At 46.4% G+C, this 71,306-nt stretch overlaps 4 protein-coding genes, 1 non-coding gene and 1 pseudogene across 6 annotated transcripts; 3 read left to right on the top strand and 3 right to left on the bottom strand.

Annotated features, from left to right (window-relative positions):
* Positions 1 to 23,823: 23,823 nt before the first annotated feature.
* Positions 23,824 to 24,312, bottom strand: LOC136478027 (RING-H2 finger protein ATL56-like). The gene has a single exon (XM_066476348.1). It carries the CDS (start codon positions 24,270 to 24,272, stop codon positions 23,847 to 23,849), a length of 426 nt encoding a protein of 141 aa, XP_066332445.1. The 5' UTR covers positions 24,273 to 24,312; the 3' UTR covers positions 23,824 to 23,846.
* Positions 24,313 to 27,198: 2,886 nt separating this feature from the next.
* Positions 27,199 to 30,941, top strand: LOC136470540 (uncharacterized). Its single transcript, XM_066468353.1, has 3 exons — positions 27,199 to 28,288; positions 29,816 to 30,648; positions 30,879 to 30,941. The coding sequence occupies exons 1-3, from the start codon at positions 27,199 to 27,201 to the stop codon at positions 30,939 to 30,941; spliced, it is 1,986 nt and encodes a 661-aa protein (XP_066324450.1).
* LOC136478834 (small nucleolar RNA Z247) lies at positions 27,700 to 27,838 on the top strand. The gene has a single exon (XR_010764508.1). It is a non-coding gene; the product is annotated as a small nucleolar RNA Z247 (small nucleolar RNA).
* Positions 30,942 to 33,220: 2,279 nt separating the features above from the next.
* On the bottom strand, positions 33,221 to 34,153 carry LOC136478026 (RING-H2 finger protein ATL8-like). Its single transcript, XM_066476347.1, has 2 exons — positions 34,005 to 34,153; positions 33,221 to 33,900 (listed from the first exon to the last, which is right to left on the bottom strand). Exon 2 carries the CDS (start codon positions 33,849 to 33,851, stop codon positions 33,399 to 33,401), a length of 453 nt encoding a protein of 150 aa, XP_066332444.1. The 5' UTR covers positions 33,852 to 33,900; positions 34,005 to 34,153; the 3' UTR covers positions 33,221 to 33,398.
* LOC136470539 (probable methionine--tRNA ligase) lies at positions 34,128 to 42,172 on the top strand (annotated as a pseudogene).
* A 24,945-nt stretch (positions 42,173 to 67,117) lies between these two features.
* On the bottom strand, positions 67,118 to 69,402 carry LOC136478023 (homeobox-leucine zipper protein HOX16-like). Of its 2 annotated transcripts, none has more exons than XM_066476344.1 (4): positions 68,715 to 69,402; positions 68,449 to 68,593; positions 68,103 to 68,342; positions 67,118 to 68,004 (listed from the first exon to the last, which is right to left on the bottom strand). In XM_066476344.1, exons 2-4 carry the CDS (start codon positions 68,572 to 68,574, stop codon positions 67,474 to 67,476), a joined length of 897 nt encoding a protein of 298 aa, XP_066332441.1. In that variant the 5' UTR covers positions 68,575 to 68,593; positions 68,715 to 69,402; the 3' UTR covers positions 67,118 to 67,473. The 2 variants fall into 2 exon arrangements, with proteins under 2 accessions (XP_066332441.1, XP_066332440.1); XM_066476343.1 differs by having other exon boundaries at positions 68,449 to 68,585.
* Between the last annotated feature and the right edge of the window lie 1,904 nt (positions 69,403 to 71,306).

Genomic DNA, 71,306 nt, shown 5'->3' with positions numbered 1-71,306 from the left:
CGCCATAGGTCAAAGTGGGGACTAATCCTGAGGAACCCCTCTCACAGGGCGACGAACATCACAATGTGTTGGACTCCATTGGGAGTAAGGTGCTGCAACTCCACTGTGTAGTAATCCAGCAACCCCTAAAGAAACTTGTGGGTGGGGATGGTGAATCCCCGCTCATGAAAGCAAGCAAAGGACACCACGTAGCCTTTGGGCGGCGATGGCTCATCCTCATCACTAGGTAGCTGCCACTCCTCAGCGGTGGTCAGTAGGCAAAGGAGGCCACGGTGAATGAGGCCCTCCAAGCACAGAGGGGTGATGTTAGATCTGCACCACGGCTCCATTGAACGATTGGAAGGGGGGTGGATGCGAGTTTGATGATGGCTGCAGTATGAACACAAGCTTGACGACAGCTATGATGTGGGTACAGGAGGCTCAGGCGATTGGCGGCGGAGGTTGCAAATGCAAAGGCGAGGAGACAAAGTACGGAACCCTGGGGGCAAACCCCTTGGTTTTATAGGGGCGACAGATGCAAGAAGAGCAACCACCCGCCTAGGTCTCCGAGCCTGCCTCGATACACCACCACGTCACATCGTGGGATATGCGCCCGCGTCCTTATCCTTTCCCACCAAAAATCATGCTGGACGTTTTGCCTTCATGAGCAAACCAGGACTCTTTTCCCACAGAGGGGATACGGGTCAAAAAGCTTTTCTCTAGCCCGCCTAGGCCCATGAGTTCAAGGGCTGGCCCAATAGTCTCGACGGCCGTCCCAATGAGGGATGGGTCCACGAGCGGCCAGAACTTAGGCGCACAAGCCTCAAGGGAGCCTCGATCCATAATCAAGTCCCAACCAGGTTAACCCTGGACGAATCCCTGCGAACAGGATACCAAGGTTTCCTTTAAACTATACAGTTCACAAAAACCAAGTCTCATAGCCATACCCATGAAGGGTCCAAAATTACCCCCGGGCGATTCTATCCAAATCACCTGGGGGCTCGGGGGCTACACCCGATGGGTGCGCTCGCGCGCACCCTCTGGTGAATCAAAATACCCCTGGGCGATTCTACCCGAATCACCCGGGGGCTCGGGGGCTACACCCGTCTGGTGCGCTCATGCGCACCCTCTAGCAAGTCAAATCACCCCTCGGGCGATTCTATCCGAATCACCTAGGGGCTCGGGGGCTACTGTTGGGGACCTAATACTGGGGTACCCAATGAGGTAGAACTAATAGCCATCGAACGTTGATGCTTCTGGTCAGACAAGAACGATGGCTGAGGGCTGGCTCTACCTCACCCAATGGCTGAGGGTTGGCTCCACCTCACCCGATGTCTAAGGGCTGGCTCCACCCCGCCCGACATTTGAGGGCGGGCTCCGCCTCGCCCGACGGCTGAGGGCTGGCTCCACCTCGCCCGACGTCTGAGGGCAGGCTTCGCCTTACCCGACGTCCAAGGGCTGGCTCTGCCTCGCCCGATGACTACACCCTGCTCCTTCATAATGATGAGCACAGGGTACGACAGGACATTTGAGTCAACCGTAGTACCAAGGACCATGCCCTACATGCCTGCAGGAAGGTACCATCAGGATACGACGGGATACAACGGGACGAGCGCTTTAAGCCCTTTCTAACCTGATAGAGCCCAAATAGTGTTGTAGGTGCCGACTTTTGTCCTACAGTGTTGTAGGCGCCGCCATCAGCCCTCAGGCGTGGATACTAACATAGGCATACAACAACCACTACAATCTAAGGAAGAACTCACATCATCTACAGTAACAGGCGTATAGTCATTTCTCCGTCTACTCCTCGTAGAGTCATGGCTCGGCGCCCTAACACACCGCACCGTCCGTCGAGGGAGGATGGGACATGACCACTCACTGAAATGAAGCCAGAGCCTAGCCCTATCAGGATCAGCAAAACAAGCTATCCCTAGCGTGGTCTGCCATGATAGTAGGGTAGGCTCAAGGGAAAAGGAAGACCCGGCACCTTTGAAGGACCTTCTCTACCTTTGGTTTTTTCCTCTTTCTCCCATCTGTAACCCCTGCTCCCCCCTTGGTATATAAAAGGGAGGGCAGGGCACCCCACTAAGATGATGGATTAACTCCACACACAACAAACAACCAAGCAGCAATCGAGCTCTTGGCGTCCTTTCGACCTTTCCATCAGAGACTTGGGACATGTCCCTCTCCCGACCGTTTGCACCCCCTACTATGAACCTTTTTTGGTACTAATAACATGAGTAGAAGCAAACTGGACATAGGGACATTCCGCCCAAACCAGTATAAACCTTGTGTCCTTTAGTGCATCATCCGAGCCTAATGCGCAACAATATAAATTTACTAGTTGGTGTTTGTTCGAAACACCGACACCTGGCGAGCAGCGACTTAGAGAAGGTGGGACATGGATCGGTCCCGATCTGGGCCAAATCAGGCATTGGGCCCAAAATGAAGTTTGGTCTACACTGACTGCTCTACAATCTTTATTTAGGGATCATGGTCATTTAGGCAGTGGATTAGCGGTTAATTACACTCCAAGACGTCATTGTTAATGCATTGACAGCGATTAACAAACTCCAAAATTGATTGTCAAAATGAAGTCAAACTGGTGCCATCTCATTGCATGCTCTTCTCCACAATGTATACTCCATCTTTAATCTTTGGACCAAATCGAGTTGTTTAACAAATTTTGGAGAACGCGGAATGCCAATGTCGATGTTAGTTAAGTGACAAAATAAACCTTTGCTGTTTTGGAAACTATTTTTGAAGATCCAAATGAACTCCAAATTTGATGAGACTCGATCTATTGTTTTCACCATGAAAAGTACTTCAACTCATCTTAAGGAATCCAATTGAGCTACCACATGAATTTGGAAGATAAAAATTCATGCAAGCAGCGAGAGCCTAAGACAGCAGTTGATTCAATCTTCAAGCCTCTATTTGACTTAGTTCTAGGATGATCTGGCTCTTTGTCCAAAATCAAAGTTTGTTCTACTCCACTCAAACTTCAACTTTTATTTAAGGTGCAACTCCATGCAAGAACTGTAAGCGATTGGTCTACATAGGTCAAAATAGCATCACGGTAAAGCTTAAATTAGAGTTTTTGACCGATTGAGGCATTTTCTTGACCTTTGCTCAACACGAACCCCTCATGACTTTTGTTATAGAGTTCAATTAAAGTCATTTGGGAAAGGTAGCAAGGTTTGGTTGATGACCTATAATTCCATTCACTTAATAGTGCAATTCAAGCAAGAATGTAACTCATCATTTCATGTAATTTCTTGATTCCAAACTTCATGAAACTTTTCCACTGGTCAAGATGGATGCATGTTGAGGTCATGTACCTAAAATAAGCATGCTTAACATTACTCTTGCATAATCTTAACAAGGGTCCACATGTAAGTAAGGGTGTGTTGTCCAAGTTTAAGTTGGAGCTCACTCTTGTAGATTTGATCTTGACACCTTCATCACCACTTAACATGTCATGTTTGAGCTCAAACCCATTGCTTAATTGGTGACAAACACCTAGGGTGTTACACTCGCAACCCTAGAGAAAAGGGCAAGCCTGGATGCTATGGCGGTTGCTCGACTGCACAAGGAGCGGGATGAGCTGATCCAAACCACGGAGAGGCTCTGCTCAGAACATGGCATGGCTCACGAGGAGCGCGACCAGGCTTTCTGAGAGCGTGAGTGCGATGACACGTAGCAGAAGGTTGGCTCCCTCTAGGCCGAGCTCGAAAGGGAGATGACCCGAAAGCTAGAGGCTGAGAGCATTTCTGTCGGGCTAGTTTCGGATCTCACCGAGGTGAGGAGAAATCTTTAGGCAGAGAGTGACGAGCTCGGTATCTTGAGCGCTACCCTCGGAGTGGTCTATGATGACCTTGAGGTGGTGCGGTCAGAGGGGACCAGCTCGCTCATGGCTTGTGCCATCGAGATCATGGCTTGGATGCACCAGCTCAAGAGGAATACCCTTCGCACCAGGGTCAATCAGTCCTTCGCTATTGCTCGTTCTCATTATGGGGACAACATTGATTTGGAGGCGATGAGGCACGACTACATGCCTGGTTATGAAGTCCACAAGCTAGAGGAGATGGAAATGGCAGTGGCTCCCCTTTCGCAGGACCTAGCAGACAGGATAGAACGCATAGTTGTCCCCTAGAGGGGCTAGTTAGTTAAATAGGTCGGGTGGTCATTTTTGTAATAAGCGAACAAGTTCCAGTCCTTTTGTTTCGTTTGAACAAGTCTTTTCTTTCTCCCCTTTTATGTGTAAAAAAGGGGAAAGTGCTCTGACCCTTCCTGTTGTTAAAATTGTAGAGCTGGAGGTGCGGGTGAGAAACTCTAATCACACTGGTAAGCAAGAGTGTCGTAGCTACTGGGGAGTAAGTTTCTTGAAGTCCGACCAGCCTTAGTCGTTCATTTCCGCAAACCTTGCCTCTAAGGTTTTAACATGAGAAAGGGGTTGGGCATGACAACTTTTTCAGAAAGGGTATATATATACCCTTATCAGCCCCCGAGTGAGACCTGACCCTTTGCCGTTGCTAGGGTCGGGTTTCACTAATGATCAAGAAGATGATAGCGAAACTGGTAGGAGAAAGTGTTTTTTGTTTTAGAAACATTATTCTTAATTTTCGTTCATACCCCCTCTCTAAGATCTGAGCCATCGTTCTACGACCGCGCATTCAGTCTCCTTATGAGTCCAACTTTCCTTGAGCCCCCGCGTGTAGCGGGGGTTCGGTCGAGGATCGGCTCGTCTTTGTGATCATCACCCCATCCACGGTTTCCACAACCGGAGGGGTTGAGCTAATGTCACTTGCCTCGATGGTTCGAGTGTCGCTTTCAGTGAGCTCACTAATGGGCATGTTCGAGTGGAATCTGGGTCCGTCATTCATAATAGGGTCGACATAGCCCTCATGTGGCATTCCACTGCTCCTTAACCCGCCTCCTGGTAGATGCTCAGGTCATTCCAGAGACTGACTTAGGTGGCCCGCTGGCCTCCCATCGATGGAGATTCTGTGGGTATGACTCAAGGTTAGGATCGAACGAGAAGGTTGAGATGACCCTGTCTGCTTCTAAGCGGGTTGCGCAAGGGCCTCTAGGGCTCATCTATGTTTTCTCTCCTAGCTCTGTTCGATGCGAGGCGGCCTCAAGCCCTTCATGGGACAACCTTCGAACCTCGGTCGGTCATCGCTCATATCGAATGAGACGACTACCGCTTCGTGACGTGATGCGAAGCGTTGTGATGCAATAATTGCATATGTGATCCTTGGATGTATGAGAATGGATGAATGAATGATCATACACTAGAAAAGTAAAGTGGGGGTTGGTAAAGTTACCTCGATGGCTTCAGTGACGGGTTTGGGGAGCTCTTATCGGATATGTTTGAGTGGAATCTGGATCTATCGTTCGTGATGAGGTCGTCATCACCCGCATGGGGCATCCTACTGCCCCTTACTCGTCTCTTGGTAGTGGCCCGAGCCATCCGATCGACTTGGGTGACCTACTGGCATAGGACTTACCTTGATGGCTTGAGTGACAGGTTCAGGGGAGCTCTTATCGGATATGTCCAAGTGGAATCCGGGTCCGTCGATCGTGATGGAGTCGGCATAATCCGCATGGGACATCCTACTGCTCCTTACCCATCTCTCGGTAGTGGTTCAAGTCGTCCAATCGACTTGGGTGACCTGCTGGCATAGGACTTACCTACGGAGATAGAGGATGAGATCACCCCCCTAAGAAATTAGTTAGGCAGATAAGTCAGGCGGTGAACTCGTAACAAGTGAACAAGCTCTTAGATTTTGTTACGACCAAACAGATTTTTAGCCCTTCTCCTCCTTTTGTATAAAAAGGTTAATGCGTTCCGACCCTTTCTGTCATTAAGGCTGTAAAGCTTAGGGTACGGGTGAACAAATTCTGATCACGCTGGTGAGAAAAAACACCGTAGCCGCTGGGGCGTAGGTTTCTTACGGTCCGACCAGTTTTACTCAGCGTTGATTTCCGCAACCCTTGCTTCTAGATCTTAATGCAAGAGAGGGTCAGGCACAGAGAATGTTTGCTAGGTGGATATACTCTTAAATGCGTTCCAACTCTTTCCGTAGTTAGGGATTAAGAAGCTCAGGTGCAGAAAAAACTCTAATCACGCTGGTGAGCAAAAACGTCGTAGCCGCTGGGGCATAGGTTTCTTGCAGTCCGACTAGTTTTACTCAGTTTCCACGACCTTTGCTTCTAGGTCTTAATGTGAGAAAGAGTCAAGCATAGAGAATGTCTACCGGATAGATATGCTCTTATCAGCCCCTGAGTGAGGCCTGACCCCTTGCCGTTGCTGGGTCAGGTGTCACTAAAGATCGAGGAGTTGATAGCAAAACTGATAAGAGAAAGCATGCGTAAATTAAGGGTAAAAGCGACATAGTTGTTTGATGTTCCAGGCGTTGACGAAGATTTCGTCATCGATGGTCCTAAGCTTGTAGGTGCTTGGTTGGAGCACCTCCATGATGACGTACAATCCCTCCCATAGCGGAGAGAGCTTGTGGTAGTTCTTGTTGCTCTAGACGAGGTGGAGCACCAGGTCCCCGACGTTAAATGCCCGACCCGCACTCGATGGCTGTGGTACCAACACAACGCTTGCTGGTACTTGGCCGAGCGGAGGAGGGCAACATTGCGTGCTTCATCTAGCTGGTCCATGACATCCTCGAGGGACACCCTAGCTCCTTGTTCATCATACTTCCTGACCCTTAGCGCTCCATAGTCGAGGTCAGTCAGGAGGATGGCCTCGGAACCATAGAACATGAAGAATGGCGTGTAGCTGATGGCCTGGCTGGGGGTTGTCCTCAGACTCTAGAGCTCTACGGGAAGCTCCATGGCCCATCATCCACCAAACTTGTTTAACGGGTTGAAGATCCTAGGCTTGAGGCCTTTTAGGACCATGTCGTTCGCGCGCTCGACCTGCCTATTCGTGCGGGGGTGCGCCGCAGTGACCCAATCGACACGGATGTGGTATTCATCGCAGAGTCGGAGGAACTTCTTTCTAGTGAACTACGTGCCATTGTCCGTGATAATGGAGTTTAGGACTCCAAAGCGATGGACGATGTCAAGGAAGAACATCACTGCTTGCTTAGACTTAATCGCGGAGATCGGTCGTGCCTCTATCCACTTTGTAAACTTGTCTACGGTGACAAGCAAGTGCGTATAGCCCCCGAGTGCCCTCTTGAGAGGTCCAATCAGATTGAGCCCCCAGACCATGAATGGCCACATGACGGGGATCGTTTGGAGTGCTTGGGCCAGTAGGTGGGTCTGTTGAGCGTAGTATTAACACCCTTCGTAGGTGCGCATAGTATGTTCAGCGTTGGCTACCATAGTCGGCTAGTAGAGCCTTGTCAAAACATGTTTCCGACTAGGGTCCTAGGTGTGGAATGGTGCCCGTAGACCCCATCGTGGATATCACTCAGCAACTACTTCCCTTGTTCGATGGGGATGCAGTGCTACAGGATCCCAATGTCGCTTCTCCTGTAGAGCACACCATCAATAATGGCAAAAGACTTGGCGCGACGCAAGAGCCGTCGAGCCTCTATTTTGTCCATCGGTAGCACCTCATGGAGGAGGTAGTCAAGGTAAGGTGTCCTTGAGTCATCCAGAGGGTCAGGCTCTATCGCTGGGTCCTCGTCAAGCTCCATGACTTCGAGGTCAGATGGAGCCGATGACTGGTTAGCCCCTGAGCCCAGGGTAGGTGGCCCGTTACCAGCCTGTTCTAGCTCCTCGTAGTGGACCAAGGGCTTGTACTGATCGCTGGTGAAGACATCCATCGGCACCGGCTCTCGGCCAGACGCCGTTTTCACCAGCACATCAGCCGCCTCGTGGAGATGCCTCGGGATGTGATTGAGCTCGAGACCATCGAACTTGTCCTCTAGCTGGTAGACTTCTTAACAATACATAGCCATCTTGGTGTTGTGGCAGCTTAATTCCTTCAGGACTTGGTCGATGACCAGCTGGGAGTTGCCCCGGACGTCAAGCCATCGGATATCCAACTCGATGGCGATGCGTAGGCCATTGATGAGTGCCTCATACTCGGCCATATTGTTGGAGGAGGGGAAATGGATGTGAACCATGTATCTCATGAGTACCCCAAGGGGTGAAATGAAGACTAGCCCCACGCTGGTGCCTTTCTTCATTAGCAATCCATCGAAGTACATCATCCAGTACTCTTGGTCAACGACTGCTAGCGGCATTTGGACCTTAGTCCACTTTGTAATGAAATCAGCCAGCACTTGGGACTTGATGGTTGTCCGAGGGGCATATGAAATGCCTTGGCCCATCAGCTCGAGTGCCCACTTCATGATTCTTCCTGTGGCATCCTGGTTTTAGATGACCTCACCGAGAGGGAAGGACATCACGACCATCACTATATGCGACTCGAAGTAGTGACACAACTTCCTCTTGGTGATAAGGATGGCGTATAGGAGTTTCTAGATTTAGGGGTAGCGAGTCTTAGAATCGAACAAGACCACACTAATGAAGTACACGGGACGCTGCACTTTGAGGGCGTGTCCCTCTTCTTCTCGCTCTACCACCAGGGCGGCACTGACCACTGGTGTGGTGGCCGCAATATAGAGCAGAAGTGGTTCCCCATTGGTTGGAGGGACCAGGATTGGGGCCTTCATTAGGAGCTACATGACCTTGTCAAGTGCCTCCTGGGCCTTGGGCGTCCATTCAAAACGGTCGGCCTTTTTTAGAAGCCGATAGAGGGGGAGACCTCGTTCGTCAAGGTGCAAGATAAAGTGGCTAAGCTCGGCAAGGCACCCCGTAACTTGTTGTACCCCCTTTATGTTTTGAATTGAGCCTATTCTCGTGATGGCTGAGATCTTCATGTTGGCTTCGATGCCACGCTTGGAGACGATAAAACCTAGTAGCATACCCCTTGGGACCTCGAAAATGCACTTCTCGAGGTTGAGCTTAATGTCATTTGCTCAGAGTTTAATGAAGGTTTGCTCTAGGTCGGCTATGACCTAGTCAGCCCATTTGGATTTGACCACAATGTCATCCACGTAGGCATCAACGGTCCGCCCGATGAGATCCCGAAACACTTGAGCATGCAGCGTTGGTACATAGCCTCATGTTTTTTAGACCGAACAACATTGTGACATAGCAGAATGATCCAAATGGGGTGATGAAAGATGTCATGAGTTGGTCGAACTCTTTCATCGTGGTTTGATGGTACCCGAAGTACGCATCAAGGAAGCAAAGTGTTTCGCACCCTGAGGTCGAGTTGACTACTTGGTCTATGCATGGCAAAGGAAATGGATCATTTAGACATGCCTTGTTGAGACTCATGTAGTCAACACACATTCTCCATTTCTCACTCTTTTTTCATACAAGAATGGGATTGGCTAACCCCTCGGGGTGGTATACTTCCTTGATGAACCTGGTCGCTAAAAGCTTCACAATCTCCTTGCCGATGGCCCTATGTCTCTCCTCATTGAAGCGACACAGGCGCTGCTTTATCGGCTTGGAGCCTGGCCTAATCTTCAAGGCGTGCTCAGCGACTTCTCTCAAAATGCCTGGCATGTCCGAAGGTATCCATGCAAAGATGTCTTTGTTGGCGCAGAGGAAGTTGACAGGTGCACTTTCCTATTTAGAGGAAAGTGTGGTGCCAATGCGCACTACTTTGCCCTTAGAGCCGCTGGGGTCTTGGGGACCTCCTTGGTGCCCTCTATAGGCTCAAAAGACCCAACCATCCGCTTGGGGTCGGGCGCTTCCTTGATGACCTCCTTCCTAATGGTTGTAAGCTCTTTGGAGGCGACAATTGCCACGATGTGCTCACAGCACTTGACCTCGCACTCATAGGCACACTGGAAGGAGGTGCCAATGGTGATGACCCTGCGTGGACCTAGCATCTTCAACTTTATATAGGTGTAGTTGGGGATGACCATGAACTTCACGTAGCATGGACGTCCTAGGATGGCGTGGTAGGTTCCGTGGAACCCAACCACCTCAAAGGTAAGGGTCTCCGTCCTGTAATTGGTCGGATCCCTGAAGGTGATGGGTAGATCGATCTACCCAAGCGGCATGACCTACTTTCCTGGCACGATGCCATGGAAAGGCACCCTAGTTGGCTGGATGCGCGCTCAGATGATGCCCATGGCGTCGAGCATTTTGGCGTACATGATGTTGTGGCCACGGCCTCCATCCATTAGCACCTTGGTGAGCTGCTTTATGTCGATGATTGGGTCAACCATGAGCGGATATCTTCCTGGCTATGGGACGCTTTCTGGATGGTCTGTCCGATCAAAGGTTATGGCGGACTCCGACCATCGGAGGAAGGTAGGCGTGGCCGGCTCGGCCATATAGAACTCATGGCGCGCAAGCTTCTAGCGGCGCTTGGAGTCGTAGGCGGCCATCCAGTGTCGGAATGCCACCATCCTTCCCCTCGGCATTGTCTATGGTTGGCTTGGGCTCCTTCCTATGCTCCCCCTTGTTGGAGCCTTTGGACAAGAACCGCTTCATGAGGACACAGTCCTTGTATAGGTGCTTGATGGGGAAAGCATGGTTTGGACATGGTCCTTCGAGCAGCTTCTCGAAGTGGTTTGGGGTACCCTTCGTAGCCTTTCGACCCCCTTGCGATTGGTGGTGGCCATGAGCGAGCCCTTGTGCCGCTGCTTCTTCTTCTTGTTGGGACGGTTGGAGGCCCTTTCGCCGGTGTCCTTGTCCTACTTTGCCTTGCCTTTGAGGCAGTCAAAAATTGCCCTGACCACCTCCTCGCCTGAGGCATGGCAGGTGGTGATGTCGAGGAGCTCCTTGGTGGTTCATAGGTCCTTATGTCCTAGCTTGTGAACCAGGGACTCGCAGATGGTCCCAAACAGGAAAGCTCCTATGACATCGGCGTCGATGACGTTGGGTAGCTCGTTGCACTACCAGGAGAAGCGCCGGATGTACCCATGAAGAGTTTCCCTAGACTTTTGTTGGCAGTTTTTGAGATCCCATGGGTTCCTCAGACACACGTATGTGCCCTAGAAGTTTCCCACGAAGATCTCTTTTAGGTCCACCCAACTTTGGATTTGGTTGGGCGGAAGGTGTTGCAACTACGTTCGCACCAAATCAGCCAGGAACAATGGAAGGTTGTGGATAACGAAATCAACATTATCTGCTCCATCGGCTTGGAAACATGTCGATAATCCTCGAGCCATAGTCCGAGGTTTGTTTCCCCAGAGTATTTTGGGATGTTGGTCGGTGGTTGGTACCACGGTGGGAAGTTGGCATTGAGGATGTGTCGGCCAAAGGCCTGAGGTCCTGGCAGGTCGGGGCTCAGGCTTTGGTCCTTGCTGCTACTGTAGCATCCGCCACGATGAGGGTGGTAGCCATAGCTAGCCTCCTCCCTCGTATTACCGCGGGCACACCTATGGGCATCTTGGGTGTCACGTGTGTCATGGTGGAGACTGAGATGCTCATGCACCGGGACCGTGGTGTGCTACCTGCCACCTTGCTATGCTTGGTGGACTGACACATCCGTATTAGGCTGCTTTGAGGGCATGCGTTGGCTAGCGTTGAGGTCATGTCGTCTAGACAGCGAGCTCTCGGCTTGCTGCACCATTGCACGCTCGAGTAGCGTGAGAATCTCATGATAGGTCTGATGATCCTTAGGTGTCGTGAGCCTTGAAAGCCCTTGGAGCAAGGCCGCCGTGGTAGCGATGTTCTAGCTTGCCCGAGTGAAGTGTGGGAAGGCTTCATTGTCCTCGATGATCCTTCGGTTTATGTCGCAGGCCACAACGCATGCACGCCCACCATCTCTGTGGCGCTCGATCTCTCGTTTGAGCTCAGCACACTCCTACTCAAGCTGGAGTCATGCTTCCTTGATCTCTTGGTGTCGGGCCTTCAGCTGCTCTACCCACAGGCGAGGTGAGGCCCCTACATCCCCCTCGATCTCATCATCGAGGTCGTTTACTAGGGTAGCCTCTCCCTCGTGGATGCTTTCGACGTACCTCTTGGGGGTACCTACCATGAAACATTCACACGAGGGGTGATGGCTCCCCCTGCTGGAGTCAGAGTCGGAGGGCAACTCTGATTCTCCTACGAGGAGGTCATGGAAAGATTCTAAGATATATTCGGTCATCCCTGCGAACTCATCGTTCATAGGGGATGAGGGCATGCGTTGCGCCATAGGGTGGCCAACGGTCTCTACGGCATTGCGCAGACTAAACGGGAGCGCTGTTGGGGCACTCCGGATGAGGTATTCTAGGGAGAGCCACTCTCCTCTGTCAAGCTATGTCATGACATTGGCGAACAAGAAGGTGAGGCAGCCTAGGTCCTCCTAGGACAGTGGGTGTCCTAGGAAGGCACTAAGCTGGCGCTCTAGCCTCTCATAATCAAAGCCCAGGAGGTGGTCGCTCCCAAGGGCATAGGCCTCTAGTGCATGCAGCCACAGCTCCTCTAGTGCCTCGGTGATCACGTTGAGGTCGGTGGAGTGGAGAGGTTGGATGGCAATGGGAGCCTGCACCAACTCTCCCTCCATCGTGACAATGAAGTCTAGGTTCTTGAAGCGCACATGCACGCCTAGGACTCAGCTGACACCATGACTAGCCATTCGAGGCCTAATGTGGATGTCGAGACGTGCAAAAGCCCCTACCTGGCGTGCCAACTATTGGTGTTTTCAGACCACCGATGAGTAAATTTGTATTTTCGTGTCTGGCTCGGATGGTGTGCTTAGAGGACATGATGTTTATACTGGTTTGGAAAGAAAGTCCCTACATCTAGTTCGTCGCTGCTGCTCGTGTTACTATCACTGAAAGTTTATAGTAGGGGTTATAAACGAGTGAAAGCGGGACAGGTCCTAAGTCTCTGATGTGCATGTGCTCCTAAGGCATGTTAGGGCATGTGTTTTGATGTCTACAGCCATGTAGAGTGGTGAATTGCCCCTTTCCCTCCCCTAGGGTGGCCCTGCTCTTCCCCTTTTATAGACGAAGGGGAAGAGCAGGTTTACAAACAGAGAAAAAGGGAGAAGAGCCAAGGAGAGAAAGGCTTCCAGGACCGTCGGGCCTTTCTTCTCCTTTATGCGGTCCTACTAACACTGTAGATGGTGATAGGGATGGCTCCACGCCATATGCCTGTTCGCCACTAATGCCATGCCCCGGCGTTGTCAGCGGGTCATGACGTCCCATTCCGCCCTGGCGTGTGACGCGGTGAACCAGCGTGCTGGTTAGCGGCTGTACAGGGAGTAGGCAGCATAGTGACCATGCATCCATCACTGTTGGTGATGTGAGTTCCCTGGAGTGACATGTCATGGGCATGGGTCATGTCAAGATGTGTTCGCTCTCTACATGATGCCAAAAGTTTGACCTTGGGTTGTACTTTCTAGCCCGTAGTGGTTGGCGGCGGTACGGGCTTCTGTCAGGAGCTACGCCTGAGGGGTCAGGTGAGACAAGGCCCCCGACCTAGAGGCTAGGAGGCAGGGCCCCTGACCCAGAGGTGGGGTGAGCTAGAGCCCCCAACCCAGAGGTCGGCCGAGGTGGAGCCCACCCCTAGAGGTTGGCTGAGGCAGAGCATGCGCACCTGGGGGTCGGTTGGAGCTATAATTGCGCTCTTGACTGCTCAGATGAATCAACGTTGATGATCATTAGCTCCTCCTCTTTGGGTACCCTAGTATTGGTCCCCTACAGCAGGTTTGTATCACTTTAGCCATAATTACCTTGACCAATTTTCCATCACACTTATGTTGGTGCAACTCATGGTCAAGATACTGAACTTTCTCCATTTCGTATAATTATACATCCACATCTATCCATGTGCACTAATATATGTGCCTAGGTGTGCTTCATCGACACCTCATTGGGAATTTCATCACCCAACCCTCTCCTCACTTGCCATAGGGATTATACAACAACTCCATATGAACTCGTTTGGGATGGGACTGATTCTAGTACCCATGGAGTTGTTGTATAATCCCTATGGTAAGTGAGGAGAGGGTTGGGTGATGAAATTCCCAATTAGGTATCGATGAAGCACACCCAGGCACATATATTAGCGCACGTGGATAGATGTGGATGTATAATTATAAGAAATGGGAAAGTTCGGTATCTTGACCATGAGTCGCACCAACGGAAGTGTGATAGAAAATTGATGAAGGTAATTATGGCTAAAGTGATACAAACCTGCACAGGGTTAAATCATGAATTCATGTCAAGTCTCTTGGATCAGAGGCTACGGGAACCTATGGGTGCCTCTTTCTCAAGATACAAGTGATAGTAGTGTTTTTAAATTAAACTTGACTTTTTCTACAAATGCTATTTTGAACAGCGAGATGATATATATTATTGATCATTTGAGATGACCAAATTGCATTGCTTTGATATTTATATGCTTGCTGAGTACGTTGTACTCACCCTTGTAAACTCTCCCTCTTCAGAGGATCCCTAAGAATGTGCACAAGGGTCTCTAGATTATGGCTATGCCTATGCAGATTGGGATGACTATGAGGAAGCTAGTTGAGCTACTGCCACCTCCTATGGTGGATGAGATGAATAAATGATCCCCCATAGTTCAGTTATGTATGTCAGGGGTGATATGTCTTTGTCGCTCACCTAGTAATCTAGTTTGGACTTCTATATGTCAGGCTTGTAATAATGCGCAAACATGTGACGCTTCTTTAAAGACTTAATTAAGTGCGTAGGATGGTATTGTAATATTTATTGGTACCCTCTAGCTATTTTCTATTGCCAACTTTGATTATGGTATATTGTTCGACAAATCTTGTATTTGTGGAGTAATAAATCATAGGCCAGGGTTATTATGTAAAGTGGTAATGACTCAGGTCATCACAGCTGGTATCAAAGCCATAGTTGCGAGGGCCATGCGAATAACTAGAGACTATAGGTGACCTAAGGTGGAAAAAAAGTCTGGTCCTTCTACTTGAGTGGATCCTATCTCTGTACAGTATGTCTATTGCTTTCTATATTTATACCATACTCTTCTCTATATTTTGTTTTCCTCTAGGCGATCACCTTGCTAATAACATAGCTGAAAGGTCCTTGTTTGGTTTTGATAATTGAGTGACAACCTTAGGTGGACTAATATGTGGTTGAGTGAGATACACAGGTGATTAGTCCACAAGTACATGTGTGTGAGCAACATATGCCATGATGGTGATGATGGCTCGGAGTTGTTGTAAAGCTTACACATGTGATGATGAAGGAGCTCATTGCACATGAGACATGACATTGAGTCATGAGATCAAGGTGGAGAAGACCAAGACATGACTTGGCTTGATAGACCGGTTGCAAGTGTGAAGGGCAAGTTGAGTGATGACTTGGCACCGATGGACCGAAGCAACAGTGAAGAGCAAGTGAAGTCAAGATCGATGAACCAATACGATCACATGATGATATAGAGTGGATCATATCATTGTCGATCATATTGGTGCATGTGTTGCATCAACATTGAAGGAGTTGGAATGGAATGCGCAAGGCTATGGTATAACCTAGGGCATTTTATTTCACCGGTCATAGGTGTGTAGAGAAGTTTATGACTAGGTTTAGGATAGATGTCCATACTATCAAGAGAGGCAAACTTGTTTGCATATCAGTCATCTAGTGCCACTTGAGCGATCTAACTTTGCATACATGTTAGGATCAAGTGGCGTGGCAAGTTGAGTGGCTAACTCCTTAAAAATGATTGTGAAAATGCTAACACACATACACATGGTGGTGTACACTTGGTGGTGTTAGCACATTTGCAAAGGAGAAAGAAGTTGGAGTTGAAATGGATCAACTCGGTGAAGAAAAGGAGGCAAAAGGAGGTCACTATGAGTGACCGGACGCTGGCCTCGGCAGGACCTATGCGTCCGGTCAAGTGGCAGCATAGAGCGCGCGGTCTCAATCTTGTGATCGGATGCTGGCGCAAAGAGTGACCTGATGCGTAGGAGCCACCTCCGATCATCTCTAACATACACTGACGCAATGGTGAGGGTGTAGCTCTGACATGTGGCAGGCGGTGAAGGACTAGACTCAGGTGTTGCGTCCGATCATGACTCACCTGACACTTTTGGTCACAAAACAGAGGCTCGGGGAGCTCTCTGGAAATGACCAAACTCAAGCGGTGGTGCGTCAGGTCATGGAGCAGAGGCACGTTCGGTCAGGTGTTGGCTGCATACGTGCGGCTATGATCTGACGCAGCTTGGGCACATCAGGTCGTGGGCTTGGCATGTCCGGTCATCGTGACCGTTGGTACGTGAAGTTACCATTGAGATCGGGTGGCTCTGGTTGAACGTAGAGCAACACGTGGATGGTGTAGCACGACTGGACGCTGGCCAGGTGCGTCCGGTCATCTTGACCGGTGCATCCGGTCACCCCGAGTTGTGCCCAGTGAAGGGGTACAACAGCTCTTTTCATGTGGGGGCTTATAAATAGCCCCTTAGTCAGCCTTTGGTCATTAGCTTGGCACCCTTGAGCCTTGGTGGCTTGTGTAGGTGTGCTTGGAAGCCCTCTAACTCACTTGAGCTTGATAGTGTTTATCCGATCGAGTGAGTGAGTGATTCTAGTGTTATTGCATCATGAGGTTGCATCGAGTGGCACTAGGTGTTCGAGTTGCAAGCTGGTGGTGCTTGTTACTCTTGAAGGTTGCCATCTCCTATATGGCTTGGTGGCTTGTGACTCTGTTGAAGCACGCAAGAAGATTGTGCGGTCCTCTGAAGGAGGATTTGTGAGGGGGGTTATGCTCACCCTATGGGAGCCGCGAAGAGCAACTCTAGTTGAGCATGTCATTGAGCTACCCTCACTTTTAGGGTAGGTTTTTGCGGTGCCCGACGTGCGGGCTTGGCAGGTGATGCCAATTAGCCGCTAAACCACCAAGTGAGCGATCGACACAACAGAGACGTAGCTTGGTGGCAACCAAGTGAACCTCAGGAGAAAATCACCATGTCAACATTGTCTTCATCATCTTCTCGGTGGTTTGCATTCCATGCAACACAAGCTTGTATTTACACTTCATACATTGTGCTTGTGTAGTTGCTCTTGTGACTAGTTTAGCTTTAGTAGCTTGCTAGTTGCCTTCTTGCTTGTGTAGCGTAGAAGTAGCTCCCTTGCGTGGCAAATTTAGTTTTAGTAACCTTGTTAGTCACATTGCTTAGTTTGTGTAGCTAAGTATTTTGTGCTCTATAATTTGGATTATGTAGCCTTGTTATTGAGCATTGCTAGTGAGCTTAGGTGGCTTTGTGCTTTTGCATCACTAGTTGGATAGGAGCTCCCCTGGTTGTATGAAGTACTAGTGCATAGGTTTGTGTGACCTTGCTCTAGAATTGATTAGGTGAGTTCTAGCTAGCCCGGACCTTAGTTACTTGATTAGGATCCTTTTTAAGGTGCTTGCGAACTTAGATAGAGGGTGTAGTCTTGGCTACACCGATAGTTTTAATTCCGCATTTGTTTCGATTAGCCGGCATGATTAAGGTTTAGAAAGGACTATTCACCCCCTCTAGTCCACCATCTTGACCCTACATGTGGTATCAGAGCTTGGTCTCTCATTTGTGGTCTTCACCAACCCGAGAGGATGGCGTCTAGTGGGCTAGATGATTGTGACACACACATTTTTGATGGCACATACTTTGCATGGTGGAAACACCATATGATTGATCATATTCGTGCAAAGGGACCTAAGTTTTGGTGGGTTGTCACAAGTGGTCTCACCCATGTCTTGGACTATAAAAATCTAACCAAAGCTCAAAAGGTTCTCTTTGAACTTGATTCCGATGCTTATTTATTTCTAATGGATGCTTTGAGTTTTGAGTTGTTTTACAAGGTGAACACAAAGGAACTGCCCATGAGTTGTGGGAATCAATCAAGCACACCTTCGGTGACTCCTCCACATGGGATGATAGCAAGTTTAAGAAGGAGGATAAGCCTAAGGAAGATGCACATGACGTTGTTGAGCATGACCATGATTTGGTGATTGTGGAAGATTGCTCCACCTCATGATCATACCACTAGATCACTTGACAAGATCGATGATGATGCCACAAGTGATGCAAATGATGATGCTACCCCATGCACACTTGATGGTGATGATGATAGTTCATGCTCGGGTTATGAAAGTGATGCTACTACAAGCTCTCCACCATCACCACATTGCTTCATGTCACAAGGTGACACAAAGGTACAAGATGATAATGTGGTTGATCATGTTAATTCATATGATGAGCTTGTTAGTAGACTTGCTAGCATGACCATATCTTTAGAAAATGAGAAAGCTAAAACATTAAAATTGAAAAATGAAAACTCATTTCTAAACAACTCATGTGAATTGCATAAACTTGGTATAGAATGGCACGTTCTAGTGTTCCACCAGAGAGGGTATGTGGACATTCAGTGATGCTTCTCATGCACATGGTTCAGACTCTTGGAGGATCATGCCTAGAGTTTTTGGAGGAAACACTGGACCATGGCGAGAGGCGCATAGTGCTGATCCTAACTGGATTTCCTCTGGACCCAACATTCCACAGAGAACTCATCAGACCTCGGTCTTATACTGAGGATGCTATACAAGATGTGGCCACTGATGCTATGCAGGTGTTCCGGGCATACTTTGTAGGCTACCTGAGCACTACCTGCTATCATGACTTTCCATGATTTGATCCTGGAAGTTCTAGCGCACCAGTTCAGCTAGGGGCTCAAGGTTTATTAGGATTCTTGATCTCACGGGTGCTAGAATGTTCATCAGATGCTATCAACCTAGCCTCTAGTATGAAAATAATATCTGATGGGATGTTATTTCGATCATTCGTCGCAGATTTCACTAAGATGCGGTCCAAAGCCCGCTACTGGTACTATATGTTCCTAGCAAGTGACTAACATTGTGTTGTATTACAGGAACATGTAGATCATCTTTAGCAACCTAGAGGTGCCCTTCACCCTCTAGTGGTAGAAGAGGAAGAAGAGGAAGAACAAAAAATGGAGCAAGAAGAACCTAAGGCAGCAGAAGAAGTAGAGAACCTAGACGTACCAGCACCACCTGCTTCACCACATCAAATTGTCCCAAATGCTCCAGCAGTGCCACCAAATTTTGAACCACCTGAACCACATGTTGGAACACCAGAGTAAGCGCCCTTGCCCCCTGAGCTTGTTGATGGACCACCTATATAGCCAACACCACACATTCTTCCACCTCCTGAACCTATACAACAGTAGCATATTAGATCATATCAGGCATGCATGAGTGTTCGCAGGGAGATCTACATTGAAGCAGCAGCTACCAGGACCTTTCTGAATCAAGTGCTGGGGTTGCAGGGAGGGAACAATGTAGGTAGCAGCAACGACATAGCAGGATCAAGCTCCGGTCCTTCTGACTTCTAGGTGTATGACGTCATCATTCCAGCAACAAATGGAGTTATTTTGAAGTTACTTCTAGTAGGACTGCAGTAGAAATCTAATGTAGTGTAGTGATCTGTAATATAAGTGGTGCTCAGTAGCTCTTATGTAGAAATCAAGATCTCTCATGGATCTTGCTTAGTGGCTTGTAATAGTTAACCAAACCAAGACCATATGTAAGGAATGGCAAGACCTAGGTCGAATGTAATGCACCCTTATGACTATCTAAGACTGTGTGGTTAAATAATTAGTGTGCTATGCATTTTCATGTGTATGTTTTGGATGCCAGTGATTAACATTTTATATACGTGAGAGTGTCCTACGCGTACAGCTAGCATACTACTTTTTGTCAGTATGCAACAGTACTATATATACTCAGTACATGTGCAAAAAATGGAGATCACTCAAGAACACTCGTCCTTGCAGGATGGACAGACGCGGATTAGGTGAAGATGACCTTGTCTTTCGCCTCGGGTCCAATGGGAATGGAGGCATTTCTTCTGGAAATCACAGCTTCCTACCAGGGGGGGCTATCCCCACAATATTGAAGCCGGAACTTCCAATGCCAATGGAGAGGCTAGGAATATTGGGGATATTCTATTGTTCATGGAAAATTCCCGAAGAGAGTCACAAGAGAATCAAAATCGCTTCATGGAGGCCATAATAAACAGGCTTGCTCCAGGTGGATTAGCATCGTTAGTAGCCGAAGTTAGCTTGAGGCAATTCCTTCAGACCCAACCACCATCATTTTCCAAGGTCGTACACCCACTTGAGGCCCATGACTGGCTACTAGAGGTTGAAAAGAAGCTTGAGACAGTGGGTTGCTTAGATGAGGAGAAGGTGAGATACGTAACCCACCAATTGACGGGTCTTGCTGGGGCTTGGTGGTCAAACTTTAAGCACAATCGTGCTAAAAATGAACCTATCACATGGGTAGTGTTCAAATAGGCTTTCACCTTGGCATGTGTTCCAGATGGAAAAGTGTCTATTAAGAAGAGAGAGTTTCAAAATTTGAGCCAAGGGAATAAAAGGCTGGGAGAGTATGTGCATCAATTCATTGAATTATCAAGGTATGCCCCTGATGATGTGAACACTGAGGAGAAAAAGGTTGAGAAGTTCATGGAAGGGTTACATCCATTCCTTCGGATGCACTTGAAACCTCACATGATCACTTGATTTCAGGATCTGGTCAACAGGGCCATAGTACTTGAAGATGAGCATTCTCAGTTGGGTGAAGAAAGAAGGAAGAAAGCAAGATTTGATCAAAGACCCATGATGCAACAGACACGAGCACGTCCCCAAGTGCCACCATCTAAACCTGCCCCAACAAACTACCAGGTTTCAGCTCCCATATGTGGGAAGTGCGGTTGGAAACATCTTACCAAGGACTGTTTAAAGGGATCAGATTTATGCTTCAACTGTGGCAAAGAAAGCCATCACAGAGTTAACTGTCCCTATCTAGCAAAGACAACAGTGCAGCCTGCACAGCGCACTCAAGTGACTAACCAACTAGTTGGAAGAGGAGGTGGTGGATAGGCAAACACAACAGGGAGAGGATAAGGACGTGGTGGACCAGGTAGGGGTACAACCAAGCTGAATTATGTGAACGCAGAGCAACTTGGTGCAGCTACAGATATCATCACTAGTAAATTACTCATCCCACCTGCTGTTGGTACATTCCTTTTTTATTCAGGTGCTACAAACTCCTTTATCTCTCAAGATTTTGTGCTTAAACATGGATTAGTGCACGCACCCTTGGAAAAAGCCATGTGGGTCAATTCCCCATGTGGACTATTAAAAGTAGAAAAGATATGCAAAGACCAGCCTATAATAATTCAGAATATTAAATTTTTGGCAAACTTGCTTGTGATAGATATGACCGGGTTAGAAGTGATATTAGGCATGGATTGGTTGCATGAGCATGGGGTATTGCTAGACTGTGAACAGAAGTGTGCATCCATAAGAAGGTCTGATGGCTCTAGAATATTTTATTTTGGAGTTCGGACTAGACCGATAAACCCAAATACAACTCTAGCAAGCCTTAAAAAGAAGAAAATAGAAGATATACCTGTAGTTCAAGAATTCCCTGATGTCTTTCCTGAGGACTTGCCGGGCATGCCACCAGATAGAGAATTAGAGTTTGCAATTGATTTAGTACCCGGTATAGCACCCATCTCCAAACACCCCTACAGAATGGCACCACAAGAGTGAGTTGAGCTGAAGAAACAGTTGGATGACTTAAAGCAAAAAAGATTTATTAGAGAGAGCGTGTCACCTTGGGGTTCCCCTATACTATTCTCAAAGAAAAAGGATGGAGAACTTAGGTTATGTACATATTACCGCGATTTGAACAACGTCACAATAAAGAATAAATACATACTACCACGGATAGACAACCTATTTGACCAACTAAGAAATGCTCATGTATTCTCAAAATTAGATTTAAGATCCGGTTATCATCAACTGAAAGTGAGGGCAGAAGACATAGCTAAAATAGCCTTTGTTTCCAGATATGGACATTATGAGTATACAATAGTTCCTTATGGATTAACCAATGCACCTGGTGTGTTCATGAACTTAATGAACAAGCTCTTTATAAAGTACTTGGACAAATTTGTAGTAGTTTTTATCGACGACATCCTAATATTTTCAAAGAGCAAAGAAGAGCATGCTGAGTACTTGAGAATTGTCCTACAGTTCCTCAGGGAGAACCAGCTATATGCAAAATTTAATAAATGTGAATTTTAGTTAGACCAAGTAGCCTTTTTGGGACATGTAGTGTCTGGGAGGGGAGAGGAGGTAGACCCAAGCAAGATTGAGTCTGTGATGTCATGGAATCGACCTATAAATCCCACTGAGATAAGAAGCTTTCTAGGACAGGCAGGATACTACCGTAGATTTATAAAAGGATTCTCCTAGATTTCTGCACCACTTACTAAGTTGCTAAGAAAAGGTGTTGAGTTTGTTTGGACAGCAGCTTGTGAGAAAAGTTTTCAAGAATTAAAGAATAGGTTGACCACTGCACCAGTATTGGCCTTACCAGAGAGTGGAGAAAAATATATAATATATTGTGATGCCTCTAAGTCAGGATTGGGGTGTGTTCTAATGCGAAAAGGTAGAGTGATAGCATATGCATCTAGACAGCTAAGGAAATATGAAGAAAATTATCCTACACATGACCTTGAACTAGGAGCTGTTGTCTTTGCACTAAAAATTTGGAGACATTATCTCTATGGGTCTAAGTGTGTCCTATATAGTGACCACAAAAGCCTCATATATATATTCACTCAGAAGGAATTAAACATGAGGCAAAGAAGGTGGCTTGAGGTCATAAAGGACTATGATCTCACCATTAACTACCACCTAGGAAAAGCTAATGTGGTTGCGGATGCTCTCAGTAGAAAAGCACATTGTAATCAGCTATCCATTGAAGAGTATTCCCAAGAACTAACTGTAGCATTGGCTAAGATGAAAATAGAGTTTAGATTGTCAAGTACAGAAGCAAATATTGCAACCATGACATTCCATCCCACCCTGCTGGACCAAATCAAAGAAAAGCATAAATCATATGCATTTATTGTGGAAGAAGCAAGAAGAATTAGGGCAAAACAGCCATCAGAATTCAGATTGGATGAAGGAGTTCTTTGAAATCATAACAGAATCTGTGTACCAGATGTTCCTGAAATTAAAGAAATAATCTTGAGAGAAGCACATGATACATTATACACCATACACCCAGGGAGTACATAAATGTATAGGGATCTAAAAGGCAATTTTTGGTGGATGGGATGAATAAATGATCCCCCTAGATCAGTTATGTATGTCAGGGGTGATATGTCTTTGTCGCTCACCTAGTAATCTAGTTTGGACTTCTATATGTCGGGCTTGTAATAATGCGCAAACATGTGATGCTTCTTTAAAAACTTAAGTGCGTAGGATGGTATTGTAATATTTATTGGTACCATCTAGCTATTCTCTGTTGCCAACTTTGATTATGGTTTATTATTCGACAAATCTTGTATCTGTAGAGTAATAAACCATAGGCTAGGGTTATTATGTAAAGTGGTAATGACTCGGGCCGTCACATAATTTTAGTGCTAATGGATGAAACAGATCCTAACACGAGAAAGTGCTAGAGATGAAACAGGCAGAAATAGTTATGCCAAAGCTCACCGAAGTAAGAGAATCACATAGATCAGTCATGGAACCTAAACTCGTGAAAAATAGGGTTAATTGTGACAGTAAACATGTCAAACGTCGAGAAATCTTTTTTTTTAGCAAAGCTTGTCATGGATAAGCAACTCACTGGTCAGGAGGTATTTGCATGTTTTTTTTCCCAACGTGGAGCAAGGAATGAGTATCTGTCTGGTGTCTGCAGAGGAAACGGGTGAGTAGTACATCCAAACGAGCTTCGTCGGACAATAGATTGGCAGAAAAGACAGGTAATTTACATACAAGTAAAAAAACAGGTAATTTTACAAGGAAGCGATGGCAATCCGGGCACCAAACATGCAGACGTAGACGACCTACACGCCGCTACCCTTGAGTAACTATCTCCACGGTGGCAGCAACCGCGCCGGTGGCGTCCTTCCGCTGCTCGACCGCCTCGGTGCGGCAGACGGGACATCGGCGGCTCTTGCGCAGCCACGAGTCCAAGCAGTCCGCGTGGAACCTGTGGCCGCACCTCGGCAGCACACGGCACCGGTCGCCCGAGCGGAACACATCCAGGCACACCGCGCACTCGCCACCGCCGGCGCCCTCCTTGAACTCATGGCACGGCAGCCCGCCAACCTCCTCGGCCGAAAGGCCAGCACCGCCGCTTTCTTCCTCCGCGTGCTCCGCGACGCGGCGGGAGGGGCTCGTGCGGGAGAGCACGCAGATGGCCACGACGAGATGGAGAACGACCATCAGCACGAGGCCGACAGTGATGAAGACGATGCGGTGTAGTGTTGATCCCTCCATGCCGTTGCCGTCGGAGTCGGACAAAATCGCCGTGCGCGCATGCAGGCAACGCAGGCAAGCAACTCTGAAGGAGGCCGCAAGCGACAAGCCAGCCGTGGAGTAGAGAAGACTTGTCACTTCTGACTTTTTGGCTGCTGTTTTTGGTCCATGGAAGTTGGAGAGGTGACGCTCGCTACTCCCAGAATTTATAATTTATTATTACTCCATGAATCCTTAAAAAAAACTATTCCACTGATAGATCAAGTTTTCTTAAATTTAACTAAATTTTATAGAAAATGACATCAACATTTATATCTCTAAATAATTATTATCAAAAAACATATTCTATAATTAATCTAACCATACTTACATGTTTGTACTTTTCATATAGATTTGGTTAACCTTATAATTGATTAATTTCTCGAAAAATGAAAATTATATTCTTTCTAGCTAGGATGGAGAGAGTAGTATATTTCTCAGCGTGATCTATTGCGGCCGAGGGTCAAGGAAATGAATAGGAAACTTGATTTGCGTTGCATTATTTTCAAGAGCCGAGCATCACCTGTGATCAAAGTCAATCAAATGAGAGATTTGGAGCTTCATTTGCTAGGTAGCGTCTGAATATGCATATTTGACCTATCAGTAATTCAGTATCATGCGAGATGCGTATCCTTTGAACATTCAAATTGTAAGGCAGCGGAAGTACTGTACTAGATATTATGTACTCCGATCCCTCAGTCTAAAACATGCATATATCATATTTTAAGGAGCCAGTTTTCTTAAACCTTAGTTAAATTTATAGAAAATAATAGCAATATTTATATCTTTGAATATAGTTATTATGAAAATATATTCCACTATTAATTAATCTAATGATACCTGTTACATGTTTTTGTTATATATTCCGTATTATTTGATCAAACTAAAAAAGATTTGACTAATTGAAAACGCGATGCATATATTTATGGGACTGAGGAAGTATACTCACAAGTAACAACATATACCGTCGCTAGATTCTTTACGCCCAAGAATTCAGCAGGGATTAGTCGGGAAGTGAAACCCTGGTCAATTGATACAAGAAACAGTCCAGATGCATCCCCTTGATGACTCAGACAACGTACTCCCTCTGTCCTAAATAAGTGATGTTTTTTTACTTTCGGACATCTTATTTGACCATTCTTCTTATTCAAAAATTTTATATAAATATCATCTATTTTGTTATGACTTATTTTTATCATTAGAGATACTTTAATAATAATTTACTGATTTTATAATTTGCAAAAAATATTAAATAAGACGAACGGTCAAACAAAATATCCGAAAGTAAAAAAAACAGCATTTATATTTTGGAAGGAGGGAGTAGGTCTTTTTTTTTATAGAAGGCAAATATATTAGCAGCATGATGCTGCAATGAGGCTGATGCCGTCACCGATTAGGCCTTGTTCGTTTAGGCCCTTCCCCGCCGAGATTGCGGCCCGATCCACGTGGATCAACCCGTCTTGGATTTAAACCCAGCCCACGAAAGAAGCTGCATTCGGTTAGCCCATATGAGGTTTCTAGCCCGGTCCATCCCGGCAAAAACCTATCACCCCGGCCGGGAACTAAGCCCGGCCTCCAGTGGCGTGGGAGAATTCCCGGTCTGCGAGCGCATGCCAAGCGGCATCAGAGGCAGTGCCGGAGCGTACGCAAGCGGTGGCGGCTGAACGCATGCCCTGCATCTTTTAACCGAACACAACAAATCAGAAGGGGGATTAGAGGGAGAAAGAGATTTAATCCCCAAGAGGATTGAGTGATCCACTCAATCCCTCCCTGGATTGGATCCCTCATGGATTCAAACCCAGTCAACCGAAGAGTTCAGAGTCACCTGGGAGGGGCAGCTGAATACATGAGCATGATTCGTGCAGGTAAACTGCCTTTCATTGGATCTCCTAGACGTAGAATTGTAGGCCTGAGTAGCTAGCACGTGTGTCTTGGTGTTGAGATTCCTTGGTACCTTGAAGGTATGATTAATGAATCGCTGAGTGAATTGCTTGATTTCCCGGCGCGAAGGAGTGGTGCGGTCATTGCCGTTGAAGAAAGTCGCAAGCTGTTGATTGTCCGTTAGAAAAAACAGGTTCTAGATGCCAAGTGCAGAGATGACCTGGGCAGCAAGTGCCAGGGCCGCAGCTTCCGCCATTAGTACGGAGGTTGAGACGCTCAGCGTCACTTTGACGTAGATGGCTGTTGTCGGATGTAGTTGAGTGTTGATGTCTTGATGATGAACACTCCAGGCCTGCTTGCCTTGGTGCCTGCAATGGCGAGTCTCGCGTCATAGACGCGGTGTAACATGTAGGCCCCGTTCGCTTGAACTTATCAGTCTGACTTATCAGCTATAGAACAATATTTTTTGCTTATAATAATTCAGTTTTAACCGGCTTATCAACCGTAGAAAGCTGGTAGTAGCGCTGGAATCATCACCGAGTACAGAGGCGGCGTTGGTAGAGCCAAAGCAGGAGGGAGTTGTGTCTCCTCATTTTGATGGTCATCTTGCTCTGGTGGACCTGCAATCAGTAAATTATTACCGGCGTTCGGCGTTTCTCTATTTTGCTACATCCGCGTTCGCCCTGTTAGATAATATTGTAACATATGCTTTGTATGGAAACAAACCAACCGAAATCATGGAGTCCCGATGTGTAGAATTGTGTCCAAAGTTCCTGGGTTGTAATGTAAAGATATGAAGGTCCAGATATGGTTGTTGTAAAAATAGAAAGGTATAATACCGGCATCTCCTTTATTTCGGTTGGAGATTTATACGCCATGCAGAGGGCTCTTCTCTGCATATATTAACAAAGCTACGCGGCCTCTGTAGAGGTGAGAACGCTTCCTAAACATACCTGGTTGCTTTCATGGTATCAGAGCAAACTCCCACAAAAATACATCTAGCGTCGCCTGAGTCTTGCCCGTCGTCATGGCGAGCTCCTCGGCGCTCAACGTCGCGTCTCCATTGTTCGGTCAGGTCATCACCGAAAAATTGACCAAGACCAACTTCCCTCTATGGAGGGCGCAGGTCCTGCCCATACTGCGAGGAGCGCAGTTGCAGGGCTATCTCGACGGCACCGACACTCCTCCACCTGCAGAACTTGAAGCCAAGGATGGAGAGAAAGCCAAGGATGGAGAGAAGGTCAAGAAGGTGCCCAACCCCGATCATGCTGCCTGGAAAGCCATGGAGCAGCAGGTGCTTGGGTTCCTGATGACGTCGCTGTCACGGGAGGTGATGGCCCAAGTGGCCACACTCGAAACACCGCAAGAGGTGTATGGAGAACTTGTGCGGATGTACGCATCTGCCTCACGTGCGAGGACCGTCAACACGAGGATCGCACTTGCAACGACCCGCAAAGGTAACATGTCTGTTACGGAGTATGTTGCAAAAATAAAGTCCCTGGCAGATGATATGGCCTCGGCTGGAAAGAAAGTTGATGATGAAGAGCTGGTTTCTTATCTCCTGGCCGGCCTTGATGAGGAGTTCAATCCAGTCGTGACGGCGGTGGGGGCGCGCACCGAGTCTATCTCGGTGGGTGAATTGGTCTCTCAGCTGCTGAGCTTTGAGCACAGATTGGATCTACTGCATGGCGGATCGCAAGGATCTGCCAACATGGCCAAACGCGGCCGTGGAGGCGGCAATAACCGCGGTCGCGGCAATCCGCAAGGCCGTGGTGGTGGCCGTGGCCGCTCCGGCGGTCGTGGCCGTGGCTCAGCTACACCAGGAGGACGTGGCACTGGCCGCGGGTACTTCAACAACAGCAGCTACAGCGACGACAAACCACAGTGCCAAATCTGCGACAAGACTAGCCACACTGCCCTGGAATGCTGGTACAGGCTCGATGAGGAGTCTTATCCCAATCAGAGGAGTGCGTCGGCTGCGACACATTCATATGGAGTGGACACAAACTGGTATACGGATACCGGCTCCACCGACCACATCACTGGAGAGCTCGAGAAGCTCTCCATGAAGGAGAAGTACAAGGGAAAAGATCAAATCCGTGCAGCAAACGGTGCAGGTATGAATATCAGTCACATTGGTCATGCTATTATTAGTACCCCTAATTCCAATTTGAAACTTAATCGTGTTCTTCATGTTCCTGCTGCTGATAAAAATCTTATATCTGTGCACCGTCTTACTTCTGATAATCATGCATACCTTGAATTTTATCCGAATCATTTTCTTGTTAAGGATCAAGCTACCAAGAGGACGCTGTTTGAAGGCCGGTGTAGAAACGGTCTCTACCCCATACCGAGTGCGCATCTGAAAGAAGCTCTTGGTGCCACCAGATCGTCTCCTGACTTGTGGCACTATCGTCTTGGTCATCCCTCATCTGAGATAGTTAAGAAAGTCGTTAGTAGCAATAATTTGCCCTTTTTAGTTGAGTCAAATAAAGGCTCCGTCTGTGATGCATGTCAACAGGCAAAGAGCCATCAGCTTCCGTATCCTGTGTCCACTAGTGCTTCATCCAAGCCACTAGAACTCATTTTTTCTGATGTATGGGGTCCTGCCACAGATTCGGTAGGCAGAAATAAATACTATGTTTCTTTCATCGATGATTATAGTAAGTTCACCTGGGTCTATTTGCTTCGTTTTAAATCTGAAGTTTTTCAGAAATTTCATGACTTCCAAAATATGGTTGAATGAATGTTTGACAGCAAAATTATTGCTGTACAGACAGATTGGGGTGGAGAGTACCAAAAACTCAGCTCCTTCTTCACAAAAATTGGAGTAGCACACCTAGTATCGTGTCCTCACGCACACCAACAAAACGGCCCAGCTGAACGAAAACACAGGCACATTGTTGAGGTTGGTCTAGCCTTGCTTGCACATGCATCTATGCCTTTAAAATTCTGGGATGAAGTTTTTGCCACGGCAGCATATCTTATTAATCGAACCCCATCCAAAGTCATTGACTTCATGACACCCTATGAGCGTCTCTTTCATAAGAAACCCGACTATAAGTTCCTTCGAGTATTTGGCTGTGCATGCTGGCCCAACCTTCGTCCTTATAACACTCATAAACTTGCTTTTCGTTCCAAGCGATGCGTCTTCTTGGGCTATAGTTCATCTCATAAAGGCTACAAATGCCTTGATGTTAGTACAGGACGCGTCTACATATCAAGAGACGTCATATTTGATGAAGGAGTTTTCCCTTTCCGTGAGTTCCATCCCAATGCCGGCGCTCGTTTACGGGCTGAAGTCAATCTCCTTCCTCACTTGTTTCCTTCCGGTCCCACCATGAATCATCCGGGGGATACTAATGTAGCTGATTCATTGTTGCCTGATATTCAAAATACCCAAAATTCTGCACCTAACGATACTTTTTTGGAAGAAAATAGTGGTGCTTGTGCGCAGGAAATCTTGGAGCCAAGATTAGGCACGATCCCAGGTGCCGGCAGCGCATCATTGCGCAATGATGGCGGCCCGTCGAGTTCGTCCGATGGTGGGCCGACAGCGGACACGGGTCAGGAGCCCACTGGCCCATCGTCAACCGAGATGGATCCACATCAGGATGTCCCTGACACTGGGTCTTCTGTATCAGATAATGCTGCAGCAACAAATCTTCCACGCCGGACCAACCGGATCAGAAAACCAAAAGCATACACAGATGGTACTATAAGGTATGGCTATGGATGCTTAGCGATTGGTAATGAACCACATGAACCACATGATTTATCTAAAGCTCTTGGTAATAAAAATTGGAAACATGCTATGGATGAGGAATTTAGTGCCTTGCAAGATAACAAAACATGGCATTTAGTACCAGCACAGGAAGGAAAAAATCTTATCGATTGCAAATGGGTATACAAAATTAAAAGAAAGGCAGATGGCAGCATAGACAGATATAAGGCTCGATTGGTAGCAAAGGGATTTAAACAGAGATATGGGATAGATTATGAGGATACTTTTAGCCCCGTTGTCAAAGCTGCTACTATCAGAGTGGTGCTTTCTATAGCAGTGTCTAGAGGCTGGTGTCTTAGGCAGCTAGATGTAAAGAACGCGTTTCTTCATGGTGTTCTTGAGGAGGATGTCTACATGAGACAACCACCAGGTTATGAAGATAGTAAATTCCCACATCATGTATGCAAGTTGGATAAAGCAATATATGGTCTGAAACAGGCCCCCAGAGCTTGGTACTCAAGGTTGAGTGATAAACTGCAGCAACTTGGTTTCTGCCCCTCTAAGGCCGACACTTCATTGTTCATATTTAATAAAGGCAATGTTAGCATCTTCTTGTTGGTTTATGTAGATGACATTATAGTAGTCAGCTCTTCCTCAGAAGCAGTGTCAGCATTGCTGAAGGATCTCAAGTCAGATTTCGTCCTAAAGGATTTAGGTACATTACATTACTTCCTTGGCATAGAGGTGAATAAGGTACGTGATGGTATTCATTTATCACAAAGTAAATATGCTTCAGATATTCTTAAACGGGTTGGCATGACTCACTGCAAACCCATGGCTACACCTCTATCGGTTGCTGAAAAATTAAGCATCGAGGAAGGTGAACCTCTTGGACCTGAAGATGCTACACGATATAGAAGTGTAGTTGGGGCATTACAGTACTTGACCTTAACTCGGCCAGATATTTCTTTCGCAATTAACAGAGTCTGTCAGTTTCTACATTGTCCTACTACAACTCACTGGTCTGCAGTCAAAAGGATTCTTAGATATGTAAAACTCACGTGTGATATTGGCATGAGCATAAACAAGTGCCGATCTATGCTTGTGAGTGCCTTCTCTGACGCAGACTGGGCAGGAGACATTGATGATAGAAGATCAACAGGAGGATTTGCAATTTTCGTTGGCAGTAATCTTGTATCATGGAGTGCAAGAAAACAAGCCACTGTGTCAAGGTCAAGTACAGAAGCGGAATATAAAGCTCTGGCCAATGCAACAGCAGAAGTTATCTGGGTGCAATCACTTCTTAAGGAACTAAAAGTTCCAACGCCACCTACAGCAAGGTTATGGTGTGATAATTTAGGGGCCACTTATCTCACAGCGAATCCTGTGTTTCATGCTCGTACAAAACATATTGAAATTGATTTTCATTTTGTGAGAGAACGTGTGGCTCAGAAACTTCTGCAGGTTCGGTTTATATCAACACATGATCAAGTTGCTGATGGATTCACCAAGGCTCTTACAAGAGAAAAACTGCATAATTTTAGACGCAATCTTAACTTAGTAAAGTTATGATTGAGGGGGTCTGTTAGATAATATTGTAACATATGCTTTGTATGGAAACAAACCAACCGAAATCATGGAGTCCCGATGTGTAGAATTGTGTAGAAAGTTCCTGGGTTGTAATGTAAAGATAGGAAAGTCCAGATATGGTTGTTGTAAAAATAGAAAGGTATAATACCGGCATCTCCTTGATTTCGGTTGGAGATTTGTACGCCATGCAGAGGGCTCTTCTCTGCATAAATTAACAAAGCTACGCGGCCTCTGTAGAGGTGAGAACGCTTCCTAAACATACCTGGTTGCTTTCACGCCCATGTTGTTCTTGTCCTTCAGTGGATATTGAGATGTCTGCCACCACCGCGCTGTGTACCTGCCAAGGTGTCCAAGTTTTGTTGTTGAAGCGAAGATCGTTTCTGGCCTTCCATATGTACCACAGAGATGTAAAAACGTATTGGCCGGGCCTGTTCATCTGTTGTGGTTGAGTCTATGATGTGTGGAAGGATCTCCTGTACACCATCCTGTTCAAATGGTTCTGGCCTTCCATATGTACCACATTTTTCTTTTCTGGAAACACACCACACTAATATAGGTCCATTTCCTACGATACACCTTCAATAAAGTGCTTCTATCTATCTGTAAATTATGGACCCTCAAATAGCTTCCATTTCAGAATAAATTAATTTTTAGAATTATTCTAAGTCATTTTTTCTTAAGTTTGAATAATTGCATATAAAAAAACTACTAACATCTATGACACTAAAAAAATAGTATAGAAACATATTTCATGTTGTATCTAACTATACTAATTTTCTGTCATAATGTTCTACGAAGTTTCCTCAAACTAAAAAAAATTACTTACAACTCCAAAAACTAATTTATCTATACCTCCATTCTCAGGTGTCTGTTGAGTCCTGAGGAGTTGTAGTGTTGTACACCAAAGACATCAGATGCTAATAGTGACCGTCCCAAGCAATTAACATAGACTAATCAGTGATTAGTGCTAACTTAGGCATAGAAAGAGTGATTGCATGGTGATGATGACTTGCTGGTTCAATGAGCGCAACACACTTATCTTTGCTGGTATACCCTGCAATGTCTCGATTACCCGCCACCTCCAGAGGTTAACAACGTGTTTGGTTAGCGTCATGAAACGGTTCGGAATCATATGGACCTGTATCCGAGCCTGAATGTTGCGTTTGGTTTGCCGAGCGGACTGGAGTCGTCCGTCATCATGTCGCGCCTGGTGCAAGCATAAAAGCAGCACCAACTCACTCCTCTAAATTCGTCGGACCACACCGTCTGCCGAGCGCCTTCCGAACCTTCCGAGCCTAGCAGGAGTGATTCCATGCCGGATGACAGGTGCCAGACGTGGCCACTCCACAGACCAAACACGTTTTTGTTCCAAATTAGAAGTCGCTTTGACTTTTTTTTCCATCAATTTTACTATATATCTAGATATACAGGGCGTTCGGCTGGTCAGGTTTTGGATGATTTTGAATGGTTGAATAGTATTCTGCAAGAGAGAATAAGCTGAAACAAGCTGAAACAAGCTGAAACGAACCGAGACCCTACCAGCCGAACGCCCTCATATTAAAAAAGTCAAAGCGACTTATGATTTGAAACGGGACGAGTACAAGTGAATGTATTTATTTGGAGGGATAACCTCTCCGTCCGGTTGACCAAAGTGTTATGCATTCCACAACGAATGAATAATATAACTCAACGACGAGTGATCGTGCAAGTGCAACGTCACTGTATCTGGCCAGGTTATGTGTTCAATCGAATTCTCAATTCGCAAATTAAATCACTATAGAAATAGAATGAATTAAATGTGCTTCGTAATTACAAAGGATGGACTGAATCATGTAACCGAGGAGGAATCTGCTTCAGATAGCACAAGCTGGAAAGATTCAGGCAGCAACGAGCTAGCTCTAGATGCTCGCTAGCTACCGATCCGCACCTCTCCGTCTTTCAGTCACGACTGCCAAGGACGGTCCAGCCACCGCGCCGGCCGCCTTTCCGCGGCCGACCTCGGCGCGGCAGACGGGGCACACGCGGCTCTTGCGCAGCCACTGGTCGACGCACTGCGCGTGGAAGCCGTGCTCGCACCGCGGCAGCACCCGGCAGCGGTCCCCGGCCTGGAACGCCTCCTGGCACACCGCGCACTCGGCGCCCGCGCCGGCGCCGGCCTTGCTGCACTCGTGGTCGTGGCACGGCAGCTCGTTAAGGTCCTCGGCCGACAGCCCCCCCGCCGCGCGCTCCTCGTCCTGCCGCCGCGACGCCGCGGCGCGGAGGACGACGCCCCGCCTGAGCGCCCAGACGACGATGAGGATGTGGAGCACCAGCATCGCCACGACGCCGGCGACCAGGAGGAGCACGGACACCGTCAGTTCCACCATTTCTGCAAGTGCAACGAACGCCGCGAGCTACCGACTTGTCTCCGCCTAGCTACAGCAACAGCAAGCAGCAAGCAATTGAGCACGAGAGGCTAACGGAGGCCGTGGAAATGGACAAAAGAATCCGCAAGTGGCTGTAGAAGAAGCAGCTCGCACTCGCAGGTCGCTGGATCTCAAGCCTGCCAGTGCCAGGTCCAGGTCAATTGCATCTTCCACGCCTATCTCCTTGTCTACCTTTGACAAACTTGCCGCACAGGACATGTTCGTAAAAGCGACACCATGTATGATCCTGAAGATATGATTACTGGATTATTTAAGATGTTGGTTTGGAGGAAACGGTGTGCCGTCTGCCGGATCAGATTAACAATGTCGCAAATGGTCAGGATTAACGAATCACCGGTGGCTGCAACTGTTGGATGATCACTACGTGGCACTAGCCTAGCTTGCGCGGTGAAAACGACGATCGAGGTGCTGCCGTGCTAGCCTGCAAGTGGTATGGAAGAACAGTTTAACAGCCGTCCTGAAAAGAATACATTTTAACATAATGTAAGAGCATCGAGTCAAATTATTTTAAAATTAATAAAATTTATGTGAAAATTGTCAATATTTACTATAATACTAAACAAGTATCATTAGATTTAAATGTTATTTAAGTTTATATCATTACTAGATACTAAACAATTATCTCTAGTGTACCTATTTTGTTATAAATGTTAATAACTCTTCTTGATATAAACTTATTCAACATTTAAATATAAGAAGAAATCAAGCTAGAATTACGTTTCTTTTACCGGAGGCAGCAGCAGTTGAATCGAGCTTGGCGTGCCGGGCACGGGAAAGCGACGCCACGGCCGGTAGAGACAGCTTGGCGCTACATCTGTTGCGATGGCAGAGCACCTGTGGGGCTTGTTTGGTTTCAGACTGGCCAGACTTGCCTGGAGCGCGCGTCAGTCCCAGACGTCCGATTTCCCACGCCTGGGGACAGGATGAGCTGCCTGGCAAGCATCTGCCTGAGAGGGCTCGATAGTGTCAGTGAGTTGTCCTCGTTTTTATTTTACTGCCGCTTCAACTTCACTTGTGTAGATGTGTGCCTTGTGGCGCGCGTTGCGTGTCTTCAAGTAAAACCGCAGCGTAGCGTTGAAGGCAACGTGGGCGTCTGTCCGGACGTTGCGCGACCCACCTGGCTGCTGCCGCCTCCCCGCTGCGCGCCTCGTCACGTGCCGCTCGCTCCTCACTCCTACCCGTCGCGTGCCCCACCCGAGCCTCTCGCTCTTCACTCTCGCCCAGTGCGTGCCCCACCCATGCCACTCGCTCCCGCGCCGTCTCGCACGCCGATGGCCGCTGGGCGCACCTGCCAATGCGCCTCAAGTAGTCCCCACCGAGCCAGGAGCACCCACGAGCGCGGCCGGTGCTGGTAGTGCTCGCGCGCCGCACTCGCCGCCGGCTCCCACCCCAACGGCCGAAATCAACCGGACCCTGCCTCTTGTTCCCTACGTGGCAAATGTATGTTTCAAGTGTTTCAGATTTATGTTGTAAGTGTTTCGTATGGATGTTGCAAAAATAGATCGGGGTGTTGCACATGTTGCGAGTGTTTCAGAGGTATTTTGCAAGCGTTTGTTAAAAATGTTTCATCTGTTTCAAACGTATATTGCAGCAAGTGGTTTCATGTTGCAAGTGTTTTATCTAGATGTTGCATATGTTTCACACATATGTTGCAAGTGTATGTTTCAAATGTTTCATCTGTTTTAGACGTATGTTGCATTCAAGTGTTTTGTGTTGTAAGTGTTTCATGTTGTTCGGAGAGTCATGGGGGCGCGGTGAGTGATGCGCGCATGGACCGGGCGCCGGGAGATGGGGCACGGCGAGCCGGGGGGCCTACGTATGGGGCACACAGCGCGCTAGGGGCCTGCGAACGAGGCGTGCTCATCCTCAGCCGTTCATCTCGGCTCCCGGCTCTCGCCCGCGTGAAGAGAGAGGAGGGTTTCAGGGGAAGGAGCGACAGGCGTAGCGACGGGGGCGGGGTGCGTGTGCGGGGCAGGGCGAGGCGGACTGGGGTAGGCTGCGCGGCAGTAGCCACACCGTTGTTTCTACCTCAATCTATGTGTGTCGAAGTGGATTGAAAGTGAAACTTAATTAGTTTAATTTTTATCTCAACCTACTCCAAAACATGTGGATGAGGTATTTAGAAATACATCTAAACAAGCCCTAAAAGAGATTGAATCCAGTATGCGTCAAATCCCTTTCATCCTCTCTCTAAGGGATGAACCAAACAAGGCGTCCTCAGACGATCCGAAATATGTCCATGCTCGTTGATCTTGCTATAACCTATGAGAGTGCATTGCGTGGCGCTAGTGTCTACCAGGTAAAATTGTAGAGATATGCTATGTTTTGAGAAGAAAGCAAAGCTCGGTGATATTTGGATGTGTTCCTAAATGATGTTGTAAGGAACTTGAGGCCAACCAAAAGTGAGAGGAATTGGATAAAAAAAAACTTAACCTAGGGTTCTCCTTTGGACTACACTAGATTAACTAACGAGCAGTGCACTTAGGATATCTAGTGTTTTGTACTTACCCGAACCTATAATGAGTTTTGCAGCCTAGAGCGAATTTTATTAACTAGCCTAACCAAATCTAGAAAAATAAGGGCACACAAACAATCAAATATTGAAGCGCAAATACGGTAAGTAAAAAGATAAAACAAGGAGGCACAAAATCCAAGCTGTATCGGTTGCCAAAACACAAGCTTTAGTCAATATTGTAGCTCCGCGAAGGTACATTGCTTGTCACTAAGCCCTCCCTCGTTCACGAAGTTGGCCTCACCACAAAGGTTCGTGCCAACTAAGCCAAGTGTCGCAAACCACATAGGCTCGCTACCGTCACCCAACTCTCTCGGTCACCTTGGCGCCGTCCACTACGAAGCTTCTCCACCAAGAGGTCTCCTCATTCTCCGCACACAAAGTTGTCATCGCTCCAAACCAAGCTCAAAGTGTCATTGACGTTGCCGGTGAGCAATAAGTTCCCTAAGGTCCTGGCAACCCAAGCTTATGAGAGATCAACTCAACTCTCTGTCTCTCTCTCTCTCTCTCTCTCTCTCTCAAACAAGGACTACACATCACTAATCACTCTCTAATTGCTCTCACAAAGTTTTTATATGAATAATAAGCTCTTGTATGTGGTTGGAGCATATATTCAATTGTAGCAAGTTTCTAATTTTTATGGACTCCAACACTATTGAAAAAACTGGTTGTAGAGGTATAAATAGCCTCAAGCAAGTCATTTAGCTATTTCTCCAATGGTCATAGTTGTAACACCTCCAGTGTTACATGAGCCATTTAGCACTAAACGTGTAATTATTAACTTGTTAATAATAAATTAGAGCAAGAGTAGAGTAGAAGAGAACTCAAAAATAGAATAAAATAAAATACATTATTAAATAGAATGGTATATATATATATATATATATATATATATATATATATATATATATATATATATATATATATATATATATATATATATATATATATATATAGCTTTTGAATCTAATTTAAATTCGAGCTTGGTTGGAATTTTTCTTGTACCTAGATGTTGCTAGTTGTCTAAATCAGTAACCGATAGAGATATAGGGGAAGAATTGTAAAGTAATCTGCTGCTCCTCTGTACACGCGGCAGGGACAGACGCCGAAAGGGCTCCTCTACGGCTGCACTGTAGCCGCGGCAAGGGCAGGCGCCGAAAGGCTCCTCTGCCGCACTGTAGCCACAGCAGGGGCAGGCGCCAAACTCAGCCCTACGGTCACATCTAGTCACTGTAGCAACATGGCAGCCTGACATGTCTGTGTACCGTGATTAGATGGGTAGAGTTGTATATATAGCTTCCCACTGCGACTTAGTAAAGTAGAGAGAGTTCAGTTTTACCATCTTCTCTGCAGAGCTCTGGCCAACACTGGTGCTTGTGCTGTGTGTGTGCGCTCTGTTCTTCCTTCCTTCTTCTACCTCTAGCCAAGCGAGAACGCCGGTGACCGGTCGGCTCACCCGTGCGGGAGATCTCGGGACCAACACGTCCTCTCCTCAACAGACAGAAATCTGCCGAGCAATTTTCCATAAATTGATGGAAAACAATTGGCTAACAGAAAACACCATGCAGCAGGTACAGATTGTTTGTGGTATTGTACTTGTGTATTCAGATACATATGTATATCTGTTGTGCAATAATTTTTTCTTCTTTGCAGCTTTACTGTGATACATGTCAAAGGTTTTTGGCCGATAGGCTTGTAGAAGGAACATGCCCTATAGAAGGGTGTACTAATAAAGCTGCGAGAGGTGATCAATGTGACAATTGCAGCCATATGTTGAATCCAACTGACCTAATCGATCCAAAGTGTAAGGTAAGCATATCGAGTACTTAGTGTACACTGTCATTTTTGTGTCTGTATTTTTATCATTGATCGAATTGTATAAGACGACATTAAAATGTGAGCAATGAATATCCTTTTGGTATTGTGTTTTCTTTGCAGGTCTGTAAGAATACTCCCCATATTCGTGAAACAGATCACTTATTCTTGGATCTCCCTCTATTAGAAGACAAGTTGGTGAACTATATTAATGATACTTCAGTAGCTGGTATGTGGAGTCAAAATGCCATTCAAGCTACAAATGCATGGTTAAAGGAAGGACTAAAGTCACGCTGTATCACAAGAGATCTTAAATGGGGAGTTCCTGTTCCAATTGAGAAGTATAAAGATAAGGTTCGGCCATGTTACTTCTGAAGAAAGTCTACAGTTATGAATTTATCTGATTTCCCATTTTGATTATTTTCAGGTTTTCTATGTCTGGTTCGATGCACCGATTGGCTATGTGTCCATCACAGCATCTTATACACCTGAGTGGGAGAAGTGGTGGAAGAATCCTGATAATGTGGAATTATTTCAGTTCATGGGCAAAGATAATGTACCATTTCATACGGTATGATGTCTAAAAAATGCGAAAATTTCCTTGAGTCTTGATTTATCAACACTACATGATTATGAGCAATTGGCATTCCTTTGCTCTTTGTTGGATACTGTTTCTATAGCTCCAAGTTCTATTTTATCTGTAGGAAGTCACTACTCCTTGACAGCAATACTTTCTAGGAACAGTAATATTTCCATACTATGTTTGTGGCACTTGTGAACTGTCATTTCTTGCAAGCCCTCCTTTTTATGAAGTGCTTGATTTGAAGGTGCTTTCAGATCATGTTTCCTTCAACACTACTAGGAACTGGTGAAAATTGGACAATGATGAAGACCATTAGTGTCACTGAATATCTAAACTATGAAGGAGGTACATGCTATGGTTGCTACGTTTTTCTATTTGTTATTTTCGGATTAGTATGCAGTTCATTTTATCATGTGAGCTATCAACATTTGCTAAAGCCAAGGCTTCTTTAATTGAACTGGGTTCTGTCAAGTATTGGAAGATATGTTTGGCCATTTTCTCAATGTTGATCTTGCACTGCTTGAGAATTAATGAATCAAATTGTAGTTGATGCCAGTTGTTGTCTTCAGACATGTTTAATGAACTTCAAATTTATATATCATGCCTGATAAAATATGCTTTATAAATGGTTTCTCTTGAATGTGTTTGGTATATTGGTGTTGCCTACAATCTGCCATTTCCTTTGAATTTTGTTTGTGCTTAAAAACATTTTGCAGTGTGTACATATATTTCCTACAAATAACTAAATACTCCTTGCCCCTGTAGGAAAATTCTCCAAGAGTAAGGGTATCGGAGTTTTTGGTAATTTCCTCCTGAAGTGTGGCGATACTACAGGCTTATGAATCGACCTGAGGTTTCCAAAACTTGTCCAGTGATATTTGATTTATGACATTTTACGTAGTTTAACAAACACATTTGATCTGATTTACATAGGCGTCAGATACACTCTTTACATGGACCGATTTGCAAGCCAAATTGAACAGCGAGTTGTTAAACAACTTGGGAAACTTCATCAATCGTGTGCTAAGCTTTATTGCAAAACCAGCGGGTTAGTCAGTCTTACATCAAATATAATACCATCTGAGAATTTTATTGATATGTTAATCATCTATGATCAATAACCGCTCCTCTTGCTTTACTCACTTTTTTGAGATTTCATTTTGTTGTTATTTCTGTAGGAGCTGGATATGATTCAATTATACCTGACGCTCCTGGTGCTGAGTCACATCCATCGACAAGTGACATTGCAGAAAAAGTCAGTAAATCCGTTGAACAATATCTTGATGCAATGGAAAAGGTAAATGACGCTCTCGTGCACTATGTGAAGCGGCAGAACCCCAGCTCGGCATGCGCCAAGTCTGGCTGCTAGTTTTTTTTTAACATTGTATTGATCTTCTTATGACAGGTTAAGCTAAAACAAGGACTGAAGAGTGCAATGGGCATCTCTACTGATGGAAATCTCTATTTGCAAGTAATTCCTTTTTCCTTTCTTTCATTTACATCATTTTTCTGTAGTAAATCTTAATTTGTCTTTGCTCTGCTAAAATTAATGTAGGACGGTGAATTTTGGAAACTTTATAAGGACAATCCAGCAAACTGTGCGATTGTGATGAAAACTTCAGTTGGTCTTGTCTATCTCCTTGCCTGTCTGCTGGAGCCTTTCATGCCTTCCTTCTCAAAAGAAGTATGGTCCTAATTGTTATTGAGTGTTGAGTTTCTTCGAATAGCATTCTCTTGCCCCCAAATCTCACTATGTGGTAGATATTCTATGAGGTGCTACGTCAATTAAACCTGTCCCCAGAAGAAACTCTTTCTTTCAGTGAAGAAAAGGGCGAAAGTGCGAAGGCAAAAACCCCTTGGGATCTTGTACCAGCAGGGCACAAAATAGGGAGGCCTGTACCTCTGTTTGAGGAATTGGTGCATCTTCCATTTAGAATTTTTTTTTTGTTGGCCATAAGTTTACACCCCATAACTTGAACTCATTGCAGAAAGATGAAAAGGTGAGTGAGCATAGGGAAGCATATGCAGGCAGTCAAGCTGAGAGGAGCTCAAAAGCAGTGGCTGACGCTGAAGCCACAAAAATTGCTAACCAGCTCAACAGCATAGCATTATCTGGTAAATGTTTAGACAATTTATTCTTCAAATTTTGCTAGAATCCCAGAACACAACGCAGAACTGTCTTTTCTGCTGCACATTTTGGAACAAAGAGAAAGTTTCATGTTGGTCAACTTACGGAAACAGTTATTTAGAGATCAAGCACTTGTTCAGTTGGCAGGTGTGCTTTCAAGCACCATGCTCACCTGGGCTCAAACCCGGATGCCCACTGCTTCTTAATCTGAGCTAGAGCTCCTAGTGTAATTTTGGAAAACAATAACAGAAGTAGAGCATGCAAGTGTGAGCTTCATGGTAGATTTCAACCTTTCTGTCCTGTTTGAAATGCTACGAGTCTTCTTTGAATTATTTTCTGCCCATCTATTTCAGATTGCAGCAAGTAATTGTCTATATTTTCTCATTTTTATTATGCAGGAGGCTCAAAAAAGGAACAAAAGAAAAAGTCTGGTAACTCAAAATCAAAGGTCGCAGAGGCAGAATTATCTGTTGCAAAGTTGGAGATTCGAGTGGGGCTTATCAGAAAAGCAGAGAAGCACCCAGATGCTGATTCGTTGTACGTAGAGGAAATCGATGTTGGAGAGGAGGCTCCAAGAACGGTGGTTAGTGGCCTTGTCAAATACATTCCTCTTGAAGAAATGCAGGTTGGTCTTTCCAGGCATGATTTGGGTTTTGCAGACATTTCCTTGCGATGCCTTGCTTGTTATCACTGACTTGTGATATCTGCTATGAATGAGCAGAACAGGAAAGTCTGTGTTCTCTGCAATCTGAAACCAGTGGTGATGCGTGGTATAAAATCACATGCCATGGTTTTGGCTGCTTCTAATGAGGACCATACTAGCGTAAGGCATCCAATACACTCACTCATTTGATTAAATTTACACTCTGAAATTGGAAGTGCACTGTCATAAAGTAGTACAGAAGTCATTTTGATGTAAAATAGTGCCTAACATGCGCATTTTAGGTTGAGTTGGTTGAGCCACCAGCGGATGCTGCCGTGGGGGAGAAGGTGACCTTTGCTGGGCACTCCGGTGAGCCTGAGGCTTCTCTCAGTGGCAAGAGCAAGGTGTGGGAGAAGCTAGCCGCTGACCTGCATAGCAGCGGCGAGCTTGTGGCCTGCTACAAAGATGTCCCTTCGGCTGGAGTGTGCAAGGTGAAGACAATAGCAAATAGGGAAATCCGCTAGACGCGATGCGAAAACGTAGCTTGACCTAAGTATCGTCTGATGTTATTGAAATACTTGCTGATTGCTTTTTGTTGTAAATTTTCTCCTTGGATTTTAAAACTTTGTGTTTTGAAAAATGGCAATAGAGAAAACGACGGTGTTTAATTAATTTTCCGGTGGCCTAAAGTGCTGAGAGCCTGAGACTGATTAGTGGACGTGGCTAGCAGGTCAGCCTGGAATGCTCTTTATCTGGCTATACGTATTAGTATGGCGATTAAAACTGCTCGATGTTGTTATTGCGATCACCGATGTCATTGTAATGCGACATACTCTATATATATAAAAAATCATTGACCCGCCACTGCCAATTACCAAACAAAGGTTGAGGAAAAAAATATGAAAATAGTAGATATGGGCCGCCATGGAATGTACGAGGCCATTGTCGAGGAGCCCTACAAACTGATGAGTTAGGCCCTGCAAACTGATGGGCCGCCATGGTAGTAGTAGTACCGATCCAATCCGAGGCACTTCGGTTGGGCCATGGCACCGGCGCGTGTAGCTCACTGTTTTTCTTTTAACCTTGATTTATTTTTTTCAAAACACACACACACACACACACAAAAGCGTGATCTCGCCTGAACCCTGAATTAATTATGTAATGTCTTCTTTCTTACTGCGGCAAGTTAAACTGCATTTAGCAGTACAGGTATATGATTGTATCTGAATCTTTAAGACCAGAACGCGACAAAGCAAAAAGGGATGTTAATCAGGCCTTGGACAAATTAGTACAGTACTAGTTATTTGCGATGCGTGGCACATTTCACAGGAGCCTACTCGTGCCAACAGCTCAGTTGTGTCTGTGCTTCTGACTGACATAGCACCAACGCCCCCTGCACAGTGTAAAAGAGTGTAGCATCAGTCGGCGGCAGCAGTAGGAGTAGGAGGAGGAGCACATGGCAGCCCAGGTGCGCAGACGGACGGCGCGATGAAACAGCAGTATCGTGATCCGCGACCGCGAGCCATGTGCTGCGTCATCGTGTGAGATCAAACCCCCTACCGGGAGCACGAGGCTGACCCGGTTCGCTGGACTAACAAATCATGATTGAAAGTACCGTTAGCTGATTTATTGTGAAAAGAAAATATTATTCGTTGGCTGAAAAAATATGGCTTATAAGAACGGGGCGTCAATCAACCAAACCCTCGCCTCGCGCGCCCACCGCATCGATGCACGGGGATCGGGGCCGCCCGCGGCACCTCAAGCTCAGCCGCCGATACTTTCTTGGGGAGAGAATTGCATGTATACCATTATAATGAGATGCAACTTCCTGGTATAACACCAGGAAAATCCATCTTCCTTATCGACCATCAGTTCACAAATTCCATCCCCCGTAGCCACTGTCGTCATCTCTGTTAGAGCACCGTCGGGCGTGGGTGTCAGTTTTTTCAATCAATGGCCATTCTACCCCTAGGTATGTGCCTTCCGGTCTGCTGGCCCTTTCTCCTCTGACGGCGGCGGCAGCGTGGAAGGGAAGAGAGGTCCGCTACTTTCGCACCCGGCTTGGCTCTCCCGGCACCCTCTGCAACCGTGAGGAAGAAGCTAAGCTGAAGGCAAATGGGCTCGGCGCGGAGTTGCAGAGGCGCCGCGTCGAGACCCTGCTGATCGAGACGTGACGCAGGAGGCCAGCGAGGCGTCCTCCTCGCTCCTCGTGGCCATCGGCGTAGCGCAGCGCCACCAGCTCACGCTCTGCCGCCTGCTCCACCAGCTGGAGGAGGACGACGGCGGCGGCGGGGTCGAGGGACGCGGTGGCAGCGCACGTCCGCCTCGACAACCCGCTGTCGCCGGGCCGCCTCGCGGGGTTCCACGAGGTGCACGGGTGGTGCTGCCCGCCTGGCGTCGGCGCAGCGCCGGCTGGCCCGCGCGGTGCTCGTGGCGCGGGGCACGGCCGCGGCGGCGCTCGTGGCGGCGTGCGCGGCCGCCGTGGTGACCGCTGTGGTGTTCGCCGCGCAAGCGGTGGTGGCCGTGATGGCCGCATGGTGGTGCGGCGCGTGCACGATGAGCTGGAGCACGGCCACGACGTGGCGCGCATCGCGGTGCGTGCCCGCGGCGAGCGACCGCTGCTGCAGGAGGTGGCAAGGGAGGAGGCGGAGTGCCAGGAGCTGAAAAATAATTCTGAAATCATAATCTGCTAATTAAGTGAGAATTGCCGATGCTTCAGGAACATATCACATGTACTAGTACTTATTCACCTGTTTTGTTTCGTGCTCAGTTTTCTCCTCTGCACTTGCACGTATAAACAACAATTTGATGTACTGCTTCACGAATCTATTGATTGAGGAGTTCCTTGGTACAACCTTTTTCAGAATACTATTAGCACTTTCGTATCGTTGTGTGCTGATCATCCTAGCACAAAATGTGTCTCTAGCCCACGGTTTTGCCCACTTTTCCCTCTTTTCGTATGTTCTCTTCATGTATTCATTGTCTCGCAGACCATAACGCTCCAACAAATCTTCCCAAGCTCTCTCAAACTCATCCACAGTTAGCATTTGATTAATGACAAAATGGAAATCTCTGCGGAATGGACCATTTCTACGGCACAATGGCCCCAATTCTTCTGGAGCATAACGCAGAACTGTTAGACCTAAAGCAGGATCTCTAGGCATAAATCTAGTGAGTCTACTTGCTTTTGAACAAAACCGTAAGTCCTAGAACATCTACTAATGCAGTAACAGTAGATAGAACAAGGGAGAGGGGGGTGAAGGGGTGCAAACCATTGGCTGCCTTGGATGAAGATGGGCTCCCCATCGTAGTGCTTGGCGATAACCCGGTGGCAGTGCAGTAGCGGTGTCGTCCGGGGTCGGTGTAGCGGTCGCATGGCAGCCCGATGTCATAGCAGTCCTCCGACGTGATGCAGAGGCGGTGGCGGCGCTTTCCGTCGCTGGCAGAGCCCCCTCTGTGATCGGTTAGAGTTTAGGACTGTAGGTGGGGTGCTAGGCAGCTCAGGCGAACCTCGTGACTCGAGCGCCCCAGCCTCCACCTCCTATTTATGACGTTGTGCGACGGGAGCCCACCAACCATATTAGGGTTAGGCGCCCCCGATCAGGATACAGATCTAAGGGCCGGGCCTATTGGTGGAGATCAACTAATATTCTTCCCCTTGATCTCACTTATAACTTAAACTTAACTTACTTATTTTCTCTTGTTCCCATTCCATCATAGATCAGTGTATAGAGCATGCCTCATCGTCACGGTCTCTTACCATTAGATTAAATAGCTACAATACACTTCTCTATTTTAAAACAGATTCTTAACTAGGCTCTTATTGTCCAAGGATCATAGGCTTTCCCTTAAACCCATGTCAGCTACGTGTTCTCTGAATATCTTGGGTGGTAAGCCTTTTGTAAGCAGATCCGTGAGCATCTTTTCTGTTCTTATATGCTCAAGACTAATTATATGATCCTGGACTTTATCTTTCACAACATAATACTTTATATCAATGTGTTTGGCAGCACCACTTGACTTATTATTGTGAGCATAACATACTGCTGGATTATTATCGCAGTATAACTTAAATGGTTTATGTATGTCGTCTACCACTTTCAACCCGGGCATAAATTTCTTTAACCAATTCACCTGCCCTGTGGCCTCATAACATGCTACAAACTCGGTATACATTTTGGACGATGTAGTGACGGTTTGCTTTGAGTTTTTCCACGATATAGCTCCTCCTACGAGAATGAATATGTATCCTGACGTGGACTTTCTTTCATCTCCCGCATAATCAGAATCTGTATACCCCTCTATGTGCAGGGAATTAGATCTTCTGTACGTTAGTATGAGACCCTTCGTACCTTGTAGGTAACGCAAAACTTTCTTTACTAATTTCCAGTGTTCTATTTCTGGATTACTCTGATATCTGCTAAGCAACCCGGTAACAAATGCTAAGTCAGGGCGAGTACACACTTGAGCATGTTGTAAACTTTTGACAGCTGAACTATATGGAACCGCTTTCATTTGATCGATCTCATATTGGTTCCTGGGACATTGAAATTCCCCATATCTGTTGCCCTTGACTATGGGAGCAGGTGATGACTTACAATTTTGCATACTATATTTCTTTAGAATTTTTTCTAAGTATGCCTTTTGTGATAGTCCTAAAACCCCCTTTTCTCTATCTCGGTGAATCTCTATTCCTAGGACGAACTAAGCTTCACCGAGATCTTTCACATCAAACTTTGAGGACAAGAACTTCTTTGTTTCTAGTAGTAGACTAACATCACTGCTAGCGAGCAAGATGTCATCTACATACAAGACTAGGAAAATGTATTTCTCATTCTTGAACTTTGCGTAAATGTAATTGTCCTCTATATTTTCTTGAAACCCCAACTTTCTTATTGTACTATCAAACTTCAAATATCACTGTCTTGAAGCTTGCTTTAATCTATAAATGGATTTTTTTAGGCGGCATCCCATCCATTCTTTTTCTTCCACAACAAAACCTTTCGGTTGTGTCATGTAAACGTTTTCCTCTAAATCCCCATTTAGGAACACCGTCTTTACATCCATCTGATATAATTCTAAGTCGTAATGTGCTACAAGCGCCATTATGATTCTAAAAGAATCCTTACATGAGACTGGAGAAAATGTCTCATTGTAATCTATGCCTTCTCTTTGCGTGAAACCTTTCGCCACAAGTCGCGCTTTAAACCTTTCTATATTTCCTTTGGAGTCATATTTAGTTTTGTAGACCCATTTACAGCCTACTATCTTGGCTCCTTTAGGAATTGTTTCTAATTTCCAAACTCCATTGGTTTTCATTGATTTCATTTCATCTGCCATGGCTTCAAGCCACTTGGATGAGTGATCGCTTCTCATGGCTTTTTCAAATGAGGTGGGATCACCCTCCATTTGAAATTCCTCACTTTCATAAACTTCATAATCATCAGGAATGACTGATCTCCTGACTCTTTGAGACCTTATAGGGGCCTTGCTAGATGACGCTTGTTCTATTTGAGGCTGTTGTTGCTCTTCCTCATGTGTGACAACGGGTTCTTAGGGATCCTGAAGGACAGGTTCCTCATGCTCATTCATTGTTGCCATAGGAGAACTAACAACAGGTGTTGTTACTATAGTGTCTTGCACTGTTGGTACAACAATAACAGGTAGCGTGAAAAATGGTTCCAGAACCATAGGAGTGGGCACGTATACCCGCTTCTCTTCAAAACTAATTTCTCGGATACATCATGCACTCTCTTTCGCTTATTTGTTGCATTCATAGACGAGGAAACATTCTCATTCTCAGTACTTACATCATTCACATTCTCAAAAAAATGATAATAAATAAAGCTTGCCTTATCGGAAGTCAAGACCAACACATTTATTATTATAAACAATCTAACATTTGCCATTACCAAAATGGCAATCATATCCATCATCATCTAAATGTGACACACTTATTAAGTTTCTTCGCAAAGAGGGTACAAATAGAATATCTGAAAGCTTAAGTAGAAAACCATCAACTAATTCTAGAGAAAGATCTCAAATGGCTTCAACTTGAGCTTCAACTCCATTTGCTACTTTAATTCTTATTTCTCCTCTTTGTAGGGTCCTCCTCATATGGAATCCTTGTAATGAATTTGCAACATGAACAGTTGCACCTGAATCAATCCACCAAGTAGATTTTGCATAACTTAAATACAGGGATTCATCTATGAATGTAATGAAATCCTCACCTCTGTTCAGCAGGCTCTTTAGGAAGTCTGGACAATCTCTCTAGTAGTGTCCATGCTTCTTGCACCATTTGCACTCATCCTTCTCAACTTGAGCATTGGAGTTCTTCTGATGGTGCTCAGTCTGAGGGGCTTTTCCTTGAGGTTTGGCATTCTTATTGAAGTTCTTTTTCTTGTCCTTGATAAGGTTAGCAGAGTCACCTTGTAAGGACTTCAGCCTTTCCTCTTCCTGAACACACATTGTGATGAGCTTTTTATGTCCCACTTGTCGGGCTGCATGTTGTAGTTAACAACAAATGTTTCATATTCCTTTGGCAAGGAAGCAAAAACCAAATGAATCAGGAACTCATCCTTGAGCCCCAAATCCATTGGCTTAAGCTTAGAAACCGTGTTGCTCATCTTCAAAATGTGCTCTCTAATACCGCCACTAGTATATTTTTCATTGAACAATTTCTTGATCAATGTACTAGCATAAGCCTTTAAAGAGCCAGTGAACTGACTCTCCACCTTCTTTAGGTACTTAGTGGCAGTATTACAGTCTGGGATAGACCCCCTTATAGCATCTGAGATTGTGGACTTAGCCACCATCAAGCAATTGCGGTTCGAGATGTCCCACTTCTTGCGCTCGAGATCATACTTCATGCACACTTCTGCATGATCTCGCTGCCGAGCAGTGAAATCAGCATCAGACTCGTTTTCTTCCCACACCGGGTCAACTGGCTCAGTAGGACACGGGGAGGTGAGCGCTAAGTCATTCTCGGACAGCGCAAGTGCGAGCTCAAACTTCTCTCGCCATACCCTGTAATTGCCCCTTCTAGAGGTGGTATGTGCGAGATGAATGCCATTGGGTTGAGTCCTGAAAAACATCGTCAGAGATAGTGAGAAAATATATCATTATAATTGCATGCTTTAATTTAACGTTGGTCAAAATTAAAATATACAATATTCTTATACACTAATTCTACATCACCGTTGGACAGAAATAGAATTAATGCATGGAAAACTTATGATTAAACATTATAATATTACTATTATCAATGTTGGTCAGAAAATAATAATATTATAATTTACTGATTAAAATTGACTACTCTTTAAATTAAATTCTCCCATTGGTTCGAATTTAATTAGAAGATTATAAACTTTAATATTGCAGCGGAAACATGAAAAAGTTAATTATCTATTTTTCAGAAGCATTGAACTTTTCTCAACTATTCTCTGAAAAATTTTCCTATTGGTTCAAATTTTAACATAGATATTAAACTAGACAAAATTCATCGAAATTTGCTTCTGAAAATTAAACAAACTTCAAAACTCTATTTACTGTTCAATCTGCTACAGTACACGGCCCGGCCTACAGCAGCAGCTCTCGCGCGCGCGCTCGGCGCCTCCCCTTGCCTAGGCCGCAACCTGGGCCTGGGCTGCGAAAGTCGCCAACCGCGCTCACCCGCATGGGCCGAAACTTGGTCCAGGGAATCGTGACCGTCAGATTGCATCGGACGGCCGCGCACGTGGGTCAGGGATATAAGAGTTGACGCCATAGCGACCCGGTGAAACCCTATTCATTCTCTTCTGCCCTTTCTCTCTCTTCGCCTCGCTCCATCCTCTCCTCAGCGCAGCAACAACAGCAACCGAGCAGAAGCAAGAGTGAGCGGTGATGGCGCCGTCGCCGGTCCCCTCACCGGCGTGTGCACTCCCCATCGGGTGAGCACGCCGCCGTCGAGCGGTCTAGGTGGCGGTGCCCTGATCCCCTCCGAAACCCTAGATCTGACCCGGTAGCTTCTCCTCCTTCACTGTCTCAGACCTATCACGGCACGGAGTGAGATGATGATGGCGCAGTCACCGGCCCTCTCGCCGGTGAGTGTGCTCCCCAGCGGGTGAGCGTGCTGCCGTCGAGCGGCCTGGCCACGGCGCCCTTGGCCAGAGCACGCGCTCGCGCACCGACGAGGCGGCAACACGGTGCAACGGTGACGTAGGCTTCTTCCCCTTCCCCTTTTCTTCTCTGATTTGATTTTCCTTTCTTTTCTTCTCGAATCGATTCGATTTAGGGTTAGGGATGGGGTTTGGATCGAGATTAGGGTTCGGTTAGGGTTAGGGTTTCGTTCACTGTTCTTCTTCGCCGAGTCTGATTCGTGGGTTAGGGTTCGGCTTCGCATGCCGAGACCCCTTTCTCTTCTCTGTGCTTCACCTGATTAGGGTTAGGGTTCGGTGACCCTCTTCTCTTTCCAGATCTGGACGGATCTAATCTCTTTCTTACCCCTGACATGATCTACATCTAGACATAGGGTTCTGATAGGCTAGATCTACACTTAGTTAGATGTCTGATACCATTGTTAGACCTAAAGCAGGATCTCTAGGCATAAATCTAGCGAGTCTACTTGCTTTTGAACAAAAACATGAGTTCTAGAACATCTACTAATACAGTAACAGTAGATAAAATAAGAGAAAGAGGGTTGAAGGGGTGCAAACCATCGGCTGCCTTGGACGAAGATAGGCTCGCCATCGTAGTGCTTGGCGATAACCCGGTGGCAATGCAGTAGCGGTGTCGTCCGAGGTCGGTGTAGCGGTCGCAGGGCAGCCCGGCGTCGTAGCAGTCCTCCGATGTGATGTAGAGGCGGTGGCGGTGCTTCCCATCGCTGGTAGCGCCCCCTATATGATTGGTTAGGGTTTAGGACTATAGGTGAGGTGCTAGGTGGCTCAGGTGAACCTCGTGGCTCGAGTGCCCCGGCCTCTACCTCCTATTTATGGCGCTGTGCGACGGGGGATCACCAACCATATTAGGGTTGGGTGCCCCCGATCAAGGCGCAGATCCAAGGGTCCAATAGATCGTTGGACCTATTGGTGGAGATCAACTAACAAGAACATGCCATTTGCACCAAAGGTGGACAGTCCATTCTAGAAAGACTTCCTTTATTGCCTTTGTCATTGCCTTGCACTGGTCTGCAATAATTAAAAATTATTTAGTTTCCAGTTACAGGTATAATGTATCAAGACTAGGTAACAAAAAAATCAATGATGTACCTGTTAGTATAGTAACCGATGCTTTTCCACCCATTAAAGTGATGAACTCTTTGAACACCCATTTAAAAGAATCTGTGTCTTCCTTTGTCATCAGGACACCAGCAAAGAGAACACTCTGGAAATTGGCCAGAGGGTGCAGCTAGAAGATGGTGGCGCACGAGGTGACATGGGGCTTACCTTCAGAGCGATTCATGATAGAGAAGACATCTTCACTATATCAATATGCTAGATTATTCGATACAACACCTCCAGTCCTTGCTTCATTAATCAGCGTGCACAACCTGTTGAGCCTAGGATGGTAGGGCTGCTGGAACAAGATGCATGTCTTGAGGAACAAGCTGTGCCTAGACCTATTGTGCAGGAGCGACAGCAGGCCGGTTTTGGTGCCATGAAAGCAGAACTGGCGCAAGTTTGGCGCCAAAATGATGCCCAGGGCCAGGAGCGGCTGTCGGCGGTGGCATATAGGGAACCACCGAGCATTTTGCAAGGTGTCGACACAGAATGCTCACCTCCATGCCAAGGACACACGCAGCAAGCCGGAAGGGTCCGCTCGATGGAGCAGATCCGCCTAGCTTCAGCGCAAGGGTGGTCGATCCTGCGCAATCCTCCCGAGACGTGCCAGTCAACTTGACCCTACAATTGACAAGGAGAGAAAGCTTATCAGTAATTAAGGGTGGAACATGCCGGTGTTGCCAAGCAGTCCTGAATGTGCGGCTCTGAGAGCCGATATGAGAGGAAATCGACTAAACAGCTGATCCCAGCATGTTCACAAGAATGAATCGATTAAAGCTAATGGGGTTGTATAAGAAGGATCGGTTATCATTCAGGATAAATGTTATTTAAGCAAATATTAATCAATGGCAATAAAATATCAATGATGATTGGTTTATACTGAGCCAATGATTACAAGTAACCGAACTCCTTTTATTTGAAGAAATAACTCAACACCTCTTAACCATTTAATAAAGGTAAATCTAATGAACATGTTAGATCTCATCTATCGCCATGACCAGTGGGGCATGAGGCAGAATCATGCAGGCCATAGAAACAACAATAGACTCGATGACCCTAACTCATTACTAATATCAATGGGGTATGAGGCAGAATCATGCAGGCCGTAATACCATAACAAGATCATGGGGCTAACGCATCTTTCAACTTATCTCTACTTCAATGATCTCATAATATGAACTATTCGTGAAAGCATTCGATATCGGCTAAATAGGCATAGCGCACAGTTAAGATCATGCCTTCTCAGGAACAGGTCTACTAACTAACGATCCCCACTCTACGGTGCCAACAGTAGGGTGAGAGGTAGAATCCCACAGGCCGTGATGACGGGCCAAAAAATGGTTTTCATTAACTAATAGATCTACTCAAGATCAGACATGCCTTAACCGCACGCTATGCATGATTAAGATTGATGCAAAACAGCTGATAAAAAACATAACTCATCGCTTAAGATGTAGATTAGATCAGTTTTAGATTAACAAGCAATGAGTTGAACAAGATATAAGGCCGATCCGGATCAATCTCAATCGGGCAGAGTGATATTGCTGTAATTAGATAAACAATAAAAGCAATAAGTAATATCGATAACTTAATGAATCTACAAAGACTGCCATACTAAGGTAGAGCCGATAACCTGACATTGATCTAATTCAAGCAGTAGGGTGTGAGGCAGAATCACACAGGCCATACTTGAATTAGACAAGAATCGATAACTAGCCTATACCAGAGTCGCAGTGGGGGTCGACCGGATCGATACAGCCATACGAACAGAGGTATAAACCATGATGGTACTTACAGACAAGCAGTGGAGGTCGACCAGATCGATGCAGTCGTACTCGCTGAAGAACTCGCAAAGATCTACTCTACTCCTACTCCTAAGGGGTGGCCGGAGCCGAAAAAAGTAATTGACTTTGTATTTGATTGATTGTTCTTTACAATAGCCGGAGTTTGGTATTTATACCTAGAGCCTAAAAACAAGCCTTGCTCGAGTACGACTCAATACAATCTTTGGCATAATGAAAACATTTCTAATTTAAGATAACTTAGACTCTAATCTTTTCCTTTTTGTAGAGTCCCGCAAGCCTCGTCCCAGCGCCGATCATAGCCTCTGTCGTTATCTACTGGCGCTATCTGAAGAAAGCCGATTCTAGCGCTGCATCTGAATGAGCTGGTTTTGATCTATACGCAATTGATCCCTTGCTGACATGATCTTGGCAGCACTCGAGCTTCTGAGATCCTTCTTCCAAATTCTGGTGTAAACACATGCCCCCCCAATTTTGGGATAAAAGTAATTTTATTCCAAAATTATCGTGTCTGCATCCCTAATTGGTCCACAGTCATAGATAGAGAGCTTTGATCTGGGGCCCACTACTTGTTGTCGTTTGCGTCCATTCACGAGCCTATGCCTCAAAACTTCTTACAAGAGCATCACTGTTTCATGGGCACTTGGATTCATTTTCCTGGGCCGGCTATAAAATGTCCATCCGACTCTAGCGAGAGCAACTCAACAATTCAGCCATGCTTTGTTTCCATCTACTCTTTCAAGTGCCTCTACTTCCGCCAGACCCCCCATGGTCTACCCTTTTGTTATGAAGACCTTTGAGCGGCTAGAAGAATTCTTGTGCATAGGGTGATTGCGTTACTTATCCCAGCGCCTCGTTGAGCAAGAAGACCAGTCACTGCGGTTAGAAGAATTCTTGTGATATCACCTGAGTCTTCTCTTCATGCTCGCAAAGCTATCCTAGTGTTTGCGAGGGCTAGAATGTGTAATCATCTTCCCCTTGTTATTCCTCCAAACGCCCACCGGGAAAGCCTCAGGCTTCTTTCCCATAGTTCCTTAATTTATCGAGAAATCTGTTGAGCATATGTTAGGCAGGCGACCTTTCTTCCTCTCGGATATAACTTTATTAATGTGCCGATGCGACTTGGTTCACAATGAGTTTTGGCCTTATGGAAATTTGGACTCCCTTCAATCCAAAGAAGTTCTGGTGAGTTAATCCCTGGTCAATGCATCCACCCCACAATATTTTGTAATTTAGGGAAGTAATAAATTCGAGTCCGTTATCTCTTCGTTATCTGTCCCCTGAACTTCCGGAGTGTCGTTCCGCTTCCGTTTCTAATTCCAAACTCACACCCCTGGCGAAGCCTATCTTCTCGCCTTCCTAGGCTATATAAATGGGCCTCGATAGTGGATCTAACAATAACTTGCTTCGCCTCAAACCTTCTGCAATCTTAGCATAGTTTCTGCTTTTCTGTAGGTCAGAGATCATGGAGAATAGCAAGAGATTTCCTGAGAAGGTCTTCATTGGATCTGCATCATCGCGTCAGTGCCTTCGTCGTTAGGAGGGTATATCTTGTGATGTCCCCACTACCTCAGGGGATAGGGCCGACTTCGTTTGGCCTTTAGGGTCTTCTTCATCAATAACTCACCGCTAGCTCCCTTGTCACCAAAGGAGGCAGATTGATAATGATGATCTGCTTGCCTCCATCGATCGGCATGGCCAGAGTCTCGCTGAATGTCTTTTCCTCACAGAATCGGCCCTGGCCATGGTCCGATGTCAATCACCTCCCACGGCCGATTCGGTGGAGGATAGGTTGGCCAAGGCCAAAGCCAGAATCACGGGTGAGATACCTATCATAGCTCTCGCTTCTTTTTTATTTCATTTTTGAGACTCTAATTGTCTTCCCTTTGAATCCTTTAGATCTATCTACTCAACTGGAGAGTCTCCGAATGGCTATGGAATACGCGATGGGATTCACCAACGCCAGAGGCGCCGTTCTGGTGGTTCGTCTACACAATATCCAAAACCACATAAGGGAGGTTGCTTTGCACGGCGTTTGCCATGGTGCCGCTATGGCGTTGGTCTCTGCGCAAGTCCACTCTGGCCACGAGCTTCGATTCCTTCCCCATGGTTTTCCAGCCACGTCGCACTCTGGGGATTATGAAGGCTTGATCGAGGATTTTTCTAGTGACGCTGATTCCATAGCTCTTATTTCTCAGGCTAATGGTATAATAGCCAAAGTGTTTTCAGCCCATAGTTTGTAATAGGTGATATTAGCAAACAATCTCTCCATCTCAAGTGATTTTCCTTTTTCTCTTGTATAATATATGTATCACTTTATTCGTGTTTGCTTTGTTCCTGCGGGCGATACACTCTGTATCGTCTTTTACCCTTCTGGGGTTTTCTTCGCATTAGAAATGATACCTTTTCTGGTATCGGCTGTTAAAGCTGTCAACCAAGCAAATTGGTTATCAAATACTAATCCAAACGTTAGGGTAATATTCCTTCAAACATTCCCCATTCGATTGCTCTGCCGAATTCTTCTTCTCCTCCTAGTATCTTCAAAACATACCAAGCGTGCAACGCCTGAGCCAATAAGGTTTCTCCTGATTAGGCGACCATACCGGCTATTTTGCCTTTTGGTCGTCATAAGTATGTCTTCGAGAGCATCTCTAGATCAGCCGGAGAAGTCAATAGCCCGCGGGAGCTGATGCCATTTGACTATAAATACCGAGAGCGACCCATGATGTTCTAGACTTGAAATTTGTATGTCATCGTGTACCTCATGTAGAACCGATCATATTCTCCATTGTTTACTCATGCCTCCTCCTTTGGCTGAAGAGCCAATTTAATACAGCCGATCCAGGCCTCTAGTTCAATCAAGTCTAAAAACACGGCTTTCATTAAGAGAACCCTTCGATTTTCTGCCTTTCGGTTGCTCGGCACCGTGTTCCCATCGTCATTAGTGAAGTGGCGCTTCGCCTTCCATTAATTGTCGTTGCCTTTTACACGTCCCAATGTGTCCGCCTCATTGCTTTAGGTCTTCAAATACCGGCTAGTGGTTTCGGCCTCAAATACATCCCCACTCGCAACTGTTCCCTCGTTCTTCTCCACCTACCGAAGTCCTGTAGCAGTTTTTCCTTTTCTTTCATAGATCCAATCATCCCTCATGGCCGCTGAAGACAACCAAGGCAAGCGCGCGGCGGAGGAAATCATGGAGGGGAATATGCCAATGAACTAGCATCTCCGACGTATGAGGTGAGATTGACATTTCTTGTTTATGATGATGAACAATTCTGACTCACCTATAGGTTTGTTGTGAATGACAGTCTCCATCCTCTTCCTAGGGTCGACGGGCCTTCCGACGCCGCATCTTCTTTTCTGGCCTCATCACCGGATTCTTCTGACTCCTACAATGGAGATGACGCCCGACGCTACTTTCATGAGTGAAGGATGGCTCAGAATCACTATTCCGAGGCGACTTGGGAGAACGGCCAACTGGAAATTTGCCTTGGGGTTTCTCAGGCCGCCCTTCACACGGCTCAGGAGGAGGCCAGTGCCGTCCGAGCGCGGCTAGCTGAGTCTGACGCCACGGTTGCGGGTAAGATAAATTCCAGGAACGCCTCATTCCAATTTCCATTATCTCTGTCTTGATAGTCATTTGTTCCTATGACTGTCAGCCTTGACGGTGCATTTAGAGTCCCTCCAACTAGCAGCAAACGCAACCGCGGACGTCGTCAATGCATGGGGTTCCCATATTGACGCTCGTCTCCAAGACATCCTGGCCCACATTTGGGAGATCGCCCTCCACGGTGTTCGTCATGGTGCGGCGGTGGCACTGACAGCAGCGCAAGTCTAAACTGGGTGCGAGCTCTACGCCATGGAGACCGGCTTCCCAATGGGTGATGGCCCTGAGGAGCATGAAGACCTACTCGAAGAATTCACCACGGTCACAGAGGCCATAGTAGACATCACATCCGCTCAAGATGTAGTGAACAAGGTCTTTGATTAGTTTGTTCTTAGGGTAATCCATTGAACAAAGACCCCTGTTCTTCTATGGATATGCTTCAATGCAATGCCTTCATATATGATTGCGAATGTTTCTTGCTCTTTTTGTTTTTTGCTCTATAGGTGATACATATCGTATCGGCTTTTACTGTCTTTAAAGATTTTTACTCTTTGAACTAGAGGCGATACCCTCCTGGTACCGGCTATTGGAGCCAAGAACGAATCGGCTATCAAATTCAGATGTTAGAATAACATCTCTTCATGCATTTTTCATTCCAAAGATCAAACGATCGATCAATCCGAGTCAAGCATCCTATTAAGCGAAACAGAACTTCTCTTAAGAAATCCATTAACTCTGAATCGCACTTACACTTTAATTCAGCAATCACATATGTCGGCCTAAACCCATTTCCAAGACTCAATGTTTATTTTCCCTTAACTCAATGGCCGATGCGACACCACGATTACTGATTAAAACAAACTTTCAGAGCCAATTTCTTGAACCGGCTGTTGGCCTTCATTATTAATCCTGATGAAGCCTCCTTCCCATGTTTTGCCAGAAAGGCATTCGAAGTCTCCTAATTCCCAAAACACTGGATCGATGAAAGGTCCTAATATGGCTAGAGGGGGGTGAATAGCCTATTCAAAATTCTACAAATCAACTAGAGCAATTTGATTAGTAAGACAAATAGCGTAAGGCAAACTTGCTCTAGCTCTGCGAGGGTTGCAAGCCACCTATTCAACAATTCTAGTTGCAATGATAGCTAGACACACAACTTGCTATGATACTACACACTAAGAGCTCTCAATCTTTCTACTCTAAAGAGCTCCACTAAGCAAACTTAAATAGCAAAGCAAGCTCTCAAATCTAATTACACTAAAAAGCTTGCTACAACTAGTTTGAAAGAATATAAACGAGTGAGTAGGATGGTTATACCGCCGTGTAGAGGAACGAACCAATCACAAGATGAAGATCAAGCCAATCACCGGGAGAATACAAATAACAAGAGACAACCGATTTTTCTCCCGAGGTTCACGTGCTTGCCAACACGCTAGTCCCCATTGTGTTGACCAACACTTGGTGGTTTGGCGGCTAAGAGGTGTTTCACAAACCTCGTCCACATGATTGGACACCGCAAGAACCTACCCATAAGTGAGGTAACTCAATGACACGAGCAATTTACTAGAGTTACCTTTCGGCACTCCGCTGGGGAAGGTACAACTCCCCTCACAATCACCGAGGGCGGCCACGAGCAATCACCAACTCGTGTTGATCCTCCACCGCTGCACCAAGCCGTCTAGGTGGTGGCAACCACCAAGAGTAACAAGCGAAATCCGCAGCGCAACATGAATACCAAGTGCCTCTAGATGCAATCACTCAAGCAATGCACTTGGATTCTCTCCCAATCTCACAAAGATGATGAATCAATGATGGAGATGAGTGGGAGGGCTTTGGCTAAGCTCACAAGGTTGCTTTGTCAATTAAAATGTGCAAGAGTATGAGCTTAAGCTGGCCATGGGGCTTAAATAGAAGCCCCCACGAAATAGAGCCGTTGTACCCCTTCACTGGGCACTGATCGGGCTAACCGGATGCCCCGGCCGAACTGACCGGACGCTGGTCCCCAGCGTCCGGTCGCCCGATGGTGGCCACGTGTCACATGCGTTCAACTATGAACGTTTGATCTCAACGGTCAAAATATTGACCGGACGCTCCGACCAAGCTGATCGGACGCTGGACCCTCAGCGTCCGGTTGTTTCCAGTAAGGGTCCAAATCCTATTTTTGCCGACCGGACGTGTCCGGTCATGCTTGATCGGACACAGCCCAGCGTCCGGTGCTCAACCCTAGCCACTGTGTCGTCTGACAGCTCGACCGGACACAGCCTTTCAGCGTCCGGTAGCTGAGTGACCCAACGTCCGGTCAGTAGACCGACGCCAATATCATTTCGACCAACTCCATTTCAACTCTAACTTCTTCACCCTTGCTCAAATGTGCCAACCACCAAGTGTATCACCTTGTGCACATGTGTTAGCAAATTTTCACAAATATTTTCAAGGGTGTTAGTACTTCACTAGATCCTAAATGCATATGCAATGAATTAGAGCATCTAGTGGCTCTTTGATAACCGCATTTCGATATGAGTTTCACTCCTCTTAATAGTACGGCTATCTATCCTTAATGTGATCACAATCGCTAAACGTCTTGATCACCGAAACAAAATGGCTCCTATATTTTATACCTTTGCCTTGAGCTCTTTTGTTTTTCTCTTTCTTCTTTTCCAAGTTCAAGCACTTGATCATCATCAATGTCATGATCTTCGTCATTGCTTCATCACTTGGAGTAGTGCTACCTATCTCATGATCATCTTGATAAACTAGGTTAGCACTTAGGGTTTCATCAATTAACCAAAACCAAACTAGAGCTTTCAATCGGCTGTTGCGATGCTAATAGACTCATCAGCGCAAACCACCTCGACATCATCCCCATGCCATTGAATCAAACATTGATGCATGGTTGATGGCACGCAACAATTTGCGTGAATCCAGTCACGACCGAGGAGTAAACTGTATGAGCCTTTTCCATCAATGACAAAGAACGTGGTGAGCAGAGTTTTACTCCCGATTGTTAAATTGACGTTTATTGCCCCCGGGTCTTAGATGTATTTCCTCCGAAGTCTCTAAGCATCATGTCGGTCTCAACCAAATCTCCTGGTCCCTTACCATGCTTACGAAAAGTAGTGTAAGGCATAAGATTGACAGAAGCACCTCCGTCCACTAACATTTTGTTCATCGGCTTCCCATCAACAAAACCTTTCATGTATAAAGCTTTCAAGTGCCAATGTTTGACTGGCTTATCAAATATCGCTTGGTGTATAACCGTCAACTTGGCAACCATCTCTTCACACTCTGATTCATCAAAGTCTGAGTAAACTTACTGATCCACCGGAGCTCTAAATTCTGATGGCAACAGAAAAGCCATTTGGATATTAGCCGATGGTTGTTTCTTATCAGCTATTTGCTTGGTACGCCACACTTGAGTTTCACCGGATGGCTGAGCCTGTTCCATCTCCTTATTCCTTAGGCGTTGCACTCTTCTCTTCTGGCTTCTTGTTAAACCTCCGGGGCACCATTGGCCTTCCTGCCAAACATGTTCCCTCTGGTGGTTTCCTTCTTCATGATCAGCCTAGTCTTGGTCAACAACTCTCTTTCCCAACCGATTATGAATACTTTTATTTTTAAGCGCCGATCGATGTTATTATGATGATACGCATTCTGGGTATGGATAGACCGGTGGTTGATTTGAGATTGCCTAAACTCCCAATATTGATTACTGCATTCCGGACAGTCATGTCTGGTAGGCAATTTTAAACCTTCGTTCCAGCAGTATCTGAAGAAAGGGCAATTCCAGTGCGATTCGGCTTGCTTCCTTTCATACCTCTCTTCTTCCAGTTGACGCTGGTATTCTTGATTCTCTAACCATTGCTGATAATCTTTTTCCTTCTACCGTCGCCACTTATTGAACAGGATCTGGGATGTGACTCGCGGCCTCGTCGCTCCATCCTTTGATGTTTCCCCTTACTCGTATCGGTTCTTCTGCTGATCATGACGTTTTTTAACCTCTCTGTATTCATCAGTCGATATGTACATCTTGGGATCGACTATTCCATCTTTTCTTGATTTGGCCGATGTTAGGACCTTAGTTTTTTCTTTAAATATCCCAACATCAACCATATTTTGATCTTCTGGGAAAGGATTATCATCAACTTTCATCTTCCGAGGCGTATCGAACTTGAGTCTCCCTTGCTGAATAGCCCTTTGTATATGCTGCCGCAAAATTCTGCACTCATTAGTGGAATGAGAAGTGACATTATGAAACTTGCAGAACTTCTTATTCTTCAACTATTCAGGGGGCAACATAACATGATTATCCGGCAATTTGATCTGGCCCTTCTCAAGTAAAAAGTCAAAGAGCTTGTCCAATTTCATAACATCAAAGTCATAGCTCTCCTCGACTCTTCTTTCCCAAGGATTTAGCACCATTACTGTCTTCTTGCTCCAATTCCATTTAGCTACAGCAACCTCCTCCTCTTCATCTTCATAGCCGTCATCTGCTGAGTATAGATCATAAGCTTCGGCTATGGTGGTATTCTTCTGGAATCGAGTGTCTCTGCGCATACTCTGGAATTGGCTGTTGAGCGCTGCTACTCGTTGAGCCAATTGACCCAAGTTGTCAAATTCTTGTCCTAGCAGCTTTTCCCTCCACATTGGCAGCATTCCTTTGGACAGCTAAAGTAGCTAGCTGATCATCGGCCAAACTTAATGAGAAGCACAAATTCCTAGTCTCTCAGAATCTCTGAAGAAACTCAGTGCTCGATTCATTAGTCCCCTGTCTCATGGTCATCAGATCGATGATCTTCTTTTCTCCAGTCTCAGTGTAAAAATATGTATGAAACTTCTTCTCTAGGTCAGCCCAATTGGCAATGGAGTTGACTGGTAGTGACGAGAACCAAGTGAAGACTAGCCCTAACAGGGATAAGGAGAAGAAACGAACCCGATGGGCATCCTCAACTGATGCTTCACCCAATTATGTAAGATACCGACTAACATGTTCTATTGTACTTGTACTGTCTTGACCAGTGAACTTGGCGAACTCTAGGAGCCTGTAATTTGTAGGAAGAGCGACCAAATCATAACATTCTGGATATGGACGTTTGTATGAAAAGGTCAGCCCTTTCGGCTTCAGACCGAACTGATTCTTCATCATCTCGGTCACCTTTAGCAGCAACTCATCAGCTTGCGGATTTGGATTTCTCGGTACTTGTTGGCCCATCTGTGGATTGAAATCTCACGTGCCTTGATATCCTGGATTTGGCATCATGTGGAGGGTGTTATAATCCGTGCCATAGTGATAGCCTTGTGAAATCTCAATCTGTTGGGTCATTTGCTGGCTTGCTGCTTGAAGTCTCTGATTATAGACATAAGGATCTATATCTCTATGGATCTTTTGAATTGATGGTGCTATTTTTTGAGCCGACGATGGTATGTGGCCTGATGTGCCAAAATTGATCATCTGGTTCTGACTTTGTCCCGTCGGCTGTTGTACATGCTGTATTGACGGTCTAGGATTGTATTGTACCTAATTCATAGCAGTACCTGATTCGTAGCAGTACCTGGAGTTTGTTCAAATAAACCTTGAAGTGTCTGGACATCACCATTACCAGTTGCTACTGCTTCTTGATGGCTGGTACCGACTTGATTAGTTTCTTGGGTCGATGGATCTAGAATGTTGTAACAAGTCGATCCAACCTTATCAACAGGAATCCCATGAATCGTCTCTTTCATGGTGTTGTGAAATGCGTCAACGAAAGCTTCATTGCAGCTTGATATGGCATCACGAACAGATTTGTCTATGGCTTCCATAAAGAAACGCTTATCTTCAGCTTCAACTGTATCTGTCTGCCCGTGTAGTAGAACTCTTGGTAGTAGAAATTTCTGAATAATTATGCTGTCACGTGTTTTGGTGTAGGACAACAAACACTTCTTCTAAAATTCTTCTGTAGCTTTGCTGATGGTATCCTTATCTTCATTAGGTAGGTCTTCATAGTGTACCATAAGGATGTTGTAGTTGTTGTGAGCCGCCATGACGATTGTGGTGTCCCACCAGGCGTGCTAGAAACATATGTCGACACAGAATTCTCGCCTCCGTGTTGAGGACACACGTAGCAAGTTGGAAGGGTCCGCTCGATGGAGCAGATCCGTCTGGCTTCAGCGCAAGGGTGGTCGATCTTGTGCAATCCTCCCGAGACGTGCCAGTCAACTTGACCCTGTAATTGATAAAGAGAGAAAGCTTATCAGTAATTAAGGGCGGAACATGCCGGTGTTGCCAGGCAGTTCCGAATGTGCGGCTCTGAGAGCCGATATGAGAGGAAATCGACTAAATAGCCGATCCCAGCATGTTCACAAGAATGAATCGATTAAAGCTCATGGAGTTGTATAAGAAGGATCGGTTATCATTCAGGATAAATGTTATTTAAGCAAATATTAATCACTGGCAATAAGATATCAATGATGATTGGTTTATACTGAGCCAATGATTACAAGTAACCGAACTCCTTTTATTTAAAGAAACAACTCAACACCTCTTAAGCATTTAATAACGGTAAATCTAATAAACATGTTAGATCTCATCTATCGCCATGACCAGTGGGGCATGAGGTAGAATCATGTAGGCCGTAGAAACAACAATAGACTCGACGACCCTAACTCATTACTAATATCAGTGGGGCATGAGACAGAATCATACAGGCCGTAATACCATAACAAGATCATGGGGCTAACGCATCTTTCAACTTATCTCTACATCAATGATCTCGTAATGTGAATTATTCGTAAAAGCATTTGATATCGGCTAAACAGCCGATTCAGGCATAGCGCACAGTTAAGGTCATGCCTTCTCAGGAACAGGTCTACTAACTAACGATTCCCACTCCACGGTGCCAACAGTGGGGTGAGAGGCAGAATCCCACAGGCCGTGATGACGGGCCAAAAACGGTTTTCATTAACTAATAGATCTACTCAAGATCGGACATGCCTTAACCGCACGCTATGCACGATTAAGATTGATGCAAAACAGCCGATAAAAAATATAACTCATCGCTTAAGATGTAGATTAGATCAGTTTTAGATTAACAAACGATGAGTTGAACAAGATATAAGGTCGATCCGGATTAATCTCAATCGGGTAGAGTGATATTGTTGTAATTAGATAAACAATAAAAGCAATAAGCAATATCGGCAACTTAATAAATCTACCAAAGACTGCCATACTAAGGTAGAGCCGATAACCTGACCTTGATCTAATTCAAGCAGTGGGGTGTGAGGCAGAATCACACATGCCATACTTGAATTAGACAAGAATCGATAACTAGCCTATACTAGAGTCGCAGTGGGGGTCAACCGGATCGATGCAGCCATACGAATAGATGTATAAACCATGACGGTACTTATAGACAAGTAGTGGAGGTCGACCGGATCGATGCAGCCGTACTCGCTGAAAAACTCGCTGAGATCTACTCTACTCCTACTTCTAAGGGGTGGTCGGAGCCGAAAAAAGTAATTGACTTTGTATTTGATTGATTGTTCTTTATAATAGCCGGAGTTTGATATTTATACCCGGAGCCTAAAAACGAACCTTGCTCGAGTACGACTCAATATAATCTTTGGCATAATGAAAACATTTCTAATTTAAGATAACTTGGACTCTAATCTTTCCCTTTTTGTAGAGTCCAGCATGTCTCGTCTCAGCGCCGATCATAGCCTCTGTCGTTATCTGCTGGCGCTATCTGAAGAAAGTCGATTCTAGCGCTGCATCCGAATCAGCTGGTTTCGATCTGTACGCAATTGATCCCTTGCTGACATGATCTTGGGAGCGCTCGAGCTTCTGAGATCCTTATTTCAAATTCTGGTGTAAACACAAGGCACATCAGCGAAGGGCAGAATGGACATTTCGTCCTCTAGTTAAGGGACGTTAGAGGCTAGCAGCCTGTTCGGCTGGTGCTGATACCATCATATACGATCGTGGATTAATACTGCTGGCTGGTTTGGTATGAAAGAAAAATACTATTCTGGCTGAAAATTTATGATCGTTTACGATCAAGCGAACAGGCTGCAGGTTGACGGCAGTAGCCCGTAAGGTTGTCTCCAACGCATTGCGGAACCCAAATCTAAAATAGGTCTCCAACAAAATACATATAGCCTTCAACATAGTATCTATATGGAGACTCATTTTAAGTGTCGGGAGAGGCATAACCTAAATCTGAGTATCCTCTCTCCTGAAGATTAATTTACAGAAAGGGTTATCTTTTGGGTCTTGCTGCTGGAGAAGACCAAAAATAGATATTGAACTATTTACCTGTAACGCTATCAAATGACGAATGAGTCTTATATTTTGAATCGCGGTGGTTAGAGACAGTCTAAGGAATGGAATTTGTGAACTGATGGTCGACAAAGAAGATGAACTTTCCTGATGTCATACTAAGAGGTTACATCTTTTATAAATGGTCTATAGCCAATTCTCTCCTGGGGGATGCGTGCGGTGCGAGGCTGGCTCCCTTGCTGTGGAGCGGGGTGGGAACGCCCAGTTCCAGACACGGAACATGGCGAGCGGGGCAGGGGTTGGTTGGGTTGTGCTGCCGACGGCGGAGATCAACATGAGAAAAGAGTCCAGACTCCAGCAGATGCCATGTGCCCACCCTGCTGCCTGCTGCCTGCTGCTGCGATCCAATCCAGGCTCCTCCGCTCCGCTCCACCCCACACGGCCCCACCATCTGTTCCTGCCCAACGTGGCAGACTGGCACGCAGTGTGCCAATGTCCTGACACACACACCCCCCAGCTCGCTTGGGCAACCGTAACAGTAAGAGTCATCTTTAAGCCGATCTCACGTGTTCTTGAAATATGTATATAAGTCTATCTCTTGATTGAGAGCTAACTTTTTCTCTATTTTATTAAAATATAAAAAATACTTCATTACTGGTGCCCCTATGGCAGCAAGCCGTGTCGTTTTGCACGATGGAGCTATCGAACTGCTAGGCATCAGCTACTCCCCCTGGCCCGACCCTGCAACGGATACGCTGAGCGTGAATGCTGAACGGTGCCGGAGCGTACCGTGCGCTGCGGCGCCGGGTTGTTTGGTACAGGTGCAGGTACAGAAGCAAGCAAGGTTTTGTCCGCTGAAGATCCCGCGTGGCGTCGGCAGTGCCCGCAGCCCCGCACACCGCACACGGCCCCTCCCCTCCCTTCCGCCCGAACCGAACACTCCCTTTTTCGCCGCCGATGGTCCGTCCGTCGTCAGGTTGCCGATCCCCAAAGCCACCCGCGCGGCGCGCCAAACGACAGCTATCTCGAGCGCGGCAAGACGCCAAAGACTGCGGCGCTGTGCTGGCCCGACCAGGGCGCCACGAAAGCGAAGGCCCCCTCGCAGCGGTTGGTACCGAAGCAGCCAACACGATGGTCGATGGATGGCACGCCGAGTCACCGAGACGAGACCCCCTTCAAGCGACATCCTGCCTGTTTTGATCTGCCCAGCGTCCGCACCTAGTGACCAGCTGACCTGTCTGTCCGACGCAATTAACACCCACTTATCGACCGCCTCCTGATCGACGACGACGACGACGACGACCCGTTCAGCTCCCCTCTCATTTCGCCGTGGACGCCGGCGGCGCTCGCCCCCTGATAAGCTGCTGATAGTATACCACTACGTCGCCGCTGGGTTGGCTACTACCCTAGCCGCACGCCGCCTCCACTCCACACGCCTTCTCCCCCCGTTCGTCCCATCAGTTTCTCGCGGTCACCTTCAGAAATGAAAACGTCTCTGCTTTCCGTGACAGGAGTGATCGCAACCCCGATAGATGCTCGGACGGCGAGGCCCCCCATCCAAATATTCTCATCCCCAGGCGGCACAGATTTTTTTTTCTTTTATAACCGACGAGCACCGCTACCGCGACGAGATTATCGGCTCAATTAGATGGCTAACACGGCGCCCCATCACGCCACATGTTGGCGGCTCTTTATTAAAACACAAAGCTTATCTAGACGACGTCGCCGTCCAGGAGGGGAGATGGAATCTTGGCTGTTTATTAGTGGGGGGCTGTACAAAGACAAAAGCTGCTCCCGTGTCCAATCACGGCCAAGATAGAATTGCTTTTGTAATGCAGGAACACTAGTACTACTACATGGCATCGATAATCAGGGCCCTATATATAATCATGCAAGGCTCAGGAAGAGCATCAGCAGAGCTACCGGTAACAAAAGTTTACCTGTCCTTTCGTTCAAAAAAAAAATTTGTCTGTCCTTTTAGATTGAGATGAGATTTTGCATGTGTAAGAAATGTCAAATCCCCATGCATGACAACATGTGCTTATATTATTTTAATCGTAGCAAGCTGGTGGCATGGTTTACAATTTTATGGCATGTACTAAGCGCGAGGGATTAAGATGCCTCGCTGTTCTTGGGCAAACCTGATGCGAGGATGAGACATGAGAGGATGCATCAGCCTTGTAAACAGTTAAAAGTCACCGGTGAGAGCGATAGCACAGAGGGAGTGGCGGTGGTGGCCAAAGACACTTCTCTTTTGAGAGGATTGGATCAAGCAGAGAGAAAAAACTTCTTTTTACCAGCGCACATTTTTATTCAGTGTCCATCATCTAGACACTTGTTTGCTTTGTTTGCTTGTTGATTTCAGTCAGAGCTTATTAGCCAGTCAACGGTGTTTTTCTCTTACAACAAACCAGTACCAGCCGGACTTATCAGCCCAGAAACCAACCGACTGGCCAACTGCTATTCATGGTTGCTTTGTTTTCTACAGACCTCAATCTTACATAACACTTTCAGGCACTGTTACATTCATTAAATTTTTTATGGAAACTGTTACATTCATTAATTCAGTAGCAGTTTCAGTTTCACTCTGCAGAACTCACCGTTTAATCATGCGAAAATGCATACAGTAAATTAATTTTAAAGCTCCAATTGGTAACACCTGATTTGACATAGGCACTGTGCCATAAAAAGAGACTTGCCTCCATGCACTTATTTCTCCCACAACTCTATTGATCTTCTCGCCAACACCACGAGTGATTGGGATTAACAATATTAATTACCCAATTTTACCCTACCATGCATGCATACACTTTCTCACCATAACCATAGCTAGGAATATAATTCACCATTACAGGCTTACACTTACAACAACGTTGCGCAAAGAAAATTACGGCACGATTTTTTGTTTGGCACAAGATTTGATTTGACGGTCGATCCCCGCGGGAAGATTGTCGTCTGCTAGTTCCACATCCACCAGCTGATCTGGCCGGCGTCCTCGTCGTTGTCCGCGTGGTGGTGGGTGTGTCCGGCGAAGAACGCGGCGGCGGCGGCGGCTTCTTCTTCGGCGTAGTAGCTGCATCCCTCGTCGCTGCCGGCGCCGTCGTCATCCGACTGGATCCCTCCTCCCGCGCCGTGGTTTACTGGACCCATCCCGCAGTCGTGGTAGTGGTGGTCCTGGCCGCCGGGGAAGTAGGACTCCACGCTGCTATCAACGGCCGCGGCGAACCGGCCGCCTGCGCCGTACAACAGCGCGTCCGCGTCCACCACAGCGCTCCCGCCGCTGCCAGTGCTCAGCCTGTCCTCGGACTTCACCTGCTGCACCTCGAACGCCGCCGCGTCCTCCGCCGGCTCTGTTGGCTCCTCGACCTCATCGGCCAAGGAAGCCTTGACGTCGTCCACCGCCGGCAACAACGCCGCGGCGTCGGTGGCAGCACTGGCGCCGCCCTCCGTCGCCTCCTTCTCCTGCAGCTTCTCGGTCAACGACACCACCTGAATGAAACCACAATATTCATCAGTAACGTACTTGGAGACCGCCATGGAAGAAAGCTCTGCTCGGTTGCTAATTAAGGGCGATCGAGAGGATATACCTGTGAGCGGAGGCGGTGGTTGTCCTGGAGGAGGACGTCGTGGTCGGCGCGGAGAGCGTCGAAGGAGGCCTTGAGGCGGTCGAAGTCGCGCTCGAGCTGCTTGGTCTTCCACCGGGCGCGGCGGTTCTGGAACCAGACGGCCACCTGGCGGGGCTGCAGGCCCAGCTTGCGCGCCAGCTCCGTCTTGCGCTCCGGCTCCAGCTTGTTCTCCTCCTCGAAGCTCCTCTCCAGCAGATGCACCTGCACGTGCGCGCGCCATGCCCATGCACGCGTCAGGGTCGACAGGCCGTGCCATGCATCTACGTGTTGCCTAGCTATAGGTGTGCCAAGAGGAGCAGTTGACTACCTGCTCCGGGGTGAGGCGGCGCTTCTTCTCCGGTATCTGCTCGTCGTAGTACTCCTCCTCGAGGAGCTCGTCGGGCGAGGTGAAGAAGGGCCGTTTTACGCCGCGCCCTTCTTCAAGGCCAAGCATCGGTCTCCCGCCTTCATCACTCCCACATGGCAACCCCAATCAGTTCACAACAATAATTCCAAGCCAAGATCGAAATCTAATCGAAGGATGAAGCACCATGTACGAAGATGCAAACAAAGAGATTTGGATGGGATTAATACCTCGATGGAACAAGCCGCCGCCGCCGGGACCACCGGCTGCGCCGCAGTCCAGGAAGAGCATCTGCCCGGCGCCGGAGCCGGGCGCGTTGAAGATGAGCCGTCCGGACTCCATGGATCAATGCAAGATCGATCGAAGCAAAAGCTTGGAGTTTCTTTGCCTGAATTATTACTTAATCGGGAGTGGATGAAGACTAATAGTATCTATATGGCGTCGACGTATGTACAGAAGCTAGCGAGCTAGCTAGCTGCCGACGACGACGGTGAGGGGTGGGGTCTATAAGAAGCAGGAGGAGGAGGCGAGCATGGCGGCGATCTTGTGGCGGAAGAAGCTGGTGCTCCACAGAAGCCTCGCCGGAGTCTCCATCGGAATCAACCAAAATCCCATCATGCACGCCCCAGCCCCCCGAGCGTCCGCGGGATCTCCTCAGCCGCGCGGAGGAGATCGACCGATCGAGCACCTCGCCGGAAACAGCTAGCCTCTAGTCGGCCGGAGAAACTCTGGCGAGTCCCGGAGTGGGACAATTCGGCTACGCTACGCTACGGCGGCTGGATCGGAGGAGGTTGGTGGTGGACGATGGAGTTGCGAAAAAGGAAAAACCTTTTTGTTCTATTTGTTTATCTCGATGAGGAAAATGCTTTATTATTCGATAATATTTTTTGCTTTGGAGGGCTCTGGAACTAAAGTTTGAAGAAATGGAGAGGGAGCTTCTTATAGGCGCCGGGGCAAGGTGGGTTGACGATTTTGCCCCTTGGTGGCAGCGGTGGGTGGCCGGCGAGGGAGACGAACGGTGTTAGCGGTAGGCCCGGCAGAGGAGAGGATCTCTCATCTCATCTCATCTTTTGCGCTGAAAGGTGAGAAACGTTAGCCTAGCCCACTTGGGGACAAAGGCATGGTCAGAACTCACTCAGGATCTTCTTTCAAGGGAGCATAAACGCCGTATGCAAAGGTCAGCTTGATTGAAAAATTGCTCTATATTTACCTTCAAGCAAAAAAAAAAAATCCCACTACGGTTTCAGTCGAAATCAGACGCGAACCATGCACAGTTGCAAGGTTGTTTATACTCGTATTTAACAATTATTACGGGAATGCTAATGTAATGCCGTGCTCTTCTGTTCTACTGCAATTGATTTTTGTTCTACCTCTCCCACTCCACTTGTCTTCGTTCTCTGATTCACCCTGCGGGAAAAGTTTCCTCTTCAACTACGACGAGGTTAATGTTTTGAGTTAGGGGCTTATTTGAGTCTGTCAGAGTTAAGGGAAGGTCATGGCGCTAGACTGACCTGGACAAGGCATATAGCAATTAGCAAGTAGATCACCAACCATGCATAATAGTGAAGGGAACCATTTGAATTTTAAGGAAGTGAAGGACAACCATTAGAAAGGTTGAAGTAACCATGAGTCTATGACAATGGTGGTGTCAGTAGAAACGTGTTGTCTGAATGTTTAAACTCTTCTTCTTAATACAATGATCCGCAAATCTTTTGCGAATTCGATAGACAATGGTGGCGTGCAATACCACAAGGTTCTGGTTGGACCATGGGAATTCTTTTTCTGTTGTGCGAAATAGAACTGAATCCCGTGATTTTTTTGCACAATTCCTATGAAATTCCTAGGTTACAAACAGACCCTTAGATTCATATACATATGTATATACTCTAGCTTCATTCGTCATTTTTTTTACTCATATTGACCATGTTCTTTCCAGAAACGTGTGCAGTCCGCAATCTTACCACACACCAACAACCTCCGCCCTAATCATGCCATTTGTGTTATGGATTCCTGTGACATTGCATGTTCTCACACTTTTCTTGTATGTGTTAGAATTGGAGAGAGCGAGAGACAAGCGATTGATGCAAATGATTCTTCGTTGTATTCCCAATAAACAGTGTGTACATATATATATAGGGCCCATGTGGGCGGTTACAAGTGTGAAAGAAAGAGAGGTGTGAAAAGACACCCCTTGGATTAATCCCTAATTGAGCATTAAATAATAATTCTCAACACTCCCCCTTGATCGATTAGCTCCTTGTAGTCTTTACTGTTCATCTATTATGCATCTTTATGAATCTTTGGAAAACCGTGTCGGAAAAACCAAAGTAATACCGGTATACCAGACAAAACTCCTTAAAACCCAGTGGGAAAAATAAGGAGAAACACCATGACATACAATCACCAATGTTATTAGACCCTTTGAGATAAACCCAAAGCCTTAGTCTAAAAACACCTTGACCATAGGGTTAATATGCTTCAAATATCATCTTTCAAAAAAAAACCCGGTGGAAAAAATAGATGGTATAGCATATACCTTTGTGTTGACATTGCCTCATCAAAAACTTTATATGAGAAACCATAAATGGAAAACTTACATAAAGAAAAGAGTATAATGCATCTTATGTCCCCAATATCATCCACCAAAAACCCCTGTGGAAAAAATGGATGATATGACATAACCTTGTGTTGATATTCCCTCATTAAAAACTTTATATGAGAAACCCCAAGGAAAAACTCATACAAAGAAAAGAGTGCAATATGATGTTTGCAACAAGTTATTAATCAGAGAGACTCTCCCCCTAATACTAGCAAACTTCGAA

This window comes from Miscanthus floridulus, chromosome 8, assembly GCF_019320115.1.
Source record: "Miscanthus floridulus cultivar M001 chromosome 8, ASM1932011v1, whole genome shotgun sequence".
Lineage (NCBI taxonomy): Eukaryota > Viridiplantae > Streptophyta > Magnoliopsida > Poales > Poaceae > Miscanthus > Miscanthus floridulus.
Note: the sequence above shows the minus strand (reverse complement) of the source record. Positions and strands in the feature narration are given on the sequence as shown.

Excerpts from the sequence above, each read along its gene's own strand:
- LOC136470540 (XM_066468353.1), top strand. The coding sequence starts at position 27,199 with ATGGCGAGCTCCTCGGCGCTCAACGTCGCGTCTCCATTGTTCGGTCAG. Across the intron at positions 28,289-29,815 it reads CCGTGCAGCAAACGGTGCAG|ATAATGCTGCAGCAACAAAT; the intron begins GTATGAATATCA and ends CTTCTGTATCAG. Across the intron at positions 30,649-30,878 it reads TTGGCATAGAGGTGAATAAG|AGTCTGTCAGTTTCTACATT; the intron begins GTACGTGATGGT and ends CGCAATTAACAG.
- LOC136478027 (XM_066476348.1), bottom strand. The coding sequence starts at position 24,272 with ATGGAGGGATCAACACTACACCGCATCGTCTTCATCACTGTCGGCCTC.
- LOC136478026 (XM_066476347.1), bottom strand. The coding sequence starts at position 33,851 with ATGGTGGAACTGACGGTGTCCGTGCTCCTCCTGGTCGCCGGCGTCGTG.
- LOC136478023 (XM_066476343.1), bottom strand. The coding sequence starts at position 68,826 with ATGGAGTCCGGACGGCTCATCTTCAACGCGCCCGGCTCCGGCGCCGGG. Across the intron at positions 68,586-68,714 it reads CGGCGGCTTGTTCCATCGAG|GCGGGAGACCGATGCTTGGC; the intron begins GTATTAATCCCA and ends GGAGTGATGAAG. Across the intron at positions 68,343-68,448 it reads GCCGCCTCACCCCGGAGCAG|GTGCATCTGCTGGAGAGGAG; the intron begins GTAGTCAACTGC and ends GCGCACGTGCAG.